Genomic DNA, 72,089 nt, shown 5'->3' on the forward strand with positions numbered 1-72,089 from the left:
TTTTGTTATGTTTTCAAAAGGTGTAATTGACTTTGAATGACTTTCAGCCAACCTAGCCCTTTTTCTTTTTTTGCCAAAAAAACATCCCCTTAATGATTCCATAATTTAAATATATTCATAGAAAAAAACTGTGGAAAAAAAGAAGTGAAATGAAAAAAAAGAATAATGTTACAGAACAAAATTAATGATTAAATACACAAAAAGAAGGGAAAAACACAAATACAAAGAACACAACATTAAAAAAATTAACTACTGCTAAATACACCTTGAGATAATGAACAAAAATTTACTTTTGCTCCACTGGACTTTGCTTAACATAATCTTTGTTTTTTTAATCAGTCAGAAAAGTTAGGCCAGCAAAGTAATATATTTTTGTAGGAAAAGGCCTTGTTTTACAAGGCTTGTTGATAAATACTGTGCAGTACTGTATATATAGGTGTATATATATATATATATATATATATATAGGTAACAAAACTAGCATTATTGAGACAGACATGGCTGTTTGAGTGACCAGGATAGAAATTTGGATGAAAATTGGCAGTGTAGGATTCTGCCAATTATTAACTATGCTTCTAAATGTAGAAGGTAGTTATGACATGATAGACATGATACAAATGTAGTGAGACCTAAGCCACAGAACTTTCATGTATAAGGATACTGGGGTTGATTTACTAAAACTGGTGAGTTCAAATCTGGTGCAGCTCTGCATAGAAACCAATCAGCTTCCAGTTTTGTTTTTGGTCAAAGCTTAATTGAACAAGGTGAAGTTAGAAGCTGATTAGCTACTATGTTCAGCGCCACCAGATTTTGCACTCTCCAGTTTTAGTAAATCAACCCCACTGTGTATCATCTTCTAGGACATTGATCTCAGCATGAGTTTAACCTTTCCTATTGTTATGTAAATATGTGATAATAGAGTTATTGTGTGAAGGACTTGAGTATTGTCACAGTAATTAGTAGAGTGATTTATAATATGTGTATTGCTGTTTGCTAAATGTGTTTTACTTTGAGTGTGGAAGAACAAAGTGTGTGTTATTGTGTTAAAGATGCAATTTGTGCTAAGAATTGTTTTTATTATGTGATAATCAGCAATCAATTTGCTGTAGCTAGGATGCTGTGCGATAACTGAGCTGTTAATACTATGGCTCTTTTACAAAGATAGGAAATAGTTTTTTCTCACAGAAATGAAGACCCCAACAGGGATCCCCAACTCTCCCCCTCTTTTTTTCTTTTTATTCCCATTTTGCTCCTCTCACTTTTTTTTATCGCTATCTTTCTCTTTTCTCTCATTACCCTTCCCTCTTCATATCTTCACCTTTCCCATCTTTCCTTTCTTTCTTCATAATATGTAGCATCTCCACTTGGCCTGAAGGTTCGTAGTCGGAAAACAGAGATTCCCCCATCTGCAGTTTATCTGTAAAATTCAGTAGAGCACCCACCTGCCTCCCTTCCCCTTCTGACCAATATCACGTGGCCTACACAGTGATAAAACCCCCACCTAGTGCTGGGACAGGTCATCTAGAGCCCAGGGTGAACATGCCAAATTGCACCCCCCCCAGGATGTATGAGCATTATGTGTCAGAAAAAATTCCCTCCCCCCAAAAAAAGAAATTGAGCACTAATCTGCATTCTTACCTACTAAGCATAAATTCCCCTTCATCCCAGTTCAAATCTGATCCACTGCTGAAATCCCCCCTCCTCCAAAATAAATCTTTGTCCCTCTTCCCCCTAGCTCAAATTATCTCTCTTCCCATATACCCCCATCACAAATCCCCCCCCGAAAAAAAAAATTCCCCATCCTAGCACAAATCCTCTACCCCTCAAATTCTCAAATGTTCCCTACAAGCACACATTCTCTTCCCCCTACTCTAAATCCCCCCTTCCCAGCACAAATTCCCCTCCCCCAATCCCCAATCCTAGTGCAGTCCCCCCTTCCAAAAAAAGTCCCCTCCTAGCACAAATCTCCTCCCCCCCCTACCCTATTAACTTTTCTAGTACGAATTCCCCAAATCCTCCCTCCTAGCACAGATCCTCTTACCCCATCCCCCCTCCCAACACAAATGCCCTCAAATCACCACTCCCAAAATTTCCTCTCCTAGAACAATTCTTTCCCCCTGTCGCCCCCAATTTCCCCCTTTCAACACAAATATCCTCCCCCCAATCTCCTCATGGTGCCCCCCTACCTCACATGATACCACAGTGCTCAGGGCAGCCACCCCTCCTGTCCACTCCTGTCCACTCCTGCCCGCACCAGAAATGAATAATTAGCCATTTTTTTGTTTTGAATAGAGTGGGAAGAATTACTACTGTCTTGTTTTTATTTGAGGACCTCTTACATGAAGCATAGTTGTGTTTTTTGAGACACTTACTTTTATGAGTCTAGATCTGTTATTCTTACCAAGAAACAACTTATTTAATTTCTAAACACAACTCTCCCACTTGACTACAAATCTATAAATGGGGGCTTTCTAATATGGCCCATGGCTCTATTTTATTTAATTTTAATAAGATGGCCGTTCCCATGAGGGCTAAAATTATACTTCTCTTATTAAGTATTTGGTAGCTTTGCATAGCTATTTTTTTATCTGTAACCTACATTTTATTCTCTTGTGGACAAGGATTTTATTGCTATCTGTGTTCCTGTTGGATAGATTAACCCTCTTTATTTGTCCTGGTGACTATTGTCACTAAAATTAAAATTTTCAGTTGTTCATGGATAAAGCTAGCAACATACTAATCAAAATTAGATCAGGGTGTGGCTTGACAGATATCGACCGTCTGATTAACTTCTGATGAAGGGGCATGCTGGAAAATCTCCCTCAATCAGTGGCTGCAGCTAATCAGCCATGGGTGATGGTGTCAGAATACAATGTTCTTGCAGGGAGGATTTCTCCATGCACTATTTTGTGTGGAAGGGAGGAATCTATTCTTTTTTTAAAACTGATCAGCCTAAAACTAACAGTGAATGGCCAGCTTAAGGAATAGAAGGGAATTCTTTCAATAGGGACACTTATCCCCACTGGCAACTAAGATAGTATTTCCCTTTTTATGGAGAGATCTCTGTCCCATTGGGAAAATTTTCATTTACTTCCTTTCCCATAGCCAAAACAGAAAGTGAGAAGAAATCCCACAAATTAAGGAAATCCCTGGTCGTCGTCCCCCCCCCAGGTTACCAGCACCATTGTCCCCATAGGAATATTTCCCTCTATTACTGGTCTGGGGACAACACGTTTGGGGTTTTCTTTAACTCTTACTTTTAATGTTAATGGTAAACAGAACAAATAGAGAGGGTGAATCTCCCTAATGGGAGAAGAGGTAGCATTCATAACCTAACAAGTATTCTAATTCATCTCCACTATGTCCAAAACTAAAAAAAAAAAAGTTTTGACTTTAGTTAAACTTTAAGGCTGACTACAGGAAAACCCCAACAAATTGTATTGTACTTAAAACAATACAGCGTAAAACTTTACAACACAACTATTGAAGCATAAATGATCATTTCACTGTTGTTTTTTTGTACTAACGCATTCTGCCAAATTTGACTACAACATTTGTAGATAACCATTGCCAAAGTATGGCAGAAGAAGGGAAAGCAAAGTTTTCCCCCATTTACTGTATTTTGAATTTTTTAAGCACACATGTCCATGTTTTACCCTTTTTCACTTAATTTTGGCACTTCAAATGGCTTCGACAATCTGTAGAAATATGCCCCTCTGTAGTACAAAAAAAATAGCAAAAAATAAAATATGTCTTTATTATATAGAGAATTATTATATGTATGCAGATTTGTATAAATGTGGTCCATGTATATGTAATATTGCAGGCAGCCTCAGTGACAGAATTTAGGTTTATTAAGCTGCCTTTGCATTATATACTATTTCCTTGCTATTATTGATGCATATGGAGCACACAGTAAATGTTATGTCAGGATCTTGGGTTTTATTATACTGTCTATATGGATGTGTCCGCAAAGTACTTCATTTATCTTGGTATAGCTAGTAGTAGTTAGTCAAACTCAACTGGACTTGTTTAATGAAGTCTTTATAATTTTTTTTTCTCTGGTTGGGGACCTGAACAATAAGCAATACAATAGCAGCAATAGGTATCCACAGCCTGAATCTCACATCCAATGGTCAGTTGCCCTCCAATTTATAAAGGATTAAAAACTCAACTAAGATATATATATATATATATATATATACCTAAGAAATATAGAAATATAAGCAGCCGGTAGGTTATCCAGACTACCAGACCTCATGTATAATTACTGCTTCTGTGTTGATTGGCTCTATAAGGCCTATGGTTGATATTTGTAAAAAAAAAAAAAAAATTTAGCTTTTGGTTCAACAATTCAGAAATTATTCAGTGGAAAAGTCCACTGAACATAACAGAACATGAAGTGTGTGGGGTGTTACATGTGTAGCTGAAAATATGTATTATAGAACTGCAGGAGTTAATAAAGAGAGGCACTGTACTGCACTATTAGACCTATAAAGAGAAATGAGCTGGTCTCCACATGCAATGGAACTCAGAAGAGACAGTAGAAAGTGCATACTTTTCAGGAAAAGTAACTTCCAGACAAGTCTGCCACCAGCATAGTACTAATCCACTAAGCAAACACTTCCATATGTTTGCCACTGTATAAAAGTCATTTGCAGATTCTACCAAACAATTTATCACCCTCTTTAGACCTACTGCAATTTCCTCTCCATCTCTCTTTTGTTCTTGCTCTCTCTTTATTTATATGACGCAATGCAGATATTATATTCACTGGGATGAGTAAAACTAAATATCTAGTTGTGAAATTATGTTTTATAAATAAATGAACATTTATTAGGTCGGCCTTGGTATGGTATGCCTAAAAATTTAAGTTTGTAATTTTAAGTGTGATCTGTTTATTTGGATTTTCAAGATACTAAAAGCAATATAAAAAATTCCTAGAGATTCCAACAAGCATTTTACAGTTAAAGGAGCCATACATTTAAATTTACATGCAATCACAACAGTAATGATAGAAAAAAAAATAATTTTATTTATATATATTTAAAAATCGTTTTATTGCAGGTTTTATGACCATTGACCTGTAATATTTTGCAGCAGATCATGGCATAGCCTGCAAAACATCTAAATCAAGTAGTAGTTTAAAAAGAAAACAATAAATTGTATAGACAGAATATAATTTGTTTTTATGCTTTTATATTACAAGATGTATGCTTGTTACCATGCACAGAAAGTCATTTACAAAGGGGTAAATAGTTAACTTTAGTCATTGAATTATATTTAGTGCAAACGACTAATTTTGAATTTTTTAAGCTGAGTAGAACTGTAAAATGACATTGTTTAGGAAATTGCCTGCACAATAAAATACCTATAGAGAATGTGATGTGTGTATGTAAAAAAAATCAGTTAAAATAACTTTGTGCCTCTTATTAGGAGACGTCAATAAAGTAGTGTTTTCAGCTAATTTAGGAGGCTACTATAAGATGAGATATTAAACTATTATATCATTTTACTTGGGGTCATATTTTTAATTGATATTTCTCCATTCCCTAGTATAAGCTTCCCTTTAACTCTTATACTGCGTGTGCTTGTGTAGGGCTCTTTCTGGACTCATCCTCTTCCCCCACCTCTTCCTAGCTCTCAGTGTATCACTCTCTCTCTCCCCTCTCTGCTCATCCTCTCCCCTCTTTTGGGTGGGTCTAGGCTGAGTCAGGATGCTATGTCTGAGTGTGTCAGGTTGGGGGGGAGCCCAGAGTCCCTGCTGTGCCCTGCTGAGCTATTCAATATTGTTAACAGACACTTTCCTCAGGCAGAAACCCTGCTGAGCGACTCATCAACTCCCAGAGTGAGTGCAATATACTTTGGCAAGATTGGAGAGAAGGCTGGGGTGAGGAGGGGGGGCTTTGTTTGCTAACAGTGCCTATAAATCCAGCTTTTGACCAACTCAGCTATAAGAGGAAGCATCAGCTAACTGTGCCTATTTCAGATTGAACTGTGCCCTCTGATCAGGTTGACCTGCTGCAAGAGAAAAGAGTGACAGGGGAACAGGCATAGTTGCAAAGTGCCACATAGTGCTACTCAGGCACAAGTGACTCAGTGGCAGGGCAGTGGAGAAGAGGATTTACATTAGTACATTAGGCAGTGGAGAAGAGAATTAGTAGGTCTAAGGATTGGAAAAGGGAAAAGTACAGGATTTCTTCAGCCTACACCACCAACAAACTGGAAAAATGAAGGCGACATGTGCCCAATTTCTCTTACTGATGCTCTGGATTCTAGATGTTGATGCCTCACGTCGCAAAGTTCTACTTCCAATCAAACCTGAACAGGATCCATTGCCGTTAAAGTCGCAAATAGGTGAGTGACAACAACACTCAGATTCCTAAACTGGGCTGCTCATTCTTTTTCAGTTGGTAGACTGTTTAACTGTGTGAGTGTGGAAGAAAAATGGATTGCTCAGTGGTGGGGTAGAGTAGCACGAATATATCTGTGATGGGGTAGGGTACCAGAAATTTCTCAGTGGTGGGGTAGAGTAGCACAGTTCTGTCTGTGATGGGGTAGGGTACCAGAAATCTCTCAGTGGTGGGGTAGAGTAGCACAGATCTGTCTGTGATGGGGTAGGGTACCAGAAATCTCTCAGTGGTGGGGTAGAGTAGCACAGATCTGTCTGTGATGGGGTAGGGTACCAGAAATCTCTCAGTGGTGGGGTAGAGTAGCACAGATCTGTCTGTGATGGGGTAGGGTACCAGAAATCTCTCAGTGGTGGGGTAGAGTAGCACAGATCTGTCTGTGATGGGGTAGGGTACCACAAATCTCTCAGTGGTGGGGTAGAGTAGCACAGATCTGTCTGTGATGGGGTAGGGTGCCACAAATCTCTCAGTGGTGGGGTAGAGTAGCACAGATCTGTCTGTGATGGGGTTGAGTAGCACAAATCTCTCAGTGGTGCGGTACAGTAGCATGGATCTGACTATGATGAGGTAGAATAGCACAGAATTCTCAGCGGTGGGGTTCAGTAGCACTGATCTGTCTGTGATGGGGTAGAGTAGCACAAATCTCTCAGCGGTGGGGTTCAGTAGCACTGATCTGTCTGTGATGGGGTAGAGTAGCACAAATCTCTCAGTGGTGGAGTTCAGTAGCACAGATCTGTCTGTGATGGGGTAGAGTAGCACAAATCTCTCAGTGGTGGGGTACAGTAGCACATATCTGTCAGTGGTGGGTTACAGTAGCATGGATCTGTCTGTGATGGAGTACAGTAGCACAAATGAATCTGTAGTGGAGTACAGTAGCATGGAACTGATAGTGGTGTGTGTGGGGGGGGTACGGATTTGTCTGTGTTGGGGTACAGTAGCATGAATCTCTCAGTAATGGAGACAAAGGTACAAATCTACCAGTGGTGGAGTACAGTAGCACCGATTTGTCTGTGATGGGATCCAGGAGGTAATTGTGGGGTCATAGAACCTCTAGAAGCACAGGCATCAACTCATGATTCATGAACAGCACAGGAGAGTGGCATTTGCCCTGACTATAAGGGCTTTACACTAGTTCAGGGATTGTGTCAAATTTGGCCCCTCATACATTTAGTGAGCTCTGACCTGTGGAGTAAGGCTGTTTTTCACTTTGTGACTGCCTTGGAGCATAAGAAGCAGAGCTGTAGTTGCAGTGAATACGGTTTTTGAGCAGACTTAGGGAATGTTTTGTCACAGTAATGGCTCTCATAGGAAGAGAATTGCTTATTAGTTGTTATGAGAGAATGTTTATGTAACTCAGCCCCATTGCACAGAGCGCTTCAGCTGCCAGAACACGATTCAGTCATGTCTCATTCGGACATTCAGGGTTCTGCACTTTTGTGTCAGATTTTTCCTTCTTCCTTAAAAACTGTATTATTACACTGTAATATAGCAAATGTAGCATCAGGCTTGCAGAACCATAGCTATTCATCTTTTTCACATTCAGAAACGTTAGGCTCCATATTTCTATGCATTCCCATTGCCTAATCCCTGTGGTTGGCAGTTTCGGTGTTTTTTTGGCATACTCCCTATGACTTTCCAGCTGGTGTGGAACTGCAAGTGCCAAGAAACTCTTTGGTCAGGCATACCTGCTGAAGTTTGTTCCACAACAGCTGGAGAGAAGTAATAGATCTGTCATACAGTGTTTCTGCAAGTTGACTTCCCATCCTGTGATCGTTCATAGTATATATTTAGTGTTTGGGTTTTACAGTGGAAGATTGTAGATACTGGTATATGTAATAATTAGATGTTCAGCATACTCAAAAAACTTTTTTTTAATTCTTTATTTAGGGTATGCAAAATTTTCTTTTAGGAATGCCTCAGTTTTACCATGTTAGACCTTGCCCTACCTGGCCACATTGTACTGTGAGATCCTGTTTGTGGCACACAATGGTTATGCAGGGCTTAGCAGCTGTTTGTGGGATGTATATGTCACACAATTTTGTTATTTCTCTGGTTATGTGCCTGAGGACATTCCCCTTACAAAATCCATACCTCTGTATGAGCAATAAGGAAGTGCTCCAGGTTTAGTGTTCTATAATTCAGATGAGAGTGAAGATGAAGCACACATTCTTCAGGGATCAGTTCTGTGCATTAATCTATGAATTCTGTATTTTTTCCTTCACCAGATTTCTCATATAATTTCTGTTTTGAAGATGTGTTTCCCTGCATTCATCTGCCTTATACAAATCTATTTTTTAGGTTGTCACCTTGGGAATAAGGTGTACTCCCTGGGGGACACATGGCATCCAGATCTGGGAAAACCCTTTGGAATAGCCTACTGTGTGGCATGCCGTTGTGAGGCGGTAAGTGCTGGTTTTTCAGAAAATTATGAGTCATTTACTAAAGATATTAACTCCATAACTTCATAGTCAACGGTCACAAGAGAAATATGGCTGCATGTACTGACCATTGTGTCTTAAATGCTAGTTGTCTGGCATGTTTTAACATTTTGGGGGAGCTTTACTAAAACTAGTGGACAGAAAATCTGGTGCAGCTGTACATAGTAACCAATCAGCTTCTGACTTCAGCTTGTAAATTAAGCTTTGACAATAAAACCTAGAATTTGATTGGTTACTATACACAGTTGCACCATATTCAGTTTTAGTAAATCGACCCTTTTGAGTCACTGACCTGAAACGGGTTTGCAGATAATGACTTCCTTCTTTTCTCTGTATTGCCTGATCTGCATACTTGTTGCAGCTCAGTGTTTTAAAGAACTGAAACCAGGGGGCCTACATAAAAGCCAGACAACTGGCATTATCAGAAGAAAGCAATGCCTACCATTGTATTTCTCTTATGATCCATTTACTTTAAAAACAAGCTGGCATTTGCAATTTCAGAATTAGGAAAGGAAAGATAATTATGAACAGAAAAAAATCTCCTGTAATAGTATAAAGTAATAATAATAAAGTAATAGTAAAGTAAACATTATGCTAAAATATAATATTTATAAGGGACATTTAGGGGTGATCCCTCCCTTCCACTATGACATTCTAACTAAAGTCAGAATTTGGTCAGAGTCTTTAGCAACAGCTGCTCGCCTTTTTCAAGCATCACTTTCCTCTTAAATGTCATGCAGGTTTGAATGCTCTGTGGGCCTGACAAAAGTGTGAATTGGGGTAAACGAACCTACATTAATTTCAGACATCAATCATATATATATGGAAATGGAATAAAAAAAAATTGAGAACTTGAAGATGCTTGAAAATAATACAAATTCACATTATTGTATTTTACACTGTAGGAATATTAGGCTTACTGTATATTAATATATTTCTTTGTACCAAAAACACCACAACACTGTTTGCTAGGTTCCCACAATTCTTTATTACAGGATACTGTTTTTATGCCATTGATTTTTTGATTTGTACCATACTTCTTTAGCATTCTACAATGTGTTGAATGGCTTGCCCTTGTGGCCTTTAAAGAAAAAAGAAAAAAGTCAGAAAATGGGAATGCTATTCAGAAAGCAGTTGAAAACATCCTGGCTATGTTGTGATTGATTGCTAATTACAAGATGCATAATGAATTGGAAAGACTGAAGAAGTAAGCAGTAATATGTTAAGTGGAAGTCTTTGTCTTGTATATTGCAAGGCTCAGTCTGAGGGCAATTACTGACAGGCAATAGGAAGATGCTCCTGGTCATTGTAGTCTTTAATACCCCTGGTCAAAGTGAGCCTGAAAAAGTAGAAATCTGGCAGTTGACTTTTTTTTTTAAAGATGCAGGATTCAAGGCGGCCATCAGCTTCCTGGCTTGATACCTTGAGATATACAGAACTGCAGCCAATGCAGTGTGAAAAGTTTGGGATCTCATCCTGCATGCTTGTTCTAGGTCAGATACTTACTATGGAGAAAAACTGAGGCTAGGATGACATAGCCATGGAACCAACATCTTTAAAGACAAATTAACTAATAGGTCCACTTTAAACAGCAGATAACTGATGCAGGTCAGGGATGTCAATTACTCATTTTTTTTTTTTTTAAATCATCTTCCTTCACTTGTTAGCTTAATTTGTGGTTTGATTGTGCAGAAAAAAATGCCTCTGTAAAACTTCTGGCATGTCTACCTTTTTTTTTAATAGCAGCGGAGCCATTGGGGAAAAACATCTGGTAAGATCAGTTGTAAAAGCATCAAGAGTCATTGTCCTGCAATCACCTGTTCCAATCCTATCGAAATCCCTGGACAGTGCTGCCGAGTGTGCCCCAAGGGTAAGATATTTTTAAATTCTTTTAAATTATTGGTTAGCCCTTCTTCAACATGGTCTACTACCCCACATTTCCTTGCAACATTCATCAATGACTTTTTACTCTGTCTCTTGACTCAAATTTTCAGCCAGTTTTTAGCTTTACATCACAAACTACTTAGGGCCTTATACAGTTGTGTTCAAAATAATAGCAGTGTGTTGAAAAAAGTGAATAAAGCTCAAAATCCTTCTAATAGCTTTTATTTCCATACACACAAATGCATTGGGAACACTACACATTCTATTCCAAATCAAAACATGAAGAAAAATATATCAAATTTGTGTTCCTCTAAAAAATTGAAAAAAAGTGAATATTAGACTGTTCAAAAAAATAGCAGTGTTTGTACTCTTCTTTACAAACTCAAACATTCACTATATAAACTGAAAAATGTTTGAAGATTTTGCTTTCCTTTGAATCACTTAATGAATATTTAGTTGTATAAGCACTGTTTCTGAGAACTGCTGTACATCTGTGTTGCATGGAGTCAACCAACTTCTGGCACCTGTGAACAGGTATTCCAGCCCAGGATGATTGGACTACATTCCACAGTTCTTTTCTATTTCTTGGTTTTGCCTCAGAAACTGCATTTTTTTATGTCACCTCACAAGTTTTCTATTGGATTAAGATCCGGGGATTGGGCTGGCCACTCCATAACGTCAATCTTGTTGGTCTGGAACCAAGATGTTGCACATTTACTGGTGTGTTTGGGGTCGTTGTCTTGTTGGAACACCCATTTCAAGGGCATTTCCTCTTCAGCATAAGGCAGCATGACCTCTTCAGCATAAGGCAGCATGACCTCTTCAAGTATTCTGATGTATTCAAACTGATCCACGATCCCTGGTATGCGATAAATAGGCCCAACAGCATAGTATGAGAAACATCCCCATATCATGATGCTTGCGCAACCATGCTTCACTGTCTTCACAGTGTACTGTGGCTTGAATTCAGTGTTTGGGGGTCTTTTGACAAACTGTCTCTGGCCACTAGACCCAAAAAGAACAATCTTACTTTCATCAGTCCACAAAATATTGCGCCACTTTTCTTTAGGCCAGTCAATGTGCTCTTTGGGAAATTGTAACCTCTTCAGCACGTCTTTTTTTCAGCAGTGGGACTTTGCAGGGGCTTCTTGCAGATAGCTTGGCTTCACATAGGCATTTTCCAATTGTAACAATACTCGCAGGTAACTTATTGTTGGCTGAGTCCTTGCCATTTTGGCTATTCTTCTATCCATTCGAATGGCAGTTTTTCACTTTCTTCCACGTCTTTCAGGTTTTGGTTGCCATTTTAAAGCATTTGCGATCATTTTAGCTGAGCAGCCTATCATTTTCTGCACTTCTTTATATGTTTTCCCCTCTCCAATCAATTTTTTAATCAAGGTACGCTGTTCTTCTGAACAATGTCTGGAACGACCCATTTTCCTCAGAATTTCAGAGAGAAATGCACTGTAACCAGCATGTACAACATTTGCTGCCTTCCTTCCTTAAATAGAGGCAATAATTGCCACCTGTTTTTCAAAGAATGAATGACCTCACTAATAGAACTCCACACTGCTATTATTTTGAACATACCCCTTTCAATTAGTGATTCAATTACACAGAATCAGCAGCATGCATGTCATGACTGTTGGGTCTGTTGGATTTCTATTACTCTACTACACCTGCTAGTAAATGATTTGCCATGTAGAAATATAATTTCTACCAAAAATGGTGATTGATCAGGTTAGTGATGTCTGACTGCTGTTATTTTGAACACAACTGTATAATAAACTGCTGAAGCCCTTTTCACATTTTGCTATTCCTTGTAACGTGTTAAATCACGCATTACCACACAATAGGGATTTATGTACTAAAGCTTGAAAGTGCAAAATCAGGCTCACATCTGCATAGAAACAAATCAGCTTCCAGGTTTTATTGCCAAAGCTTAATTGAACAAACTGAGGTTAGAAGCCAATTGGTTTTTATGCAGAAATAAGCCTGAGTTTGCACTCTCCCGCTTTAGTAAATAAACCCACAATATGTCATTGCCATAACGCACAAGGGTGAATAGGACTTGAAACGTATGTTATGTTTAAGTTTTTGCAAATTTTCATGTTTAACTTGTTTTTTCGTTTCTCAATTCAGCTCTTCCTCCACCCATCCATACGAAGAAATCAGAATTTATTTTTGAGGAGTTTGAATATTTTCAAGAAAAAGATGATGATCTTTACAATGACCGTTCTTACGTCAGCTCTGATGATGTTGGTGTTGAAGACAGCCGTACAGGTATAAACACAAAATTTAGTGTAAATGACTAGAAACAGATTTTATTTTTCCATTAGCTTGCTACATTGAGAAAAAAACATTATGAAAGCATTTCTGAAAACATCTTTAATGCAGCTTTTGCTTATTAAGAAAGGAGGGGAAGCTTAGGGGTATGTGCCAAATCCTGACAGTGCTCAGTTAACACTTTATTTCCTTTTTTGTTCAAATCTCAGACACTGGTAATATAATTTAATATAATTTTGACAATCTGAAAAAAAATTCTGATACATTCTTCATGTAATGTTGGCCAGCAAAGTATTTTCTGTACACTTGCATCTTTTCTTGTGACTGTTTGTTTGTACATGTTCAAATGCACAGTGTGGTGTTTATGTACATGGTCTATGTTTGTTTTGACAGAATACATTGCCTTTTTGACTGCTTCCAGTCCTGTGTGGCCCCCAGTGAATAGTGGTCTTGCCAAGGCTAAATTCAATTTGCAGCGTTCTAATTTACTGTTCTCCATCACATACAAAGGGTAGGATTGCTTCTGAATTTTTGTATTGTTTGTTCTTTTTTAGGTGTTTTCTTAAAAAAAAAAAAAATTATAGATTTTATTTTTAATCAATCTTTGATTTTGCTCTTATTGGTTGAGTTTGAGCTATTGTGTACTGCTATACAGTCTACAGATTACTGTGCTGCATGTCCTAGTCCTGTTTTTTTGCATTTGTAGATGCTGTCCTCTACCTGTTCTTATATTTATATATTTCATTTGGTGTTATTTTTTTGTCATTAGGATACATGGTCTTTCTCGAGTTCGTTTCACAGACCCCGATGGCTCTGTGTTGTTTGAACATCCTGTGCACAGAGTGGGGTACCCGAATAGTGACACAGTAAGTAATGTTGCAGTGTCTATCACTTTGTGTTTTCCATCCTTGTTGCCTCATTTTACAAGTTCCTACAGCCCTCCCAAGCTCTCCTGCTCTCTAGCTCTCTTGTCCCCTCCTACCATGCTTACCTCCAGGACTTCAACAGATCTTCGATCTTCTCTCATCCAGTGGAACTCTCTACGTCAATCTGTCCAGCTATCTCCTACTCTGGCCAGCTTTAAAAAAATCATCTCTTCAGGGAAGCCTATCTTGCTTCCAACTAATAACTGGACTTTTACCTTTTCCATCAGCTCATCCCCCAGTTATTACCTTTTGTACCATTTGCCCCACCCTATTAGATTGTAAGCTCTTATAAGCAGGGCCCTCCTAACCCTCTTGTATTTTATTGTATTGTAACTTTAGTGTCTCTGTTTAGATGGTAAAGCACTGCACAAACTGTTGGCGCTATATAAATTCTGTATAATAAAAAGTTCTTTATCTTCTTTTTTTACTAGCTCTGTGGCATATGGAGGTCTGTTCCTCGCCCTTCTCTGCACCTTCTCCGTTCGGGACACATTCTTGTTTCTTTGGTGACCACAGCACTTTCCGAGCCTGAAATTTCTGGCAAGATTATCCGCCACAAAGCTTTATTTTCAGGTTGCGTGTCTGCAAAATAACTATAAATTACTGAAAACATATGTTAATAGTGAAACCTATTTTCAAAGGGAAATATTTTCATTATTTACAACAGAATCTTTTAGTGCCCTTCTAACACCGGAAAGCACAGAGGAAGCATTGGAACGAGGTCTTGCCATGCTGACACTTAGTGATGTAGATGACAATCTGCACTTTATCCTTATGCTCAGAGGATTACAAGGAGGAGAACGAGGTAAAATTTTTGGGGATATGTAGAAAGCATTGTGAACAACAGCCATCTACAACTACAGGTGAAATGCGAAAAATTAGAATATTATGCAAAAGTTCATTTATTTCAGTAATGCAACTTAAAAGGTGAAACTAATATACGAGATAGACTCATTACATGCAAAGCAAGATAGTTCAAGCCGTGATTTGTCATAATTGTGATGATTATGGTTTACAGCTCATAAAACCCCCAAATCCACAATCTCCGAAAATTAGAATATTACATGCAATCAATAAAACAAGGATTGTACATAGAACAATATTGAACCTCTGAAAAGTATAAGCATGCATATGTACTCAGTACTTGGCTTTGGCCTCTTTTGCAGAAATTACTGCCTCAATGCGGCGTGGCATGGAAGCTATCAGCCTGTGGCACTGCTGAGGTGTTATGGAAGACCAGGATGCTTCAATAGCGGCCTTCAGCTCTTCTGCATTGTTCAGTCTCATGTCTCTCATCTTTCTCTTGGCAATGCCCCGTAGATTCTCTATGGAGTTTAGGTCAGACGAGTTTGCTGGTCAATCAAGCACAGTAATCCCATGGTCATTGAACCAGGTTTTGGTGCTTTTGGCAGTGTGGGCAGGTGCCAAGTCCTGCTGGAAAATGAAGTCAGCATCCCCATAAAGCTTGTCTGCGGAAGGAAGCATTGGGTGCTCCAAAATCTCCTGGTAGACGGCTGCGTTGACCCTGGACTTAATGAAGCACAGTGGACCAACACTAGCAGATGACATGGCTCCTCAAATCAACACACACTGTGATAACTTCACACTGGACTTCAAGCATCTTGCAGTGTGTCTCTCCATTCTTCCTTCATACTCTGGGTCCTTGGTTTCCAAATGAGATGCAAAAGTTGCTCTCATCAGAAAAGAGGACTTTGGACTACTGAGCAACAGACTAGATCTGTTTTTCTTTTGCCCAGGTAAGACGCTTCTGACTTTGTTTGTTGTTCAGGAGCGGCTTGACAAGAGGAATACGACATTTGAAGCCCATGTCCAGGATCCGTCTGTGTGTGGTGTCTCTTGATGCACTGACTGCAGCCTCAGTCCACTCCTTGTGAAAGTTCCCAACACTTTTGAATGGCCTTTTCCTGACAATCCTCTCCAGGCTGCGGTCATCCCAGCTGCTTGTGCACCTTTTTCTTCCACACTTTTCCCTTCCACGTAACTTTCTATTAGTGTGGTTTGATACAGCACTTTGGAAACATCCAATTTCTTTTGCAATTACCTTTTGAGGCTTTCCCTCCTTATGGAGGGTGTAAGTGATGGTTTTCTGCACAACTGTCAGGTCAGCAGTCTTTCCCATGATTGTGATTCCTACTGAACCAGACTGAGAGACCATTTAAAGGCTCAGGAACCCTTTGCAGATGTTATGGCTTAATTAGCTGATTAGAGTGGGACACTTTGAGCCTAGAATATTGCACCTTTTCACAATATTCTAATTTTCTGAGATTGTGGATTTGGGGTTTTCATGAGCTGTAAGCCATAATCATCACAATTATGACAGATCACAGCTTGAACTATCTTGCTTTGCATGTAAGGAGTCTATCTCATATATTAGTTTCACCTATTAAGTTGCATTACTGAAATAAATTAACTTTTGCACGATATTCTAATTTTTCGAGTTTCACCTGTATAATCTTTCCACAGCACTATGGAATTTACTCAGTTGTTCAGACAATACCCTACAGGTGCAATGAAAGTTTGTTAGAATGTTATTATTCAAGTGCTACAGGTCTGACATAGAACATTCTTCATTCAAGAGTTAAAACTGTCTGTTATTGAGCTGTATCAGGATCTGCTTGTGCTGTGAAAATCTGGATGTGACAGGGGAACAAACTGATCACTTACAACCAATGTTAGAACTACATTTTATGAAAAACAGTGAAGGAAAATAGTAGGAAACCTGCCAAATGTACGTCTTTTAGTATAGCAATTGTATAGTTAAGCAGACCAGCAAAAAAGAAAATGTATTTTTTCAATGATGAGGATGAAAAACAAAGTAAAAAGTAAAGGAGTTGCTTTATAATATACTGGTGTTTGTTTCTCACGACAGAAAGGATTCCAATAACTGTGCAAATTGTACATCACAATCATGTTATAAGGGAGCTCTACGCCAATATTACCACACAGGTAGGAGACATATAACTATACTATATGTTTAATTTATGTAAAGTCCTATAACCCAACATAGTAGCTTATTTTTTAATAAATGTTCTATAACCTTCTATCCTAAATGTAATGATTGTTTTTATTTATTTACCCACTTTTGATGCCCCTTTCAGGAGCCAGATTTTTCAGAGGTTTTGCCAGACCTCTCCAGCCGAGAGATGCAATGGCTTGGCCAGGGACAGTTGAAGATTGCAGTGCAGACCGAGGGAAGGCATGGACAGCGCATCTCAGGCATTATTACAGTCAGGAAGTCATGTGACAGTAAGTAAAACATTTTAGACAAAAACAGGCCAGTGTGCCAAGTTGTACAGGTAATTGGTGTTGACTGATACAGTCAAACTGAATTCTAGTTAAAACTTTTTTTTGTTGCTTTGGATTGTATAGGGAAGTGTTATCCTCAGGTTTTAATTGTCATTGAGGTCCTTACTGGGGAGGTTTTCTCTCAACGCCTGCATATTGGTGAGACATGAAGTGGGGGAATGTCTTGCCAGTGGGGAAACAGACAGCAATAAAACACCTTTATTAGATTATAAAAAGGTTAGAACCTCTGTTAGTTTTATATTGCAGTCTCTGTCTCTATTGGAAAGATTTCCCCAATAGAGACATATACCCAGAAAGGTATAACCAATGCAGGAAGTGAAGGAAACTTTCTCCATTGAGGAACTCAAGAAGCAGTAAAAATGTGATCTACTTCTAAATCAACCTGAAAAAGGCTTGGTTAGATTTCCAATATAAAGCAACTCTTTATGTTCATCTTTTCAAAAATATGCTGCCAGATCTTCCGCTGGTTATACCATGGATAGCTTGCCTGTGCACTAAAATGGTTGCAAGCCAATTCCCATGTCCATCAAGCAAGAGTATCTTACATAAAGGTACTACTATCTTTCTCTGAGCAAGACATCCTGAAAGTTGGGCCAGGCTCTCAGTCATGTTGATTACATGGAACCCATGAAAGTGCAGTTATTTTGAATAATCTGTTATCCATGTCAGCAGCTCTAGCTGCATACATACTTCTCTAGAAGAGTGCATAGACAGGCTCTGTGGAGTTGGCCATTGCTCGGAGAGGGTTAGCTGGAACTAACAGTACATGTGCCTGTGATTTTGAGGTGATGCAGCTGGAGGGGCAGAGGGAAAACAGTTTGTTAGCAAGGGGACAGTTTACAAAACACAAGAAGAGGCTTTATTATTGACTTTAAGCAAATTGCATGTTATTAGTGAGATTATCACATGGGAGGAATATAGGCTACAGTGGAACTATCATATCTTGCACTATACTGTAAATATATATAGATACAATCAATTCATTTATTATTGGGAATGGAAGGATCACTTTGAACATATACGGAGCCATGTTCTGACCTGGTGAGTACTATAGTTTTGTACAGGAGAGAGGATCATAGTTGCAGTGTAAGGTGGTATACTATAGATATAAATAAATCACAAATCTTTAACAAATCATGTATGTCACTTCCTTACAATAATGGAGCACATAGTAGTGTGCCTTGGTCAGGTACCAAGAATTATAATTATGGCTGAAACTAAATATCTATTCCTCATTAGCATTGTAGCTATGGCCAACCAAAATCGCTCCTAACTTTATTATCTTATACATAAAAAAAGCCTATGCTGAGAAAGCTGGGGGAATTTTGTAACTATTGGTGCGAAGAAGCCAAGTGAGAACATGTAGCCATTTGCTGATAGTCTTGTTTTGCCTTTTCCTGCATTGAAGAACAGTAGGAAGAGACTAAGATAATCATATGTTGCCTACTCCTCATTATAAGGTGCCATAGCATGAAGTATCCATCTTTTTTTCATGAGGGAATGTGAAAGTATATGAATGTGTTGTGAGTGTGAAATTATTGTGAGAGAAATAAAATGTAAAAAAAGATCAACAACTGATATCTGTAATACACACAAACATCCTGATCTACAGTTATGAAATGTTTGCATCTCTTCTATTGTCACAGCTCTGCAGAGTGTTTTATCTGGAGGAGATGCCTTGAACCCAACAAAAAGTGGATCAGTAGGTTCTGCAACCTTCACACTTAACGAAAATGGGACAGTGGAGTATCAGGTACAGTATAAATGTGATCATGTTGGTTTCACATTATGCAGACTGTGAAGTAGAGGAAAACATTTTTGAGTAACAATGTTCTTATACAATGTTTGACCTTAGCTGGTGGTCACTCCAATTTATGACTTATTCTTACAGCTTCAGGTTGCTGCCATTATGAGTGAAGTGACAGCAGTGACACTGGAGACCAAACCTCGAAGAAAGATTAAAAGAAATATTTTGTATGACCTAACTAAGGATTACAATGATGGGAAGGTACGAAACATGGTGGTAAATAATACAGGCTAGCTATTTTTTAAAGTACTAATGGAAATAAGTGGATAGTTCAGCATTTTTATGCAGACAGGGAGGGTGAAGTACTTTTGAGGAGCACTGAGCAATACAGCAACAATTGAGCATGCCTACAGCAAGAATAGGTGCAGCAGTTATATTCATAAATGCAGGCAATACAACAAGGAAAACCTAGGAAAACATATGCCTTCTGGGCCATGTAAAATACTACAGTATAAGGGACTTAAAAGCATTTTCTATATAAGATAAGCATTCTATATATTTGTGGCATGCCTTCTAAATGTATTGTGAAGGACACCGATTGTCCCAGGGGATAAAACCCAGTAAAACTATAAATGTCCTAATGTATTAATTTTAGAAAGGATGTGTTAGGAAGGAAGGTAAACATTATACTTGGGGGCATACTTTAGGAAGTGGTACACACAGTAAATCAGGGAATTGCAATAGTTTTAGGCACAGCTGGTGGCAATATCTGAGTGATTTCGAACTAGTGAGTCAGGATACATGTCTGCAAAAGGATACCAGATTAGCTGTGTCTCAGGAATTTATTGGTAATGGGAAGCTTCGTTTGCCGTAAGACTTTTTAATATCTGTAACTAGATTTTGAAAAGAAGCCAATCAGAAGATTGATTTTTTACATTATAGAATCTATATGTAAAGGCACAATTTGTATCAAAATATCCATAAGGTTGGGAACTAATAATAGCAGAGCTTATTGTTATGCTTTAACCCGTAACAACTATCAGTTTTGAGTAGTAACGCCACTGAAAGTTGATAGTCAAATGCACTGGACACATTCTTTTTTTCAATGTATTGAATGTGAAGTTCATAGAAGAGTAGCACATCTACAAATTATACTAAATCCATCATTTGTTTACTTCTTGTGATCAGGCTTGTGGGTTGTGGACAGGAGCAAATGCCCGGGATCTGCACATGTTACTTCAGAGTGAACTTTTCCTTAATGTAGCCACCAAAGATTTCCAGGAAGGAGAACTGAGAGGACAAATCACACCTTTACTATATAGTGGGATGTGGGCCAGACATGAGAGTAAGTGTGGTGACTGTATGTGTATATATATTTCTTTCATACATCTTTTTAACTGCATATCTGTATATCTATGCCATCTATTCATGTAAATTCAGTAAGACAATAAAATCTGTGGAAGGTGGCTTTGAGGTTGTGTGATCTACCAGAAATTCTGTACATTAGGGACAATCTTGTGGGATGCAAACCATCTAAATGTGTCTATTTATCCTGCTCTTAAAAAGCATTCTGCTTAGTATTTCCCTCTTTCTTCCCTCTGTGTCAATCTTGCAGTTTTCATGCTTTTCCCACCCTCCTGGCTCACAAAAGTTTCATATTCCCTGCTCCTCACAAAGGGAGGTGGCTCATGACTGGGAATCAGTCTTGTGTAACTCTTTGCTGGCTGATTCTCCTAATGAGAATCATACTTTCTGTCCTTTTTGGAACTATTTGCTGAACACTCTCCACATCTGTTTATATTTTTAGATCTTCCAATCCCCCTGGCTGGTCAGTATGTGTCACCACCCCTGAAGACAGGATCAGCTGGTCATGCCTGGGTGTCTCTGGATGAACACTGCCACCTGCACTATCAGATTGTGGTGACTGGTCTGGGGCGTGCAGAGGATGCAGCACTGAATGCACATCTGCATGGCTTTGCTGAACTAGGTGAAGTCAGTGACAGCTCAAATGGTCACAAGAGGCTGCTGAAAGGCTTCTATGGATCAGAGGTGAGTTTAGAGACTAGTGACACAGGGCCCTCTTACACATATGCATTAAGGTAGTTATTGTCACACATTAATGTTGGTTGGGTTGCCTTAAAGGATAAGTTTACCTTTGGGAACATGTTACATGTTCCACCCATTTTTAAGGTGGAACATGTAATATGTTGCCGATCATGCAGTCTTTGCCAGTTGCCCCACCCCTACGACAGCGGTATGGGGAGAAGTTCCCTGTACTACCTGTCACTCTTCAAAAACAGTGTGGCAGTGCAGGGCTCTGCCCACACGGCCGCGTCATTCATTCTCAGCCCTCTGCTAATCGCTGGTGCAATGCTTTAGAGGCTCCTAATACAAAAAATATTAAATGCACATTTTGTACCAGCAAAAAAATATGCATTTATTTTTGTTTTGTGCATAAGTTAACTTATCCATTAAGGTAGCCCTTAGGGTGCCACCATAAGGTACTTAAAAAAAAACACATGACCCTTTCTTCCCAATACATCAGAACACACTTTTGTGTAATGCTGCGCCTTGTAGCACACTATAATGCAGGTGCATTGCCTTAGTGCATTGGGGTGCCTTTCAAATTGAATGACACAGCTATATATGTTACCTGCATTACTGTATATTACGAACGTAACAGTGTGAGACACGTCATCTGCATACATTAAACATGTCATGCAATTGCTCTACAGTGTTACATTAAAAACTTATTACCTACCTAAAAAAAGTATTTTGGCTATATTAATTTTGTTTTACAGTATATTAAATCTCAACTTCATGAGCCTTTCTTTTTCTTTCATTTTAGATAGGCGCGTGGAAGCTTTTTATTGCTGTTTGTGTCCCTGTTTGGAAGATTTGCTAGAACAGAAAGAAAATCTCACCACTTCCAGTCTATTTCCCACAAGGGATGCAAGCAGAAATAAAAGACATGTTCTAGCAGAATGGGGAAGGGTTAAAAACCCTTATCAGGACTTTAATACTGTCTGTGTCCCCATGAGGGAGATTCCTCCTCACATCCTTGTGACAGATGCTGAAGAACCTCAGAAATCCTCTCTGTGGGAACAAAGACAGCATTTAAAATCTAATGCATAAATCTCCTCAACAGGGATAGCATTAAACATCTGACAGAGGTTATATACCCTTTCCTTTTCTATCCAGTTTGGGCTGGAATATATTCTATTAACTTTAATCGTAATATTGAGCATGAATGACAGACTATTTTTCTCTAATGTTAAACAGGCTCAGGGTAGTGTAAAGGACCTTGATCTTGAACTGTTCAGCCACCTCAACCAGGGCAATGCATTCATCCAAGTCAGCACAAAGCTTAATCCGCGTGGAGAGATTCGGGGTCGAGTAAGTACGATGGACTTATAATGCATGGTTTGTTTTAAAATACTCCATTACAGATTTCTCGATGTTAGATCTAGATTGTGAGCTCATACAGTGATATTATAACTAAATTCGATGAACACTAACCGTATATACTTCTTCCTGATTCCAATTCTAACAGGTACATATTCCAAACAGCTGTGAATCGGGAAGTACACCACTGTCTCCAGAGGACTTTGAGCGTGAATCAGTTGAGAAGAGCAGCCAGCGTCACTCAGAAGATCTTGGAAAGGACTCCAGGTCTTGTCATTTTGAAGGAAAGCTAAGGGCTCATGGATCTAGATGGACCCCTGACTATGACAAGAAGTGCACAGTATGCAGTTGTCAGGTAAGGAGATTTTCCAACCTATAGGAAATCACATAGTGAAGTGTGCAGGTAAAGAGCCCACAGGGTATCAGTTATTATCGGTTAACAACAACGCTAAACCCTAGTGTCACACTATAGGGTTGAATTACTAAAGGCAAATAGACTGTGAACTTTACAAGTGCAGTTGTCCTCAATTCCCCAGATTTTAGTGAATGTGATAAAGCTTAACTTTGTAAAGAATACCCAATCAGATGCAAGAAAAATAAAGAAAACTGAATTTCTGCTCGCACATGATTGGATGATGGAAATCAGCAGAATTTCCCCTAATTTACTAAGCTCTGGGTAAAATAAGTGCAACTGCACGTGCAAAGTGAACAGTCTATTTGCCTTTAATAAATCCACCCCAATGTGTTGTAGAATAGAAGGATTTCAAGGCTAACGTGTGAAATTCGTCTGTACAAGAGGGTTATATGATTTTGCAATCAGTTACAGAAAAAAAAGCATGCCATCCATTTAAATTTGTTTTGCAATCAGCAACTTCTAGAAATACTTGCAACAAGCAGCATGCAGTTTAATTTGTGTATGTGATGTTATTTATCTATGTCAAAGTATTAGTAGCAAGTCATGTCATCTGTAACAGCTTAGCTTTTGTGTACTGAGCTATAATAGCTCTGACACTTAAGTTAGCCAAAGCATCTGACATACATTAAACATAAGCAATTACTGCTTCCATGTGACTGTCTACAGGGCCATGACATCTAACATACATATAGTCGAAGCCGAAGTTCAGTTTGCAGAAAGGAAAGAAATATGCAAACAGAAGAATCTTGGTCCAAAGCAAATATTTAATTTGCTCTGTTTATTTGTTCATTATTCTGCTACATGAAACTGCTATGCTACTATAGTATGCTGATACGACTATGTATTATAGATAACTGCTACATTAGGATGATGGCATTTAAAGGTCTATAACACTGTTTTCCAACATATTACAGTCTGCAGGTGATGTGTTGACTGATGCCATCCACAAGTGTTTTGTTGTGGTGTGTCCCAACTTATAACAGGCTAAGAACCACTGTGTTTTATATATTCTTTATGTATAGTTTTCAAAGATTTTATACATACAAAATCCCCAAAAGACAAGACAAGGAGCAGAAAACACTGTGATATGCATTCAAAAAGAAGACCTTTTTAGTCACCTATTTTATTTCTAGGAGTGTACCTAGGTTACACCTTTTTACGTTTGGGTGGTATTCACTATTATCCACAATTTGGATGTTTTCATGTTCATTCTATTCAATAATTTTTGGTTCATGTATCTTTATTTACAAGTTTGTACACTGTGTGGGGTATTAACTTCACAGGAGTTTATTTATCACCTAGAGATAGTGCAGCACCAATTAGTCTTCAACTTGTCATTTTCCATCAGGTATATGGTAAGGTGCTAGCAGCTTTTTAGTATAAACTAATAGGGGACCTAGAGCATGGGAGGACCATACAGATATAAATATGTATTCAAAAAGAACCATTGTTTTTTGTGTCTGTGTATGATCTCATTGAAAACGATGGAAAATATCAGAAATTACAGCTTGAGGCTGATTTACTAATGGAGATTAGAATCATCATCCAATAAATTAAGTGTGCTTTCACTTTAATTATCCAGTCGTATGAAAGGCAAATTCCTGCTTTTTTTATCTGCATATGATTGGGTATTCACAGTAAACACAGCTACAGTTTTATTGAAGATTCTCAAACCTTTTAGTAAATCAACTCGTTTGCATTCAAACATCCGCTAACAAATGAGAATTTAGTTAAGTAGTAATAAACCATCAGGGGTTTTTGCTCAGCACATGAAGCACAATAAACTAAACATTTTCCAGTAAACTAATTGTTACCCAAGGACTTGCTTGTTTACAGTTGGTTACAATGCTGCTGGTTCCTGCTCTCTCAGTGTGGCTTCCCTGAGCTTCCAGTCTTCACAAGAAAGAGTAGACAGTGCAGTCTGGAGCCAGTCTGTTAGCTTGGAGAATGGAAGTGAGTGGAAACAGGGGAGTGCCTTGCCCTCCTCCGCTATGGAGTTGTGTTTTTCCATTCATGCACACACTGTATAGAGCAAAAGATGGCTCTATAGTAAGCTGCAAGAGAAAGGAGCCACCCTGAAACAGGACACCAGCTTAAACTGGAATATAGGCAAATATTAAAAGATAAAGAAGCTGCATACTTGTATGCTCATACAAGTGATAAAATCGGCAGCTGCAAATGCTTTAAAAGGGGGGGGGGGTTTATTATTGTTTTAAGTTTTCATTGTTGCAGTATCCTCCATTTAGGTATTCCTAATTGCTGTGTATTCCTTATTTCAGATCAGCTGTATAATTATGCATTGTATATCTATGCATACAGTAAATAACACAAAGTGGTCTAGGAATAAAAGGCAAGAGATGTTGATTGAGTGTGTTTTAAATCACTGTGAGGTTCTTTATTGTGTTCCATTATTTATTCTGTTGAGTTTCTGTTTTCAATGTCTCTTTTAGAAACGCACTGTGATCTGTGATCCTATTGTGTGCCAGCCTCTGAACTGTACTCAGCCTGTCCAGTTACCTGACCACTGCTGTCCAGTGTGTGAGGGTAAGTTGTTCAAAAGGCATTTTTGAGTCAATGAGATGGATTTTTGGGGTTATTGGAAAAACACAGATAATTCAGACTCAGGGCTGTAATCCAGATACAGAGTTTTTAAAAAATACCTGGATTGTTGTAATACTGTAGCAAACTAGTTGGGAACAAAATATATTTTACCTATCACAATTCATATAAAGTTATTTCTCATTTTTTCCCCCTTTATACCAATATTTGGCTTTGTTTTCAGAAAAGAAAGAAAACCTGGATGTGAAAAAGCCTGTAAGACCTCAGGCTGATGGTAAGAAAAATTTGGAAAGCTTTCCATTTTTCAATGTTTTTACCATCCTCATCGAGGATACTTAGTTAATTTTGTATGTAAATAATTCTACTACTCTTTTGCAGGGTGTTATTTTAATGGGTTTTGGAGGGCAGCTGGTACACATTGGCATCCAGTGGTTGAACCTTTTGGTCTAGTCCTTTGTGCAACTTGCACCTGCAAGGTAAGATTTCCTCGATTCTTTACCCTGTCTAAAGCAGGCCATAGACGGGTCGAACATCGGACGATTTAAAAAACAAACAAAACGAAAAATCGGTCATTCGATCGGCCGACGTTACCACCGTTAAAAAAAATCAGCCAATTTTCGACCTGTCTATGGCCGGCATTAACCCCAAAACTTCTGTCCCTTGCAGAGACAGGGGAGCACACCATACAATGTGACAGCAATACAAATACATTATTTGGATTACAATGTTTTTATTTGGATACAGATGTTTTTATTTGGATACAAATGGATACATTTGTTGCATCTGCAAGACTTTTTCATATAAAATATAATAGCGGACTGGACTTCCAGTTCTTATGAAGGATTCAGGTGTTTTCCATGCCTATGATCGATTCACTTTAGCAGAATAAAATTTCTTCTTCTTCTTCTTTTTCTTCTCTTCTGCTTCTTCTTCTCCTCCTCCTTCTTCTTCTTTGTTTTCTTCTTCTTCTTTTTCTACTTTTTCTTCCTCTTCTTTTTCTTCTTCTTCTTTTTTTTTCTTCTTCTTCTTGCAGGTCACGGCTCATGCGCAGATTTTTTGTTGGTAAAACGATCTGCCAATTTGCCCATCATTGCTGGGAAAATCGGCCGATCGCCAAAATCGGCCGCAAATTTTCCAACATGACCGATAAAAAAAATGTGCAAAAACCCAAAAAAAGGCCGACCAATTAACCCACTAACGGTACGAAAATCGGACGATTTTTTTCAGCCAAAAAATCGTCTGCTTTTCGACCTGTCTATGGCCAGCATATGTCCTTTATGCATGTATTTACTTGTAAATTGATATAATCCACTCACCCATCCCTTTCATTATTAGAATTCCTCACCTGACCTCCCAGACCTGCATTGCGTGAGAAAGAACTGCCCACGACTTACTTGTGCTAATCCCATCCGTGCCAACCCAATGGACTGCTGCAAGAAGTGTCCAGGTGAGAGAAAGTGGCACATAGCAGAGACAAACCTTAAAGCCATTTTTAAGTAAGATTTATAAAAGGACAATAGGTTAGAGTTTTCGCATTACATGAACATGTAAAATATATTGAGGTAGTCCTTGACTTCTAGCACTGGGACTAGTAATGGTATACTCATATGGTTGCGAAGTCCAATGTCAGCCAAAGGTTTGGATGCAGTGGAGAAGGATTTTTATTGTTGTCTGCGTCTCCGCTAGAGAGATTGACCCTCATTTTCTGTCCTAGTGATCACTCAGGAATGGAGCAGAACCCCCCCAAACATGGACACAGGCAGCAATAAACTTCTGAGAGGTTCTCCACATTTTCTGCTACCGTTACCTCATAGGAGGTGAAGGTAAATCTCCCCTGTGGGAACACAGTCAGTAGTTAATACCTTATAGAGGCTTTAACACTTCCAAGCTATCAGAAACATTCTAGGAGATGCAGTTGAAATATAATATATTCTCACCTTCTTTACCTATAAGACTAATATACCTTTCTCCCTTACAGAAGAAGAGCAAAACCCCTTGGGGCTGGCAGACAGAATGCAGTCTGATGAACCACGGCATTGCAAAGTGATGGGTCATTTGTATTCTAACAATGAGCGGTGGCACCCGAAACTTCCAATGCATGGAGTGGTGAAGTGTTTGACCTGTGTTTGTGTGGTAAGTAGAAATAGTAGAAAATGTGTGAGTTCAGGCAAAACAATGAGCAAAAATGATAAAGTATCATTCCGCTAAAATGTCAGAATATAGCAAACTGCCTTACAGTTATTGTGTCCACAATGACATAATACAACCACTTATATCTTGACAGGATGGTGTTCCTCAATGTAACAAACAGAAATGGAAATGCAGTGACCCCGAATGCAAGGCTAGAGGAAAATCAGATGGAATTTGCTGTAATGAGTGCCATGGTAGGTATCTTCCAAATGTATGCAGTATGCAGCACACCACCTTATGTTAAAATGTTATCTTTCTCATGCATCCAGCTCTTTTAATAGAACAATCTACTGAGCTGGCCAAAACTAGTCCATCCACATTTTCACACCTCTTTCTGTGAATAAGCCTTTCCATATGTGGAGGTTAAATCTCTTTTCCTGCAGACGTAAAGAGTGCACCTTGTCCTTTCCAATGACCTTAAAGTGAATAATACTACACCAATCTTCTCCTGCTTCACTTGCAGATCACAGCCAGGAAGAAGATGAGAAGTACAACTCTGAGGAGCCTGTGGGTACATGGAGCTATTAGAGATGAGAGAAAGGGAATTTGAAATATTTTGATATTCCCAGGGACACAGTTTCAAGTCACTGCAGGACTCTCTGACGACATATCCCCTATTTGGATACTTTATTTGAACGTTATGACTCTGTGATATCCTACCCCTCTCCAAAAATCACCTCAAGACAGATTTGACCTAGTATTTGCCTTTGCTGGCAAGAATTCTAGAATTGCTATAGAACTATGCTATGGTATATTTCACTAGGAATCGTCTGAAGACAACTGCAGGACTCAGTGATGCAGTAATTGCCATATAACAAATTTGCAGGACTACAGTGTTATGGCCTCCCTAACAAGGCAACTGCAAGATTGCTGTCATACTGATCCTTGGTGATCCCTTTATTGTTCTTTATAAGGGTAACTGTGGGGCTGATTACATAACACAAAATATTGTCTTGCATCACTATGAGGACAAGGGATGTACAAAGTGTAAGATATGACAGTGTGGTGCAGACTTTAACAAATGATCAGCTCATCTGTTTGGCAGAAGAATTTCCAGTTTTAGCCACCCCCAGGAGAAACGAGTACCTTTCTGGGAGAACATTAATCACAGCATACAACTATAATGTACTCTGCTGGATCCTGTGACATGGGACGGTTTGCAGCACTGAATGAAAAGTGATTGCTAACAGACAAGGATTACATTGTAGATTTGGGAACAACTGGGTATGTGTATGTACATACATACATGCCTACTGCTGATATATATCATGAATGTATTACCATACACAAGGGTTATCAGAATTTGCACAAACGCCTGTGAGGATTTTGTTTTGTATTATTTATAGAGTTTTCAGTGGATGCAGCAACTGTGTGAATTAATTATTGTGATTGTATTTATTAAACTCAAATTAAACTTCAGAAAGTTTCCAACTACATATGACTATAGCATTTCACATTTTTATAGTTTGAAGGAGGTATAGATAAGCAGAGTTCCACTGAACATTCTTATTGAGTTATTATTCTAAAGTCAATTTACATTTTTTATGTGACTTTTATATTTTATATGCTTGCTTTCCATCCCACAGTTAACACAAAACAGAAGTGGGAGAAGGCAGAAGGTTCCTTCAGGCAATGTTTTTCCATAAGCCCTGCCCATATCCCATCAGATGAAAGACTACTTAGATAGAGTTTAACCCCTTTTCCAATGTGTTGACAATGTTTGCCTTGCATTCCCCTTGCCTAAGGGCCCAATCACACCTTGGCATCCTGATGCATTACTTTATTGCATGCACAATTTATCTGTTTTTGCATGCATGCATTCTGTACATTGTGTTAAGGCAATACACCAAAATGTCAAGCAACAAAAGGACTTGGACCATTTTTGGCAACACGGTGCACCACAAATGCTCTGCAATGCATGTGTAGTTGAGCTCTATTGCTTTATTGTGCTGAGATGCCATTCAAAATGAATGGCACTGCAATGTGCTCATTTATTTAAAGTACATTACTGCACCAAACCACAGCACAAATGTCTATTTTCAGCCTAAATGATTTGCTGAGATTTTCTCTACTTGCTCATTTCCTTCCCTTGCTTTTGTGACCTGAGCATTCTTCCCATCCTCAAACCTCCTAACTCTATACCTCATGAAGCTTTCCATGCCTAGTCTAGCCTTTGGAATAACTGACAGTTTCCATTCCGTGAACAGATAGCCACCCACCTCACTCCTGACTTAATGCCACTGTCCAGGTAACCACCGTATGCATTAACAAGCAACCTTTAGATTGTAAGCTCCATGAGCAGGGCCCTCCTACTCCTTCTGTACTGAAATGTATTGTAATTGTACGGTCTCCCTTTATATTGTAAGTGCTCTGCAAACTGTTGGTGCAATATAACTCCTGTATAATAATAATAATAACTGCAGACCTACAGGCTGCAATCACCATTTGTAAACTAGCCACCCTTGCTTATCCTTGCAGACTGACAGTCACCATAATGTACATAATCATTTTGAAGGAATTGGGAGACTACAGCTCCCAGCATGCATTGCATGAGATTAGGAGGCCTGCAAGTCCAAGCATATTATGTATACACTGATATTTTAAGACTGGAGAGACCTAGTAAAAGACCTAGCATGACTATTTAACTCGGGAGAATTGAAAGTCTCAGCATGGTTTATACACTATGTATATCATAAGACAGAGGGACTAGAAGTCCCAGAATTGATGGTATACACCTACATTATAGGTCTGAGGGAATATAAATCCTGACATTTAATATATAGTCAACTTCAAAACACCTAACCCTAATGGGCTTTTATGTCATTCAAACAATTAGTAAACATTTGGTAGTATTTCATTATTGTATTTAATTTGTCCTTTAGTGACTGTCACTGTCAGAAGTGCAGTCAGCATAAATGCTAAATGGTGGTTGACAAAAAGTGGCTGGTCACATGTTAATCCAGTAATTAATTTTAGGATAACCATACCAATGTGATTTTTTTAACAACATGAACATGTAGTGTATGCACAGCACTGACCATAATACATAAAAATATAAATACAAATAAAGGGGTTGATTTACTAAAACTGGAGAGTGCAAAATTGGGTGCAGCTGTGCATGATAGCCAATCATCTTTTTACTTCAGCTTGTTCAGTTAAAGTGTTGCTAAACCCAGGACCCTGCATTCACTATATCTGGTCTCTTACCGTGCACAGAACATGGAAATGAAATTATTTTAGTAAATATAAACTGCTAAATACTTTTTCTCATTAGCAGTTAGAGCAGTCTTGTGACTTCTATCAGTGTCCAGCAGAGCACTGGTTAAAGCTTGTAGGAAGAGTTTCCATTCTCCTCTGATTGTCCTATGAGGCTGCATAACCCCTGATCCTCTGTCTGGACAGCACTGATTGGCCCTGTGCTGATCACATGCACCCTCCCAAGAAAAGAAAAACTCTCTAGCACTACACACCAAACTGAGCATGTGCAACTTGCCCCCAAGTCTGTGTTCTATCAGCAGATTCATGGGGGACACTAGAAGAAGGGGAAGATCAGAGAAGACAGGAATTAAGGCCAAAATGTATTCTGCTACATTTTGGGGGTAAAAATAACCCAAAACAGTTTATATTATTTAATTTGTGTGAAAGTTAGAGTCTACAAACTATGGGATATATATTTGAAAATTGATTAGTTGAGATCCTAAAATGCCGGACATTGGTGGCAGTGATCAGGATGCTGGTATGGGGTATGGCGGTGATCAGGACATTAGCATGAGGTATGCCGGTGATCAGGACGCTGGTATGGCAATAGCCAGGATGCTGTTATGGGGCATGGGGGTGATCAGGATGCTGGTATGGGGTATGGCTGTGATAAGGATGCTGGCATAGGAGGGTATGGCGGTGACCAAGCGCTGGTATTGGGTATGGCAGTGATCAAAATGCTGGCATGGGGTATGGTGGTGATCAGGGTGATGGTATGGGGTATGGCGGTGATCGGGCTCTGGTATGGCATATGGGGTGATCAGGATGCTGGTATGGGGCATGGTGGTGATCAGGATGCTGGTATGGGGTATGGCGGTGATCAGGATGCTGGTATGGGGTGTGGCGGTGATCAGGATGCTGGTATGGGGTGTGGCGGTGATCAGGATGCTGGTATGGGGTATGGCGGTGATCAGGATGCTAGTATGGGGTATGGCGGTGATCAGGATGCTGGTATGGGGTATGGCGGTGATCAGGATGCTGGTAAGGCAGTGATCAGGGCACTGGTATGGTATATGTCGGTGATCAGGGCGCTGGTATGGTGTATGGAGGTGATCAAGGAGCTGGTATTATTATTATACAGGATTTATATAGCGCCAACAGTTTGCTCAGCGCTTTACAATATAACGGGAGACAATACAGCAACAGTATAGTTCAATACAAGAGGGATAGGAGGGCCCTGCTCCTCGGAGCTTACAATCTAGGAGCTATAGAGTCTACAAACTATGGGATATATATTTGAAAATTGATCAGTTAAGATCCTAAAATGCCGGACGTTGGTATGGCATATGGCAGTGATCAGGGTGTTGGTTTGAGGTATGGCGATGATCAGGACACTGGTATGGCAGTGATAAGGACATTGGTATGGTGTATGGGGGTGTTTTGTGCGCACTGGGACAGGTGACAGGGCTTCCCTGCATTATTTATTATTGTGATTGTGGCACTGTTAGGCTGCTTGTATACTCGCACACTGCAGGATCGCTTCTCTCAGTTCTCACACCGAGAGCAGAGAGAACCGATCTTCAGTTTCTAGTGTTTACTACGTGAGTGCTGTCAATGGTCACAGCAGTCACATTGTAAAACACCACGTGCACATTGTAAACACAGCGGCAATGTCATCCACTGTGTCTGGGCGACACACCAATCATTGGGCTCCCAGGTGCGCACTCTGTGAGCCGCACACAAGCCATCGATGTGGGCTGACATACAGGAACGTTAGCTTGCATTGGCTGTCTATGTAGAATGGCGGACGGGAAGAGGTTAAGGCTTGGTTCACATTACTGCGTGTGACAGAATGCACACAAAATCTCATGCATTCTTAAAAAGCAGACATATGCACTACTGTTTAGCAGACACCAGGGGCGGAATGACCATTCGAGCACTCGGGCACTGCCCGAGGGCACGGGGTCAGTAGGGGGCCCCATGAGATGCCCCTGGTACCTTTCATTGGCTTTTTCATAGGCTTTTTTGGGTGTTGGCGAGGACATGGGGGCCCCACGATCCCCTATTGCCCGGGGGTCCCATGAGTTGTCAGTCCGCCCCTGGCAGAGACGCAGGGGTGTCATTAATTCTTAATGGTACCTCATGCATTTCCAAACATGGTGCCTTTTCAGTGCGATTTTAAAAATAAGGGTAGGGGAATTATTTACCTGTAGTTCTGCGGGGCAGCCCATGGAAGAATGCGCTGCCCTATATGTAGTATGCAGCTGCACAGATGTGAACCTAGGGTTTGTTCAAATGTGAAGTTGGGGGCGGTATAACCACATGCTTCAATTTACCACCCCCAACCTACTCCCCCTTTAGCTGTAGAGACAGCAGTTGGGGTTGTACACCCCCAGGTGAACGCAGCTGCGCTGCAACCGCCCTGCAACTGTGCACATTGCACATGGAGGTGAATTATATTGCCTTCTCACCATCTGTCAAATGTCTCTGAAAGGGGTCTGAGCCTGAATTGCTTTTCAGAGGAGCGGCAGTCCTTGCTGGTGTTATATACGAGCCCTAAAAAATCAGTTCTGATTGTACAGGAACAGAGAGTCAGGATTAACCACTTGCCCCCCAGAGGATTTACCCCCCCCCTTCCTGACCAGGCCATTTTTTGCGTTACGGCGCTACATTACTGTAGCCTCCCTCAGGGTAAAATTTCAGTACCACAAGCAGTAACCCCGAGCTACACTCGGGAATACCATGTGGTGCTGCTCCGCGATCCCTCGGTCACTTACCTTGTCCTGTGCTCCCTCGATGTCCCTCCTGCAGTGTCCACGGCAATGTAATCCGGCGGATGCCGGCATCTGTCATCTGGGTTCTGTCCTCTGCGAGCGTCGGGACATACAGCGACGGAATGGTGGGAAATTTGAAAATGCCAAAAAGTGACATTCACAAAAATCACTAAAATCACATAGTAAAACATTACTGTACCAAACCATTTCACATACATTTTGTCCCGAGTGCTTTGTCCTGTGCCCTGCCTGCATTTTTACTGTTCTTTCTGCCTGGAAACTGAGAAATGTCCATGGTGTCCAAAAAGTGTCCCTTTAGGTCAAAATCAGTTTTAGACCAGCTAGAGAACAGCGATAGTAAATTAGAACCACTTGCAGAATTGAGTGATAATGATTCGTGGGGAAATTCGTCATCAGACACTGAAAACAATTCTGCGACTTTGCTCAGCGATGTGCGAATTTGGTGCTATATTTCAAATTTCAGTGTTTTTGGTTTGATTATATTATTAAATTAAATGTATTATTATATTATTATTTTTAGGATTATTTATTAAATTATAATTTATGATTTCGTGTTTCAAGTTTTATCATACCCGGGATGTTTAATAGACTCTTGTACGGACAGATTTCAGTGAGCTATTCCTAAGAATTACAGGCCTACAATATAAAACGCCAAATTTCCATGCAAAGTAATGGAACCGCTTTTAGCACCAAAAATCTGAAATAATCATACCGCCAGGGAGGTTACCTGACAATTGTGCGGTCATGCAACGCTGCACCCAAATAAAATTTACGTCCTTTTTTTTCCCACGAATTGAGATTTTTTTCGGTGGTATTTGATCACCTGTGCAGTTTTTATTTTTTGTGCTATGAAAAAAATAAAGACTGACAATTTTGAGAAAAAACAATATATTTGACCTTTTCCTATTAAACATGTCCAGTAAAAAAATTTAAAAAATCAAATTTCGTCATACATTTAGGCCAAAATTTATTTTTCTACATGTCTTTGCTAAAAAAAAAAATCCAACTACGTGTAAATTATTTGGTTTGCGTGAAAGTTATAGCGTTTACAAATGGCGGTATATATACTGGAATTTTTTTTTTAATTTTTACTAGCAATGGGGGTGATCAGTGACTTATAGCGGGACTGAGAGACTGCGGCGGACATTCTGTCACTGCGGGGGAACTGACTTGGTGTCAGTGACGCCAATATAGTGATCAATGCTAAAAAAAGCACTGACACTGTACTAATGGCACTGGGCAGGAAGGGGTTAACATGAGGGGCGATCAAAGGGTTAACTGTGTGCTGGGAGTGTTTGTGATTCACTGTAATCACACTGCTGTGGATGGCTGCACTGTGCATAGCAATCCACAGCAGTGTGCCCGAGCTGACAGGGAGGAGGACTGTTAGTAAACAAAACAGTCCTCCTCCCCATCGGAGATTCTCGGAAATCACTGGGTGCCGGTGTGTTATTACCAGCCGTGGCCCGGTGATTGACAGCAGCGAATGGCGGTGCGCTCCCTACCCGGAAATGCAAAATCACATATATATACGTGATTTTGCGCACCGCTGCCTCCCTGTAGAAGTATTTCTGCTATAGGACATATAAACACACATGTACATATATACACATATATAAACACACACACACATACTGTACATACACACATATAAAAAAAAGTGTTTTTACAAGCATTAGGCATTTTTTCTGCCAAAATGCTGCTGCAAAGAGGAAGAGCAAATTTAAAATGTCCTGTGTGCATAAGGCCTTACTCTAACTGGGGGTCCTACAGTGTAGAGGGAGGCAGAGAGGAGAGCACACACTTGGCAAGACTCCTCTCCCTTGCTTCACTTTCGTAGGTGTAAACACAGTCTGACCAAGCTCTCCCACTACTGATTTACAGTTCGGCTGAGGATCGTAAACTTGTCTCATGTGACAGCCTTTCTCTACCAGGATGCTGCGGCACCCCTGGCGACCTCAGGTGGGACCCCAATTAAAAAATGCTGCCATAGACTGATGACTGAGCCAAGAGCGAATGAACTTGCTGTGTACCTGGCTGCCACTGCACTCGTTTTCTGGACCGGTTAAATTACAGCAGCTCCTTCGAGGGTAGCTGTACACAGATCTCATAGTAACCTCCACCTTCAGACTGCAACAACCTGTGTAACACATAAACTAAACACGTGCACAGGGTTTACATAGGAACTAACTGTGAATGCATTCACAAACAAAGCAAATACTGTTGTCTCACCCTGAGGTGTGGTCAAAGTTCTGATTTTGTCATTTTTTTTGGATCACTGCTAAATAGGTTAGTTTCTAGTAAATAGAATATTTTTCTCTTACCTTATAATTAGGTAATCTTTCCTATTCAAAGCATTTTCTTTGGCTGGCTTTAAAACTTGGACCTTTGTTTCATTGACAGGATGTCAGTAAGATCTGGCTGGCATCTTAGCTGTGTGTCTGGACTGTGCAGACAGCCATATAAATGTTCCATAAGCTTGCCCAGCAGATTGTGTCATAAATTATTAAATAAACGAAAAAGGTTAAAAATGTATTTAAAATAACTGCGGTAATTAACAGAAAAATACTCTATCAGGGTCATAGGCAGAGGAAATCATTAACATTTTCTTCTATTGGAAGATAGATCTTGAAGGTTTACATCTCTTAGATTACAAGCTCTAACGAGCAGGACCCTCTGAATCCTCCTGTATCAATTTGTATTGTAATTGTACTGTCTGCCCTTATGTGGTAAAGTGCCTTGTAAACTGTTGGTGCTATATACATCCTGTAAAATAATAATAATAATGATAATTAACTGCTTTCCCGCCGCCCTATAGCAGATATATTGCTACAGGGTGGCAGGGGTGTGCAAAATCACACAAACACACACATATATATATATATATATATATATATATATATAGTATGTGATTTTGCATTTCCAGGTAGGAGGCACACGTGCCCTACCCGCGCTGCTATTCCCTCTTGCGTGCCGGCACCCGGTGATCACCGAGCGTTACCTATGAAGAGAGAGAACTGTATGTAAACAGTACAGTTCTCTACTCTGTCAGCTCCTGCACACTGCTTTGTGTGGCTCTGAATAGCACAGCCATACAAAGCAGTGTGCTTAAAGTTGAAAACACTAACACAGCACACAGTAAAACAGCACACAGTTAACCCTTTGATAGCCCCATATGTTAACCCCTTCCTGCCCAGTGCAATTAGTACAGTGCTTTCTATTAGCATTGATCACTGTATTGGTGTCACTCGGGATGCCAGTGACACCAAGTCAGTTCCCCCCCCAGTATCAGAATTTCCACCACATGAGTCGCTAATCGCCACCATTACTAGTAAAAAAAGAAAAAAAATCCCAGTATATATACCGCCATTTGTAAACACTATAATTTTCATGTAAACCAATTAATTTACGTGTATTGGGATTTTTTTTTAGCAAAGACATGTAGCAGAATACATTTTGTCCTAAATTGATGACGAAATTTGATTTTTAATTTTTTTTACTAGACATGTTTAATAGCAAAAAGTCAAAAATATTGTTTTTTCTCTAAATTGTCGCTTTTTTTTTTATAGCGCAAAGGCGAGGCGATCAAATACCACCAAAAGAAAGCTCTATTCGTGGGAAAAAAGGACATAAATTTCATTTTGGTGCAGTGTTGCATAACTGTGCAATTGCAAGTTAAAGTTTGCGCCATATCGCAAAAAATGGCCTGGTCAGGAAGGGGGGTAAATCCTCTGGAGGGCAAGTGGTTAAATGGATCCAGGGGCTGACTGACAACTCATGGGGCCCCCGGGCAATAGGGGATCATGGGGCCCCTGTGTCCTTGCCCAAACTTAAAAAAGCCTATGAAAAAGGTACCAGGGGCATCTCATGGGGCCCCCTACTGACCCCGGGCCCTCGGGCAGTGCCCGAGTTTCTGAATGGTCAGTCCGCCCCTGAATGGATCTCTCTTATATTGAGTTCATTACTAGACTCTTAATGTGCACAGGCAGAACTGGAAGGATGTACTGTAGTAGCAAATAACAATCAAACACACATGAATGTACTGTGCTGCAGCCATATGCGATTATTTATTCGCTACAAGATGCTTTTGAATTCCACTTGTGTAGCTTACTTTACAGAGAGCAATTTGCTCAAACTGTTTAGTAAGCAATTACTACTCCTAGTGATTAAACGGTAGTGATTTAATAGCAAAATTGTGCTACTATAAACATAATTTCCCAATCGTTCTTTAAAGCCGAACTTCACTTCAGTCAACATTGATATGTAATCCTTATTCTGCTAGCATTAGTAAATATATAGGAAAGTATATCAAATTTACTTGTTTTAAACTTTTTTTCTTTCCAGTTACTTCCTGTTTTCCAGGACTAGGCAAATGATGTCATACATCTCAAGAGTCTTCAGCACACCCTCATGCCTGAGCTAAGGGCAGATGGATTCCAGGAAGAGTGCTACATGAATCACCGCCCTTACTCAAGATGGCCACGACCAGAAATGCTAGGGGGTGTTCTTCAAAGTGATTTCACAGCAAAATAAAGCATGGAGACATGGATAAATGAATGGGTGAGTTTTCTTTGAATCAAAAAAATTATTAAATAGCATTTTTGGTTTGTGGTGCTTAGCTGCAGTGCAGTTCCAATTTAAGGGACACGGGTAATTCTGGGGAACATGGATTAAACTGCTGCCTACAGGAGCTTGGACACCGGAAACAAGAACTGCTAGTCAGCCAGGATAACTCCTCCCACTCCCATCATGCTTCAGTTTTTTGCTAATGACCCAGGAGAATGGACATTTTCTCTCCTTAGAGAGAAACAAACCCTTTTCATTGGACATTTTTCTGTTTTTATCTAAATCTTTTTCTTCAATCAAGCTTACAGTTTATGCTTACTGCTGGCACCCGCCATTGCCTTGGAGGCCATAGTCAGACCCTTTTAATGAAGATCCTGGGCTGGCCTGAAGTGTGACCTGCAGGCACTGCGCTCTGCTTTGGGTGCTCTCCAGACACCTGGTATACTGTTAGTTAGCCGCAGAGTACAGGTCCAGGGCCATGATACACCTGCTGGTGGAATCCTGTCCCTGAAGATTCCTTAGGTTGTATACCCACCATAGGGGCGAAAGCTGTCTGGTATGTGTATGTACATATTTCGCTAAGTCCTGTTTAGGTACTTGCTGTTACTTATACTGTATGTCTGCCACAGAGCACCTTCCAGACCACCAATGCGGGAAGTAATTATGGTTTTGCCCTTATTTGTGGAGCCTTTGACCGCTTCCCAACTGCCCTATAGCAGATATACTGCTACAGGGCGGCACAGGGTACACAAAATCACGTATATATACCTGATTTTGCATTCCTGGGTAGGGCGCGTGTGTAAGGTACACAAGCACCCTACCCGCGCCGTCATTCGCGGCTGCGACTGTCAATCACTGGGTCCCAGCCGGTGATTACTCGTCGTCGCACAGTGATTACTGAGCATCTCTCCGAAGGGGAGGAGAACTGTATGTAAATACAGTTCTCCTCCCGGTCAGCTCGTGCACATTGCTTTGGATGGCTCTGCACAGAACAACCATGCAAAGCAGTGTGATTACAGTGAAGCACAGACACAGCACACAAGTAAAACAGTACACAGCACACAGTTAACCCTTTGATCGCCCTCATGTTAACTGCTTCCTGCCCATTGCCCTTAGTACAGTGTCAATGCTTTTTTTTTAGCACTGATCACTGTATTGGTGTCACTGGGTATGTCAGTGACACCAAGTCAGTTCCCCCCAGTGTCAGAATGCTCGCCACAGTCCCGCTATAAGTCACAGATAGCTGCCATTCCCAGTGAAAAAAAAAATTGCAGTATCTATACCGCCATTTGTAAATGCTAAAACTTTCACGAAAACCATTTAATTTACACGTTTGGGTTTTTTTTTTTAGCAAAGACCACACAGGAGATCAAATACCCCCAAAAGATAGCTCAATTTGTGGTAAAAAGGGCATACCTTTCATCTGGGTGCAGCGTTGCATGACCTCGCAATTGTCAGTTAAAGTAATGCAAAAAATGGCCTGGTCAGGAATGCGGCTAAATCCGCAGGAGGGCAAGTGGTTAAAGTGTTGTTGGGTTAGTTTGGAGCACCATGATCTGCTACACATTTATGTGTCACAGCCGCTCTGTACATAAGGGCTGTAACACTGTTTAAATATGTGTCACATGCCTTGCTGGTAAGGACTGCGACAAATGGGGTTGATTTACTAAAACTGGAGAGTGCAAAATCTGATGCAGCTTTGCATAGAAACCAATCAGCTTCTAGGATTTTTGTCAAAGCTTTATTGAACAAGCTGAAGTTAGAAGCTGACTGGCCAATTGACCATTAACAGCCACACCAGATTTTGCACTCTCTATTTTTAGTAAATCAACCCCTATGTGTGTTGTCTGCACCATGCAGGCTCTATGGCTATATTAGCCTGTGCTTGTGCCCAAGGCACACAACTTGCCATGCGCATGAACACCTCCTACCTCCCCATGTGAGGACTACCATCAGCTCCCTACAAGGCTGCTCTCTTTGCTGTTGACTGTCTGTGACTCGGTCACAGACATTAACTCCTCAAGCTTCTGGAAGTACCAGTTGTTGGCATTATTTCACTTCACATAATATCAGTATGGTAAATCATCCATCCCACAAATAAATAACACATCGGGGTCAGTTTGATGGATATTTCCTAGGTACTTGACATCAATAGACACATTCCTTCCATAGACAGAGACTCGCCTGATCCAAAATTACCTTTTAAACTTAACAGGTCATTTTGGATCAGTGAGTCTCCATCTTTGGGGGGCATGTGTGGTTGAGGAGTTAACACTCTTCCCTCTGGTGTGGTGTGGCACTGATTTGAAATGGACATATTATCAGCTTATCAACTGCTTATTACTATTGTTGCACTGGATTTGCACATTGATTTAAAGCGATACTAAAGGTTTATTTTTTTTTTTATTAAATAACAAACATGTTATATTTACCTGCTGTGTGCACAAGGGTTTTGCACAGAGCAGCCTGGATCCTCCTCTTCTCGGCTCTCTTGGCTCCTCCTGTCTGTTGGGTGCCCCCACAGCAAGCAGCTTGCTATGGGGGTACCTGCTGCTTCATTTGTCCTTCTACCCCCTTTCTCTACTCATTGGCTGACTGGCTGTGATTGACAGGAAGCCAATGGCTCCCACTTGCTGTCTCAGCCAATGAGGAGGCAGAGATCCGGGACAGCCGAGGCTGTCATGCACATCGCTGGATCTTGATGAAGCTCAAGTAAGTATTGGGGGGCTGGGGGAGCTGCTGTACACAGAAGGTTTTTTACCTTCACGCATAGAATGCATGAAGGTAAAAACCCTTGAGCCTTTACAACCACTTTAAATTGCTACACTGAGAGAGTTGTATGTGATTTACATTTATCAATACAGACTAATGCAATTTATACTTCCAGTTTGTTGCCTTTCCTTTTGACCTGCTCATTGCACCTTAAAGCAGTAGTAAACCGCACCAAAAAAAAAAAAGTGCACCACATTCTAGAACATTACGACAGACTTACCTGAAAATGAAGCCCTCCAGTGGAGCACTGTAGGTGCTTCCATCTTCACCCGGGCTTCCTTCCAGGTTCACAAGCTTCAGACATATGAATGGCTGAGCAGTAATGACATCACTCGCGTGCATGCACACAGGAGCCATGGGGCTACTCTCATAAACAGATTAGACGTGCTAGGAAAATAGCAGCTGAATGCGATAGAAAAAGCCTTCTGCAGATTAAGTAAAAAGAAGATTCAAGTGTGATCAAAGTGCACTTAATAACTCAGTATGGGGCTCAATGGGATAAGGTATGGAAGGTTCTTCAAAAACACTGGGGAATTCTAACCAATAATCCAAATCTACCTCAAATAGTAGGCTCAACACCAAAAATGACAGCCCCGAAGGGCATGCAATTTAGGGGATATACTTATGCAATCGGAATTTGTGAACAAATCCCATGCATAATTGGTTGAGCAATTACCCCGATCAAAAGGCATGTTTGCATGTGGAAAATGTCAAATATGCCCTTTTGTAGACCGCACTAATATTTTTTATGACAGTATGGGTCAGAAGAAGTTTCACATCCATGAACTAATCAATTGTAATTCCACAAGAGTAATATATATGATCACCTGCCCATGTGATAAATTCTACATAGGGAAGACTAAACATCCCTTAAAGGTTCATATGGGGAAAATATAAAAAAAATAAGGGAACAGAACCCTGAGAAACCCCTAACAAGACATTTTTCCTCCTGCCATAGTGGTATGCTGACAGGAATGAAGGTAAAGAGCATCTATGTGCTCAGGATTCCCCAAATGGAGAGGGGATTTTGACCCCATTCTGCTACAAAAAGAGAAAAATTGGATCTATAAGTTGCAGACATTAACCCCACTGGGACTGAATGTTCAAATGAACTTACAGGTTTTCTTAGAGAAATAATTTATGGAAAAATGTGTAAAGATGGGAACTATGTTAACATTGATCTCTTTTCACTCCAGGATTTATGAGTTAATAATAGACCCCCGTTATATAAATAAGCCATATATAGGCTATATGATGATTTAAACTAGGAAGTAGATGGACAATTGAACTAAGATCAAAGTTCAGAGCTTGTCAGAATAGCCAAGTTGTGTAGTGTCATTACAACAGCTTGAATAGGCTTTAAATATTTATGGGCGGCTCTCAGCCGGTGGATAAAAGGGACCACCTGAATACCTCCCCACATCCACACGAAGCTACGCTACCTCTTAGCAAAACGTGTTGATGTCACATGTAACGTCACGTGATGCAACTCTTTCCACATGGGAACCCTGTGTTTTGACAGCATCTTGGAGTTTTGGTAGAAGTAAGAGGAGACACGAGATTGATATTAAGCTACAAGGAGCAGCAGCAATTCCTTTTCTGGGAAGCATTGTGGACAACCGCAGGAGCGGTAATGTATATTTCACCCTTATAGGAAAGTGGTGAAAACCTAATGAGGACACTGGACTAATATATACTCCATGCACACTAGGTCCAAGGTGAACCGGAAGAAACAAGGAGTTAAAGGTCCTGTAGTGTCATGCATGGTTGGTTGACTGTCTCTAGCAGATATTGTTCACAATACTTGATGCCTGTGATATGTATTGATGGCTACAAGTTTATTGTTGTTGCTGCCCAGCATATACTGTATCTACACTTAAGCTCATTATCATACAGAATATCAACAACTCCTCTGCCTGCAATATTCCATATAAGGACTGGAACATTAGTTCCCATTAGTGAAATAAAATCTGTTGGATGAACTTCCTTATATGGACTGCCATATTCACTCATTAATGACCTGGCTAAAGGATTCAGCACGTTTTTTAAGTCATGGCTTCTCTTTTTCCAATTTTTTGGTCCATCTCAGTGCACTTGAGTTTCTTTAGCATATTAAGTACACAGAGTTCCCAGACTCACACATGGGGAATACCTTTAATGCTATTTGTTATTTAACAAGCAGTGTTTTGCTGCAGTATGAAACCCATATGTCACTAATTGTATGTCCGGACGGTTTGTATTTTTGTTTATTTTGTCTTGTTTGTCTGTTTATGTTTTTTCACTGTTGAATACACAATGTTAGTCGTTTGGTGGTCGTTTTAACCAAAACTCAGCCAATAAAATTATCTTTTTATGGTATTTTTAAACTCAGTATTGTAATTTTTGTGGTACCCCAGCTCTGTAAAGATTATCACCTATAGTATATATATTATATATAGTATATATTGTAACCACTTTGCCCATTCTTTGGGCGTTCTGTCTCTGTGGGATCCTTGCCTGGTTCTGGCAGCTCATCAAAACTGCCTTTTGAATCTGTCTGTCCATACACACCCACAAGGTGGCTTTCCTTATTGCCATCAACTCAGGTGAGTTTCTGAGTCAGTGACTCTCTCTTGTAGAGATTCCTTTCTTGCCCTACACAAAGACAAGGTTGTCTTAAGGCCCAGGGCCTCTTTTCTTCCTAAGGTAGTCTCTTTCTTTCTGCTTAACCAGGACATTAAACATCCATCCATCTGTCCTGTCTTCAATGCTAAGTCTCTTTTCATTCTTCCTGATGGCCCCATAGGGGACAACCTGCCTCACGTTCCACTATTTCTAGGTGGCTTAGGCAGCTCATCATTCAAGTGTACAGTCTTAAGGACAAGGTTCTACCTTTTCCTATCAACACACACTTCACTAGATCAATAGGTGCCTCTTGGGCTTTACAGCATCAGGCATCTGTTTTCCAGATTTGAAAGGGTGCCACTTGATATTTTGTTCACATGTTCTCCAGGTTTTACCAGGTGGATGTTCAGACATCAGCTTCTGACATATGATTTTTCAGGTAGCTCTTTGAGCTGGAATTTGCACACAGTTTACCACGCGTTGCCTATTCCTCAGCTGGATTGCTTTTACACATCTCATAAATCTAAGAACTACTCCATGCCCCTTAATGAACAATTTCGAAAACAGGATTTTTAACTTACCCTAAATTCATTTATTGGAGTTCATTAAGGAACCCTCTATCTTGTTATCACTTCTACTACTGCTTTTGCAAAAAACTGAAGCATGCTTGAAGTGGTAATTGTTATCCTGACTAATGCAGACCATAGACAGGTCGAAAACCGTCCATTCTTAAGAAAAAAACAAAAAAACGGTCGTTCAATAGGCCAACGTTACCACCAACGGTAAAAAAAATCGGCCGATTTTCATCCTGTCTACGGCCGGCATTTAATTACTTCTGTTCCTGCAGAGAGCTCCGCTATTATATTTGACATGAAAAAGTATTGTGGTTGCAACAATGTATCTATTTGTATCCATTTCGGATACAGATGTTTTTATTCGGATACAAATAGATTGTATATTGAATATTGTTGCATCCACAATACTTTTTCATGTCAAATATAATAGCGGACTGGAATTCTTTTTCTTTTTCTTCTTCTTCTTGCAAGTCACAGCTCATGCACAGATTTTTTATCGGTGAAAAGATCGGCCGACTTGCCCATCATTGCCAGGAAAATTGGCCAAATCGGCAAAATCGGCCGATTTTTTTCCAACGTCACCAATAAAAAAAATGTGGCAAAACCCTGAAAAACGGCCGAACAATTAACTCACTAACGGTGCGAAAATTGGCGGATTTTTTTTTCGGCTGAAAAATCGGCTAATTTTCGACCCGTCTATGCCCTGCATAACAGCTTTTGTTTGCCAGTGTTCAATCAACTATAGGCAGCAGTATAACCCTTACATACCAGAATTACTTCTGCCCTGTGTCCCTTAATGAACCCCATGTAGCGGGGCCATTTCTGTTTCCCTTTTAAAGAACTGTTTCCTTTTTAAGACTGCATGTGGTCAGAAAAGGTTTGATTGGCTCAGCTCTCAGCAGTATTGGAGTGTTTGTGGGAGTTGCAGTTTCATTACAGAGGCAGACAATGTAACTTTATACTGCACAGGACTACAAGACCAGGATGCTTTACAAGGAGGAAGGTGGGTGGGGTGAGCGACGTCGGTCTTTGCAGAGGACATGTGGGAGCTAGTCTGCAGCCCCTACTGTTGAAGTACACTGACACTGTTTCCAGAACAGCAGAGGTTGCTAAGGACAACGGTTATCTACAGCAGCTGCAGTCAGCAGCAACTGTGATCATTGGTACCAGTCACCCGCGACGGCAGTTACCAACAGCAACGACATCTCCCACCGCAAAGAGAGGTCAGAGTGTTGGAAATCGTAGAGGAGGCGTGTGACCATCCCAGGTGAGGCACCGACAATTGACGACAGAAAAAAACTAGCAGAGAGACAGAGCCCCATTTATCATCCTTTCAAGGAGTTAACCCCTGGAGACTGTTCTTCGTGGATGTGGTGAGCAACTGCTAGCAAGTGACATATCAGCTCTTAAGAGCGATCCACAGATTCACTAACACAGGCCTGTGCAACACATAGACTCACACAGAGTTACAATCCTACAGTATACAAGTGAATTTGGGACTGAGCCTAAAGAGATGTCAGTTTAGCTGGGGACATATTGCTGCTGTAGTTGCAGGGGGTAATACTGATCTATAGCTATACCCGTATATACATGAATATTGTGTCTATTGATGTTTTTGTGCCAATTCTAGAAGGTTTGTGTACTCTAGTGCATTTAACTGTTATTTTCCAAGTTAATTTGCAGTCTATTTGCAGAGTTTTACTTGTCTTATTAAACCTGTTATAAAACTTCCCACAAGGTGTACTGGTGTGCTGTGGATCCAATATATATATGGTTCATCACTGAGGTAAGGACAGAAGTGCCCGTTAATTCCAGTGGCTCCTTCGGGGTGAGCGCTACACCCAGAAAAAGATTTTTATAGTAAGTCAAAAGCCGATTCTTTCAGTGCAGGTTTACCTTTAAATCAGAGTAATTGTCAAGCAGCCAATCTCACTACTATATTAAAAGCTGAAAATTTGTCAGCCTCTCAAATTTTCTACCAGAAAAACAAACTCTCCAGTTGCCTGGCATAGCCATTTCCTTGAAAGAAATCCCTAACTGCAGAAAGAATGGACTCCCAGAGGTTGAAGAATGTTTCAGGGAGGATTCTTACCTGTGTAGGTGATCGAGGGTACTGAACAGTAGAGGGGCTGGACATAATAAAACTATTATGCAGTGATAGATCTTTTAAAATAGCTAACAAAAATTAAAACAGGTGCTTTGTACCTAATGTCACATCCACTCTTCCTTTCTGAATACAAAGGATCACCATTTTTCTAAATTGACTATATTGTCATGCATGTAAAAATATCCTGTATGTTGGAAAATATAGGTGTCCAGTGTTACAATTGATCATGTTACAGACATAGCAGTGACCAACTAAACAGACAAGTGAGGAAGACGGAAAAATGAAGAGGTTGCGAGTTCATAATCCCTGTGGGGATGAATAATTAATGGAATACAGTTGTGCTCAAAGGTTTCCTTACCTTTAGAGAATTAGTAATATACAGTATGTACCAAAAAAAAAAAAGCATGGGCAAGCAGGCAAAAGTAGGTCATAACAGAATTACATAATCATAAAACAAAACATGGCAACAAGTAAACAAATGACCCGTTCAAAAATATGCATGCTCTTAGTTTTTAACCACTTGCCCTCCTGAGGATTTAACCCCCTTCCTGACCACATATTTTGTGTAACAGCACTGTGTTACTTTAACTACTTGCCCTCCTGAGGATTTACCCCCCTTAATGACCAGGCCTCTTTTTGCTACTCGGTGCTGCACTAATTCAACTGATAATTGCGCAGTCATGCAATGTTGCACCCAAACGAAATTTACGTCCTTTTTTTCACACAAATAGAGCTTTCTTTTGGTGGTATTTGATCACCTGTGCGCTTTTTATTTTTCACGCTATAAACAAAAAAAGGCCAAAAATTTTGAAGAAAAACGATATTTTTTACTTTCAGCTATAAAAAATATATAGTAAACTCAAAGTTATGCAGGTCATAGATGGGTCAAAAATCGGCCGATTTTTCGGCCGAAAATAAAATCGGCCGATTTTCGGATCGTTAGTGGGCTAAACCTTCGACCGTTTTTCGGTATTTTGACAGATTTTTTTTATCGGTAAAAAAATCTGCGCATGAGCAGTGACCTGCAAGAGGAAGACAAAAAGAAGAAGAAAAAAGAAGAGGATGAAGAGGAAGAAGAAGAGGATGAAGAAGAAAAGGAAGAAGAGGATGAAGGAGAAGAGGAAGAAGAAGAGGATGAAGAAGAAGAGGAAGAAGAGGATGAAGGAGAAGAGGAAGAAGAAGAAGAGGATGAAGAAGAGGATGAAGAAGAAGAGGAAGATGAAGAAGAGGATGAAGAAGCTGAAGAAGAGGATGAAGAAGAGGATGCAGAAGAGGATGAAGAAGAGGATGAAGAAGAGAGAGAAAGCAGAAGAAGAAGAAGAGGATGAAGAAGAAGAAGAGGATGAAGAAAAAGAGGATGAAGAAGAAGAAGAGGATAAAGAAGAAGAAGAAGAGGAAGAAGAGGATGAAGAAGATGAAGGAGAAGAAGAAGAGGATGAAGAAGAAGAAGAGGATAAAGAAGAAGAAGAAGAGGATGAAGAAGAAGAGGAAGATGAAGAAGAGGATGAAGAGGAAGAAGAAGAAGAGGAAGAAGAAGAAGAAGAGAATGAAGAAGAAGAGGATGATGAAGAGGAAGATGAAGAAGAGGATGAAGAGGATGAAGAAGAGGATGAAGAAGAGGATGAAGAAGAAGAGGATGAAAAAGAAGAAGAAGAGGATGAAGAAGAAGAAGAAGAGGATGAAGAAGAAGAGGATGATGAAGAAGAAAAGGATGAAGAAGAAGAAGAGGATGAAGAAGAAGAGGATGAAGAAGAAGAGGAAGATGAAGAAGAGGATGAAGAAGATGAAGAAGAGGATGAAGAAGAGGATGATGAAGAAGAAAAGGATGAAGAAGAGGAAGTAGAAGAAGAGGATGAAGAAGAAGAGGAATTCCAGTCCGGCAAAAAGTGTCCCTGCAGAGAGCTCCGCTATTTCTTTGACAGTTCCTTGACATTTATAGTGGTTGCAACAATGTATCTATTTGTTTCCGAATAAAAAACATCTGTATCCTAAATGGATACAAATAGATACATTGTTGCAACCGCTATAAATGTCAAGGAACTGTCAAAGAAATAGCGGAGCTCTCTGCAGGGACACTTTTTTCTGGCTGTAGATGAGATGAAAATTAGCCGATTTTTTTACAGTTGCTGGTAATGTCGGCCGCTTGAACGACCGATTTTTTGGTTTTTTAAAGAAAAATCGGCCAATTTTCGACCCGTCTATGGCCTGCATTAGTTATAAATTAGGCCAAAATGTATTCTGCTACATGTTTTTGGTAAAAAAAATCCCAATAAGTGTATATTGATTGTTTTGTGTGAAAGTTATAGCGTCTACAAACTATGGTATAGATACTGCAATTTACGCCATTTTTTTGCTATACAGCGTTGCACTAGTTTAAAGGATAATTGTGCGGTCTTTTATTTTTTGCGCTATATAAAAAAAAATTAACAATTTTGAAAAAAAAAACAATATTTTGGATTTTTGCTATAAAACATGTCCAGTAAAAAAATTAAATTTAAAAATCAAATTTCGTCATTAATTTTGGCCAAAATGCATTTCAATACGTGTAAATTAATTGGTTTACGTGAAAGTTATAGCGTTTACAAATGGCAGTAAAGATACTGGGATTTTAAATTTTTTTTATACTAATAATGGCGGTGATCAGCGACTTATGGCGGCGATCAGCGACTTATGGTGGGACTGTGGGACTGCGGCGGACATTCTGACACTGGGGGGAAACTGACTTGGGATCACTGACATCCCCAGTGACACCAATACAGTGATCAGTGCAAAAAAAAAACACTGACACTGTACTAATGGAACTGGGGAGGAAGGGGTTAACTTTTTTATTTACTGAAAGGGTTAACTGTGCGAGGGGAGTGTTTTACTAGGGGGCGGGGGTGTGTACTGCAAGGGGGGACACGCTGATCGGGAGAGATAAACTCTTCTCTCTGGCTCAGCATGTCAGGAGATGACAGGGAACTAACAGAAAGCAGAGCTACTGCAGCCCTGCTCTCTGTCAGTGATTGCTGCTAATCGGCGGGACACAGCTGTAACCTGGCAACTGACATCCGCGGCCGTGATCGGCGGGACAGATAGGGCGGTGGCACGCCTCGCGCGCCCCCTACCTGTTTTGCAAACACACGTTTTAAAACGTGGTTTTGCCCAGCCGTGCCGCCCTGCCAACATGTTTCTACAGTGGCTGGGCGGCATGTGGTTAACTGACAATTGTGTGGTGATGCAACGCTGCACCCAAATTAAATTTAGGTCCTTTTTTCCCATGAATTGAGCTTTTTTTTGGTGGTATTTGATTGCCTGTGCATTTTTTATTTTTTGTGCTATAAAAAAAAAACGACAATTTTGAGAAAAAAACAATATTTTTTACTTTTTGCTATTAAACATGTACAGTAAAAAAATTTCGGCATAAATTTAAGCCAAAATGTATTCTGCTACATGTCTTTGCTAAAAAAAAATTCCCAATACATGTAAATTAATTGGTTTACGTGAAAGTTATAGCATTTACAAATGGCGGTTTATATACTGGAATTTTTTTTTTTTTTACTAGTAATGGCGGTGATCAGTGACTTATAGCGGGACTGCAGGGGGCATTCTGACACTGGGGGGAACTGACTTGGTATCACTGACATCCCCAGTGACACCAATACAGTGATCAGTGCTAATAAAAAGCACTGGCACTGTACTAATGGCACTGGGCAGGAAGGGGTTACCATAAGAAGGGGCGATCAAAGGGTTAACTGTGGCGGTGTGTGTGTGATTCACTGTTATCACACTACTGTGCACAGCCATGCACAGCAGTGTACACGAGATGACAGGGAGGAGAACTGTTTTGTTTTACAAACAGTTCTCCTCCCCGTCGGAGATGCTCGGCAATCACTGGGCGCCGGCAAGTAGTCACCAGCCGAGACCAAGTGATTGACAGCCGCGAATGGCAGCGCGGGTAGGGCGCGTGTGCCCCCCTACCTGGAAATGCAAAATCACATATATATATATGTGATTTTGGGCACCCGTGCCACCCTGTAGCAGTATATCTGCTATAAGGCGGTTGAGAAATGGTTAATACCGTGTATTGCGCATCATGCATGCAGTCTTTTTTAATAGTCGTCTATGAGGCCCAAAATATTGTAGGTGGTTTAGCTTCCCATTTGTCTTGGCAAAATGCCTCCAGGTCATGCAAAGTCTTTGGTCGTCTTGCATGAACCACACGTTTGAGATCTCCGCAGAGTGGCTTGATGATATTACTGTCAAGAGACTGTGATATTCAATTCTAAATCTTCACCAATTTCTGCTGTGATCACTGGAGGATCCATTTAGCCTTGTGCTTAGGGTCGTGTTGGAAAGTCCAAGAGCGCCCCATGTGCAGCTGTCATCCATAAGAATGCAAATTGTCTGCCAGTATTTTCTGATAACATGCTGCATTCATCTTGTCATCAATTTTCACAAGCTTCCCCATGCCTTTAGAGCTCATACACCTCCAAAACATCAGTGAGCCACTACCATGCTTCACAGTGTGGATGGTATTCTTGTCACTTTATACTCCTCTCCAAACATAGCGCTTATGGTTATGACCATAAAGCTCTCTTTTGGTCTTGTCACTCCAGATTACAGTGTGCCAGAAGCCCTGAGGTGTGTCATGGTGTTGTCCAGGGGCAGACTGACAACTCATGGGGCCCCCGGGCAATAGGGGATCATGGGGCCTCTGTGTCCTTGCCCAAACTCAAAAAGCCTATGAAAAAGGTACCAGGGGCATCTCATGGGGCCCCCTACTGACCTCAGGCCCTCGGGCAGTGCCCGAGTTTCCAAATGGTCAGTCCGCCCCTGGTCGGGCCCATTTTTTTCAAGCATCGTCGTATTGTACTCTTTGAAACAACCACACCATCTTTTTTCCTGAGCAGCCTGTATTTCTCCCGAGTTTAGCTGTAGGTATTTTGTACCCTAAACAATTCTTCTGGCAGTTGTGGCTGGAATCTTTTTCGGTCTACCTGACCTTGGCTTGGTATCAAGACTCTGAATTTCCCAATTCTTAATAAATAAGTGAACAGCACCAACTGGCATATTTAAGGCATTGGATATCTTTTTATATCCTTTGCCATCTTTATAAAGTTCCATTACCTTGTTACACAAGTCTTTTGACAGTTCTTTTCTGCTCCCAGTATCTAGCCTGCTCAGTGCATCCATGTGAAAGCTAACAAACTTATTGACTATTTATACACAGACACTAATTGCAATTTAAAATGCCACAGATGTGAGAAATGAACCTTTGTTTGTCATTTTAACCTGTGTGTCACCTTGTGACATTCCAGGGTATGGTAACTATTGATCAGGCCTATGTTATTATGATTTAAAAAGAAACCAAACAACTATGTGATAATAAATGGCTTCACATGATCACTGTCCTTAAACAAAAGACTGTTTTTTTATACGATCAGTCATATTCTCAATATCAATGCCAAAATTTCACAATTTCTGCCAGGGTATGTTAACCTTTGAGCATAATTGCATGTGAATGTAGTGTTACAATGTTTGCATCTGATATAGTGCATATACTGTCACTCAGTTTATTGCTAGACTGTATAAAATGTCTCTGCAGTAGACTGTAGATCTTGATGTAATAGTTTTATACAATAACACTTCCTTAGCATCACCCAAATCTGCTGTTTTATTTGCCTTATCTATTATGGTTTGTGGTCTTTAATTTGCTATGTTAGCTGTAGTTAAATCCTATGACTGCACTTGCAGACAAAAGTCAAAAGTTATACTTTTATTACACTGATTGATTAAAGCTAATTAAACCTGAGCCTCCTTGAAAGCCACATGTAAATAAAGGTATATTTGAAATTCAAGTTTAAATACATATCTCCCATTGCCTCGATTTGGTGCTTGAAGCTTTGGAGATTTTAATGTAAATTTCTTTTGTTTAATATTATCCAATGAAAGTTGTTAGGTTTATAAATGCCATAGAGTTTACTGACAGCTAATATGAAAATAGCTCATAGGCAAGTTGAACACTATGAACCATATTTAGCAGGTGATTACTTGTGCTATTGATCATTGATATCGTCTTCTTTATGTAACCTGTAAAAAATCAATATTTCCCCAGCTTACCTCTTCTATCTTTGAAGATATGTCTATCCACATTCCAAAGACAAAGCTATCTCCTGCCACTCCTCAAAGGATGAAGAGAAGGTTTATCAAGTCCAGGGTTCCATGATACCATATATACATATGAACTCTGCTCTTTTCTGTCCGTTTTCAATCAATAAACACTGAAGTACTGTAATACGACAGATATTAAAATGATTATCAGTATTGTAATACCATGCGTTTTAATGGTTATCTGTAATGAAATGAACCAGCTGCGTAAGCAGCCATCTGATGGAAGGAGTCATTACCAGTGTGCAGAGTGCTTAGGTCCAGGACAGTGATTATCTAGCAGAGAAGCTGACTAAGTGCAGTTCCATTGCTCTAGATGTGGAATGTAGCCCATAGGCAGAATTAGGGTGGTTCCATCATAAGCTTTTCAAGCAGACTTTTTATTAAAATTTTGTATAGGGAGATGGATTCTATAATAACGTATTTGTCCTGGAGATAACTGTTACTGAGAAATAGTAGGGGAGGGGGATCCAAACTATTGTGAATGACACTGGGAAAGGAGTAGATGGAATATATTCTAATAGGGACACCTTTTCCCTTGACACCTGAGGTGGGATTACCCCTCAAATTGGCGAGATTTCCACTTACTTCTGTCTGTGTCTATGGGACCAGAAAGTGTAGGAAAATCTCCCCAATGGGGAAACAGGCAGCAATACAAACCAAACAAAGGCTCTAACCCTTCCCCACTCTTTCAAAGGTCAAGAAAAGGCTGGATTTACACCATAAAATTAAACTACTTGTAAATAATATACATATTTTGCAATTACTATGTTTTAGAAATGTATGTACAAAATAGTACAAAACTGATTGAAAATTTGCTGTATACCAAATCTCTGTATGCTATACCACAAACTTCCAGAAGAGGGAGCACATGCACCATAATTGTTGCTATAAAATGTATTCAGGAGCTTCCTTCTTTGATGCTTCAAAAACTCATCATTAATAATTATATATACTGTACATCATATATCATAGTTATAAAGTTCTGTCTAGATTGACCCCATGCTTATTTCTTATATCACAATTTTTATCACGTTTGATTCCCAATGGAAGACTCACCACAATTGCCGCCCTGAAAATGAGGGTTCTAGCCTAAAATCCACATTGCATGAGCTATATATGAATCTTGCCGATAGTAGAGAGTGAATGCTGAAAAATTAGATCCAATTCAGTTGTTGGTTTGGAGCCATAATTGTTATTATTATACTGGATTTGTATATCAATCTCCTATTTATAAATAGACCCCTTACAACAGTTTTTGTTTACATTACACAGTAAGACCTCCAAGCATTCTTGTGAGAGAACATATGCTGCCATGTACGAGGTGTGACAATTTAAAGGACTGTAATAAAAATGTTTGCTTACCTATACCTGTGCAGTATCTTTGTCACGTCATGCTAGATGTCAAGAATGTCATCAAAAACCTTTTTAAGGCAATTTTTTACTTTTGGAAGCTGTCAAAAGTCGCAGGGTGCTAAGTCAGGGGAAAAAAGGTGGATGATCAAGTTTCGGAATGGATTTAAGGGACAGGAACTTCTGAACACTTAACGCATCGTGTGAAGGAGCATTGTCGTGGTGGAGAATCCACCTGTCAGGCCAGAGTTCTGGTATTTTCCTCTGAATAGAATCCTGTAACCTTTTCAGAATTTCCAAGTAACAATGTTGGTTGACCGTTGAACCCGTGTGCCATGAACTTGTTGTGAATTATCACTATGTGATAAAAAAACACACTGAATTGAGAACAAGGTGAATTCCTTAAACTGCCTATGCCATTCATAAACACTTGACTTTTTCATAGAGTGTTCACCATACGTCTGTTGTAACACAGCTAAGGTTTTACTTGCGCTTTTACCAATTTTCATGCAAAATTTGATGTTAATCCACTGCTCCAGATTCCTGTCATTCATTTTCCACCAACAGCGCAGTGCACACACATGTTACTTCTTCTACTACTCCGACCCAGGCGAGTGCAAGTTAAAACATGTCAGAGTGTGAATGGCTATGTGTGAATGGCATCACCATAGTGCTACACCGTGGGCATTTCAGGAATTAAATGGTCACATCTCATATACTCACCAGGAAAGAAAAATTACAGTGAATAATGATCGCATTTTCATTTTCCTGGTGCCTACATTGCAGCAAATTAATGGTAAATTAGAGCTGACAGGGTGGGTTAAATGCTAAACAGTTTTATTGACAGAAAAGACTACAGCTTGAATCATTCTTCTCCCAAAGTTTACTTTCATCGATGTAATTGGATTCACTTTACAGTGTCTTAGAAACATGCGGTGAGAAGGTGACTTGCCGCCTTCTCAAATTATCTGATGCTCTGGCATGTGCTGCCCAAGAAACTGCAATTGATCTTGTGTCTGCCACCTGGTAAGATGAATATCCTGTGCGAGGATGGAATGCAGTGCTTGGGGCACTGTTCCTCCCACTGATATAAAACACTATTCCTTCCACTGACACCAACAATGGGGCATAATTCCTCCCACTGACACCAATGATAGGGTAACATTCCTCCCACTGACACCAACAATGATGCACTGTTTCTTCCATTGACACCCCCTAACTGCCCCCTTAAGCTGAAAAACAGGCAGACTGAAGTGTACACATACCACATTTGTGGCAAAAATTATACCCCCCCGTCATGCACCGTTGCCGAATGTGGCCCATTCATGTGAACTGCAGCTGTGACACAATGATACATTCTTTGAGGGTTAAAACTTGCACTGAGGAAGCAACATAGCTCTTCCCAGCTGCCTGTCAAACACTCACTGTAGATCACTTTTCACAGGGGTGGCAAGGGCTGCCGCAAGTGTGAATGAGCCTTAAAACCAAACAGAAGTTCTAATCCTTCCCCACTCTATCTAAAATTAAAAAGATATGTTTGGCTATAGATACCCTTTAATATAGAGGCCATTTTTCATGTTAAATGAAAATCACTTATGTACATACAAAAATGTTAAACTAATGGTGTTGATAAATTTTGGCATTAAGACTAAGGGTTCAAAGCATCTGTGCTCTTGGCAGAAAAAAGCATTTATGCAGGCCATAGATGGGTCATTTATTGGCCGAATTTTCGTCCACATGAAAAATCGGCCAGTAATCACGCCGTTAGTGGGGCCAGCCCATCGGCCATTTTTCGCTGATCTCCTCATTTATTATTATCGGTCATGCTGGAAAATCCGCAAAAAACATCCGTTTTTTGTGTACATGGGTGGCAGCATCCGCAACGGGGCCGACCGATTTTCCGTTTATCGGCTGCAAATTCGTCCAATAAACGGCCCGTCTATGGCCTGCCCACTTTTGAGCATCTTTTTAACTATAGTTTAGCATTTTTTTATAACAGAAAACTGCTCTAAAAAACACAAAACAGAAGGGTTTTTTTTCTGCTTCTAAACATTGAGCCTAAAATATGCCTCAAAAACGTCCTCATGTGCATGGACACATAGGATAACATTGAGCTGCTTCTACAGGCAGAGGTTTTTTTAAGTCAGTGTGCATGGACCCTAAATCAGCTGGCTATTTCTACTGAAACACCCAGTTATAAGGTTTTTGCCTGGCCTGTCTGCATATAGTGAACTTAGTCCATGAGTATGCTTCCCTGGACAATACCACTAAGCATGTTGATGAACTAATCATTAAAAGAAAGAACTTGTTGGGCCACCGAATTGCCTCCCTGTAGAACCATCTTCTTTTATCTATGCCTAACTTTAGAATGTATTGATACGCACCATTATGAAATGTTTCCTGGCATTTCAGTTGGCTCCTGTAATTACAGTAATAAGATACTATTCCTGAAATAGCACACAATAGAAAATGGTTTCATTTATTTCTCATATTTATACAAGCAACATAGGTTTTGGTTGACAACCAAACTGAACAAGTACAGAACACATTGTACAAACTTATAGTACATATTATTTACTGTTTGCCTGTAGTAGCTTCTAAAGCAGCCTTTCTCAACCTTTTCAACACAGAGAAAACCTTGAAAAAAGTTCCAGTCTCAGGGAACCCCTGCCAAAAATGACTATATCTACAACTCAGGATAAATTGGTGTGATGGTCAGTGGGAAGAATGCTCCTTACATTCTCGATAGAAGAATTACTCCCTTCTAAATAGATCAATGGTGTCAGTGGGAACCAGGGGCGGACTGACAACTCATGGGGCCCCCGGGCAATAGGGGATCATGGGGCCCCTGTGTCCTTGCCCAAACTCAAAAAAGCCTATGAAAAAGGTACCAGGGGCATCTCATGGGGCCCCCTACTGACTCTGGGCCCTCGGGCAGTGCCCGAGTCTCCAAATGGTCAGTCCGCCCCTGGTGGGAACTATAATGAGAGGCAGAAATTGCTCATTGCTCAAGGAACCCCTGGCAACCTCTGGAAGAACCCCAATTGAGAAACCCTGTTCTAAAGGGTTAACATATTATTTGAGTTTTTTCTTGTTTACCATTTCTTACTGGTATGTATAAAGTGCATTTACATGTTAACAAGCATCACATAATAAATCAAGTTATGATATGTATTACATATCAGTTACTACATGAGGAATATTTTCAGTGGAAATACTCAGGAGTCTTAATTATTTCACATGTTTTTAACATTATTTAGAGATCTAAAATGTTTTTGCCACAAGGAAGTTGACCTAATAATAATAATAATATCAATGAAGAAAAACAAAAGTTGATGCCAAAGCTTTGTCAAGAAAATATCCCCAACCTGGGCAGCACAGTGGCTAAATGGTTAGCACTTCCGCCTGGCAGTACTAGGGTTGCTGGTTTGAATCCTAACCCCAGCACCATCTGCCTGGAGTTTGCATGTTCTCCCTGAGAATGCGTGGGTTTCCTCCCACACTCCAAAGACATGCTGGTAGGTTAATTGGCTCCTGTCTAAATTGTCCCTAGTATGTATAAATGTGAATTAGGGACCTTAGATTGTACACCCTTGGAGGGTTAGGGACTGATGTGAATGTACATGTATGTAAAGCGCTGTGTAAATTGACGGCGCTATATAAGTACCTGAAATAAATAACCTGCTAATTGGACAACAAAGGAGTAGAAGCAAATTTAAAAGTCATCAACTCTACTCATTCTAGCCTGGTGGGCTCTTAGCGCTGACCCTCCTCCCATGCTGAGTGCAGCTGTACAAAAAACTGATAGCATTTCAGATATTTAGAACAAACAAATTAGAACTATGACCCCAACCTCCATTAAACAATATCTGCTTTAGCAGTTAATTATAAGTGCATCCACACATATCCTTTTCACTTAACTCCCCATCCCTCAAATACCTGTTGAGCCTACCAATGAAGTCCATTTCATGCAGCATCCTGTAATGTTGTGGCAATATTGCTGCACTACTCCCGAATTCACAGCATAGTTGCCACTCTCATGTAGACTGTGCCATGTAGCACTAAAGTGGGATAAAAAAAGTTGCAGGGATCTTCAGCATTGTCAATCTTAACCACTTCAATACTGAGCACTCACACCCTCTTCCTGCCCTGACCAATTTTTAGCTTTCAGCGCTGTTGAAATTTGAATTACAATTGCACGATCATGCAACAGTGCACCCATATAAAATTCTTATAATTGTTTTTGAGACAGATAGCGCTTTCTTTTGGTGGTATTTAATCACCACTGGGGTTTTTATTTTTTGCTAAACAAACAAAAAATACATACTTATGAAAATAAAAGTTTTTCTTAGTTTCTGGTATAAAATGTTGCAAACGAGTAATTTTTCTTCTTCACTGATGTGCTCTGATGAGGCTTCACTGATGGGCACTGATAGGCTGCACTGATGGGCACTGATGAGCCTGCACCGATGTGTATTGGTGAAGCCTCACTGATGTGCACTCATGAGGCATTACTGATAAGCACTGAGGAGGCTGCACTGATGGGCATTGATGAGGCTGCACCGTTGTGCATTGGTGAAGCCTCACTGATAGGCACTGATGAGGCAGCACTGATGGGCAACTGATATTCTGCATTGATGGGCACTGATGAGGCTGCACTGATAAGATGGCACTGATGGGCACTGATAGGCTGCTCTCATGGGCACTGATATGCTGCACTGATGAGCACTAATAAGCTGCACTGATTGGCACTGATGGGGCTGCACGGGTAATCAGGGCACTAATGATCAGTACCCTGATTATTAGTGTAAATATGTGCTGTCAGGATTGCTGGTTATCGTCTCTCCTTTCCTCATGCGCTGTCACATGTTTGTTTACATGTAATCAGCAGTGATCATTGGACACAGTTAATCACATGGTAGAATGCCACTGTGACTGGCCTTTTACCTTGATCCTTGCTCAGCTGGGTCCAAAGGACACAGTGATCACAGAGTGCGCCCGATGTGCGCCCTCCCAGAACTAGATAACTGTGCTATAGCCGTCTTTTAGCTATGGAGTGTTCTGGAAGTTGTTAATTCACTGTCAATTATCATCTGGCCACACTTAGCCCCGGCCAGTGATTTCTGGACTGCTTATTTTGCGGAAACCTTCCTACTGTAGAATAAAGGAGATTTTTTTTGTTTTCTTTATGAGGCATGGGTATCACATAGTAACTGGATTTCGTACTTGTTCAGACTAGCATACAGGAGCCTTTAGTTGTAATTTAAAATTGCAGTTGATTATTTTTAGTGCACACATAACTGTATTCATTGGTTGGTTTAAGTTATACCTGTCTTGGAGTTTAATTTTGATTTAAATGTTAAGGTTAATCTGGTAAAATGCCATGGCTGTGATCTTGAGGTCTTTGCTGTAGAAAAGGACCTGGCTCTGCTTGAACAACTCCTTTAATAGACAGCATTGGTTACATGACCCTAAGCAGAGAAAGCCCAGAGATAAGCTTGGTTCAGATGTATGCGACTGCATTCTGCAAGTAGGGCAGCCCATTGATTGCAATGGGCTGCTCTATCTGCAGAAACGTGGAGAAAAAGGAGCGCAAAAGATGTGAGTGAAGGTGCCAGTAAGAATTAATGGCATCCCCGTACCTATGCTAAAGGACAACATGATTCTCTGTGAGTTGGGAACGCGTACCATTTTGCATGCCTTCCCCAGCCGCAGAGATGTGTACTTGGCTTTACAAGTTTTTCAGGACAGACAAGTATGCAATAACTTACTTAAATAATATTACTACTACTACTACTAATAATAATAATATATTCTCCGTCGCTGACAATTGGGGTGAAGTGGTACAAAATAAATGTCAGAGGAAAAGGAAGTGATAGGTAATCTCTCAAATAGGGACACAGGCAAAGAAGAATGCATTTATTTGGTAGTGGGGAACATGTTGAACATGTGGAAAGTTTATACTGCTGCCTGATTCTTCTTGTACTGTGGAGCTCTCTGTTCCCTTCTTCATTGACTTTATATTACAAGCATAAAACATATGGGTAAACCTCCACACTAGTATCATATAAACCAATACAAAAGGTAATAGAATTTCTCCATTCTAAACTGTTTTATCAGGAGGTTCCTTGGCTATGTTAAGAATGTGTGTGAAATATAATCATTAAAAAACAAACAAGATTTATATTCTAATAAGAATTTCAGTCCCAGAGCCTCCCTTCCCCTCGCCCTACTGTTTCGCATTATTCTGCAGTCCCAGAATGTTTTTCTTTGTTTATTTTGGAATGTATTGGTTACACACCCTAGAATATATGACAATTAATACATATTGTTTGTGACAAGCAGGGATTTCATTTAGAAGCAGGTTTTGGCATATATATTTTGATAGATTTTAGTTTGGGGGAAAAAGAAAAATGAGAAAAAATACATTTCCTATATTTGTTTTTCAAACACAAATCTTATGTGACTGGTGGAGTCTCAAAATAAGATTGAAAAGGTCTTCTGCTCAAGCATATCTCTTAATAGTAATATGACATACTCTAGTTCTGTGATAAGGTTCAGAGTCAAAGTTTAGCTTTAGCTTTTCATTGATTCTTCCCAGCCTTGAGTTTCAGTGGACTTTATAGTGACCAGCAGTGACCTTCTTAACCAGCAGTATCTTTACACTGAACCATAGCCATACCTCCCAACTTTTAGTAAATCTATGTAGGCATAAGACCACCCCCACCACACCCCCTTAAAGGTGAATTATACAACAGTTTTATTTTTTTTTTATTTACAAATGCATAATTTTAGAAATTGAATGAAAGGTTTAGCCCTGTGAAACATTTTTGAAAGATAAATAGTGCATTTTATATACAACTATATAGATCAGACCAAAATGAGGGACAAATGAGGAGGGACAGAGGGACTTTTTTTTCCAAATTAGGGACAGTCCCTCTAAATCAGAGACAGCTGGGAGGTCAGAGACAGCTGCCATAGCTACCTTAAACAGTATTCATTTTAAAACCCAACTCTGGGTGCCTGCACATGTATTTTATGCTTTATTATATTTACCTCTTTCAGATGTCTTCAGGCATGTCACATCACCTGCAGAGTCCTCTTGCTCCAAACGTCTTCTCCAAGCTATGTGGTCCTAAGTGATGCATAGAACAGAGCTGACGTGTTTGCCATTCTTTGCATGTAAGGCGATTTTGCAAGAAGGGTCTATGATGCCGTATGCCCACAAGTTGTCTGCAGTCTTCTGGAGCATCATTCAACCCAAAAGACTGAGGACAGTATGTATCAAAAACACACACACACACAACTTGTAAAATAGAGAGGTATGATGCACATTGCACAGGGCATTCGGCAACTATGCAAAGTGTGTGTGGCTATCCTTAGACTTAGAGGAGCATTCCATAAAAAACAATTGATTAGGTCTGGTTTTTTCCCTTAAAAGCATTCTTATTTTTGTGAGATGGGTTTAAAATTCTGATGCACCATGTAAGGGTCACCTTATACAGGTTCCAGTGCATTTAATGTATAAATTAATATAGAAATAGTGGTAGTTCCAATTTTTTTATGTCACACGATATTACTGCAAAGGTCTAGGAAATGTAAAATTTCATGAAAAAACACACTGAAGTTGATTTAAGGGGCATAAAAATGCAACAAACTACCCATTTTTTTGGTAAAATATAAAAGATGAGTTTGCACCGAGTGAACAGATACCCAACATGTCAAACCTTAAATTTGCGTGCGTCTGTGAAATGGCGACAAACTTCAGTACCCACAGTTGCTATAGAAAACAGTTTAAAAGCCCCCTATAGGTCATTGGTTTAGTGTTATAGAGGGGGTCTGGTGCTAGAATTATTGCTCTCACTCCTGCATGCATGGCGATATGTAACGTGTATATTGAAATTGACATTTTCATACATAGGCGCCCCTGATGCATGCGTGTACTTTCATACATGTGTATATGTGGAAGTGGAGGCCTCAAAATGTTTTGGGGAGGGAGTTTATGTGCTTGGGTGTAACTTTAATTTTTTTAAATTAAAAAAATGTTATCACAGAGGAGGCAAAAAGTGATGATTTTTTGGTGACCGGTACTCGCATTGCAATACATTCTTCCCTGGGAAACTGACAGGGGGACTTGGAAGTGAGGTTTTACACGTCGCTTTCGGTTCAGCAACAACAAGGGGAGGAGAGCGGATGTGTGTCTGCTCTGCTGCCTCCCCTCTACCCAGAAGCACTTGCTACGCCGGTGCCAGGCCCAGAGATGGGGGGTGCCTAATACTGGTGGTATGAAAGCAATTTGGCACCGCTGGAGGCGCTGGACTGCTTTCATCTGACAGCCAAAGGTCGGCTTGTCAGATTTACACACACTCAAGTGCGTGTAAAAGCCCCCCACTGTCAGGACCGTATGATGTATAGACCAGACAGCGAAAGGGATAATCCTCCATTCCATGCTTGACAGAATCATAGTTCACCTTTCGTAACATGTTACATGTTAAACCAATATTCAGGGTGTAACATTTAACATGTTACGATCAGAGGCCCCCGTTCCCCTCCAATCCCTGGTAGCTGTCAAATTTTTTAAAAACACAGCTCCGCCCACACGGCTGTGTCACTCATTCACAGTCATCTTTGAACGGGAGACTACAAATCCTGACAGCCCTAGTGGCTGTCGGCTTGTAGTCCGCAATGAACTACCGCCGTGGTAGTTCATTCATTCTTCCTTTCAGTATATCTGCTTGCCCGTACATCCTATACAGGCAAACAGATATACTGACAGATCTACAGGAGACCTGCATGTCATCAGTGATCTGCTGATTGTTGATGCAATGCATTCCAGGCTCCTGCAGACAAAAATAATAATAGGACATTTTTTTATCTGCAAAAAAATGTGAATTTATTTTTTTCTAAAAGGTGAATTTACCATTTAAGGTTTACACTACTGTAGGCATTTGTGAATGGTAATAGCTTTTGTATCTCATTTAATTCTACTTTTGGCCTCACATCCAATCACTGTCCAAATCATGCTGCACCAACCTCTCCAAAATATGCCCCTTTTTAATCAATGACATCACAAAACTTCATTTTCACTCTTGCCTTGACTACTGCTTCTTCATTGTATCACCTTTACATAGGCTATCCCCAGTGGCAGGGCTGGTGTTAGACTATTTTACTATTTTGCACCTTAGGCAAGACAAGCTACTTGCACCCCCCCCCAAAAAAAAATAAAACTTCAAATTTTTTCAACTATTTTTAAAAATTTTGAACAACACAAAGAAATGAAACCTCTAAATTTCTTGCAGTACAGGTAGCTTTACAAAAATGAATGCTATAACAACACTTTGTGCTAAAGAACCTATCCTTCAGCCTGTCCCCTTCCTGCACATTGCAAACTATTGTGAACAATACAATCTGCCTATAGAGTCCTGTGTATAAACTGCTCCAAAGGCACAACTAGAAAGGTTAGAAATCTCGCTTTAAAGCTGTGTGAATGGAGCACATAACAAACACAGAGTGAGGGTTCTCAAAGGTGGAAATATGAGAAAGCAATGGTACTCAGACAGCGGCACCATCTACAACCTGCATGGTAGGACAACTGGCTGGACATGCCTCCTCCCATCTGTGTACCTGGGGCTGACCATGCCCCACCTTCATCTATCTATGTATCTGGTCGTGGAGATGCCTCCTCCCATCTGTGTATCTGGGGCTGACCATGCCCCAACTTCACATCTCTTTGTACCTGGTCGTGGACACGCCTCCTCCCATCTGTGTACCTGGGGCTGACCATGCCCCAACTTCACCTCTCTATGTACCTGGTCGTGCACACGCCTCCTCCCATCTGTGTATCTGGGGTTGACCATGCCCCAACTTCACCTCTCTATGTACCTGGTCGTGGACACGCCTCCTCCCATCTGTGTACCTGGGGCTGGCCATGCCCCAACTTCACATCTCTTTGTACCTGGTCGTGGACACGCCTCCTCCCATCTGTGTACCTGGGGCTGACCATGCCCCAACTTCACATCTCTTTGTACCTGGTCGTGGACACGCCTCCTCCCATCTGTGTACCTGGGGCTGACCATGCCCCAACTTCACATCTCTTTGTACCTGGTCGTGGACACGCCTCCTCCCATCTGTGTACCTGGGGCTGGCCATGCCCCAACTTCACATCTCTTTGTACCTGGTCGTGGACACGCCTCCTCCCATCTGTGTACCTGGGGCTGGCCATGCCCCAACTTCACATCTCTTTGTACCTGGTCGTGGACACGCCTCCTCCCATCTGTGTACCTGGGGCTGACCATGCCCCAACTTCACATCTCTTTGTACCTGGTCGTGGACACGCCTCCTCCCATCTGTGTACCTGGGGCTGACCATGCCCCAACTTCACATCTCTATGTACCTGGTCGTGGACAAGCCTCATCCCATCTGTACTGCTGTTTACCTGATTGGCCACTACTCCTCTTCACATCTCTATGTACACCTCCTGTCATCTGTACACTGGGTACCTGGCTGGCCATGCCTCTTTTCATCTCTAAGTACCTTCTCTGATCTCTGAGGGCTCCTGTGTGCTGAGTGCTGGTTTTCACATACTACACACTGGCAGTGTGTGAGCATTGGTAGAGGAGTGACTCCCTGGAGACAGAGCTAGGCTGGGGCTGCTGTGTGCAGGGATTGACTGCACTCATCCGGAAGACAAAGTTGCTGTGCATGAGCATAAGGAGTGTGAGCAGGTAAGAGGACAGACAGTGATAATGAGTGGGGTCACCCTGAACCTGAGCCCTAGGGTGAGATGAATGATGAAGAGCCGGGCTTGAACATCCTCCAATCCCCCATCTCCGTAGTAGTGTTTCCTCTGATCTGCCGGGGAGTGAATGGAGCTGTGTATGGTCACTGATCCAATCAGGACGCCATGGCCGATCATCATCTACCCCTTCAGGTGTCCAGGCTCCCCCTCCAATCCTTCCCTGGGCTGGAGCAGGTGGGGATGGAGGGAGGATGAGGTCAGTAGTGCTCTTGGGAATCTCACCCCCCATTTACCCGGCTAGCTGGACTGACCTACCCCAATTTGTATTCCCAAAGAGAAAAGGATGAGCTTAAGCCACTGCGACAGCCCGTGGGTAACGGCAAGCCCTGGGGGAGGAGGGCGCTGCCTGATCCTTCTTCCCTGCTATCCTCATTCAATCTATCATTAGTGCTGCTGCCAAACTAATCCACCTTAACAGCTGTTCAGTGTCTGACACCCTTCTCTGCCAATCCCTCCACTGGCCAATTGCCCAGAAAATTAAATTCCAAATACTAACAACAACATACAAAGCCATCCACAACTCTGCTCCCAGCTACATCTCTAGCCTTGTCTCCAAATAGCAAAAAAAAATTTCTTTGGCCCTCATTAGACCTTGTGCTCTCTAGCTCCTTTGTCACCTCCTCCAATGTTCACCTTCAGGACTTCTCAAGAGCCTCTTCTATCCTCTAGAACTCCTTACCCCAATCTGTCCCACTATTGCCTACTCTATCCACCTTTAGGTGATCCCTAAAAACTCTTCTGTTTAGAGAAGCCTATCCCTCTTCTAACTAATAAATTGTCTTTTTACTTTCTCCATCAGCTCATCCCCCAGTTATTACCTTTTTTATCACTTGACCCTCAATCTTAGATTGTAAGCTCTAACAAGCAGGGCCCTCTGATTCCTTTTGTATTAAACTGTATTGCAAATGTACTGTCTGCCCTTATTTTGCTCAAATTGTTGGCATCATATAGATCCTGTATTATAACTATAATAATAATAGTAATAAAAAGTATCATTTCTATATTTCATATTCTTATTGTCATAAACTCTCTTAAGTGATTGTTCATAAAGCACACACAAGAGGTGACAGGAAGGAGAAGCAATCACTTAGATCTGCCACCAGCACAAACATGTGGGCTCAGTTCACTAAAGAATATCTCATGAGATAACTGAATCACGTGACACATTTTTTCCAATTACAGTCATGGCCGAAATTGTTGGCACCCTTGATATTTTTCCTGAAAATCAAGTATTTCACACAAAAAAGGTATTGCATTAACACATGTTTTGCTATACACATGTTTATTCCCTTTGTATGTATTGGAACAAATATAAAACAGAGGCAGAAAAGCAAATATGACATAATGTCACACAAAACCCCAAAAATGGGCTGGACAAAAGTATTGGCACCCTTAACTTAATATTTGGTTGCACACCCTTTGGAAAACATAACTGAAATCAGTCGCTTCCTATAACCATCAATAAGCTTCTGACACCTCTCACCCGGAATTTTGGACCACTCTTCCTTTGCAAACAGCTCCAGGTCTCTCTTATTGGAAGGACACCTTTTCCCAACAGCAATTTTAAGATCTCTCCACAGGTGTTCAATGGGATTTAGATCTGGGCTCATTGCTGGCCACTTCAGAACTCTCCAGCGCTTCTTTGCCATCCATTTCTGAGTGCTTTTTGACGTATGTTTGGGGTCATTGTCCTGCTGGAAGACCCAGGATCTTGGACGCAAACCCAGCTTTCTGACACTGGGCCCTACAGTGCGACCCAAAATCCTTTGGTAATCCTCAGATTTCATGATGCCTTGCACACAGTCAAGGCACCCAGTGCCAGAGGCAGCAAAACAACCCCAAAACATCATTGAACCTCCACCATATTTTACCGTAGGTACTGTGTTTTGTTCTTTGTAGGCCTCATTCCGTTTTCGGTAAACAGTAGAATGATGTGCTTTACCGAAAAGCTCTATCTTGGTCTCATCTGTCCACAAGACGTTTTCCCAGAAGGCTTTTGGCTTACTCAAGTACATTTTGGCAAACTGTAGTCTTGCTTTTTTATGTCTCTGTGTCAGCAGTGGGGTCCTCCTGGGTCTCCTGCCATAGCGTTTCATTTCATTTAAATGTCGACGGATAGTTCGCGCTGACACTGATGCTCCCTGAGCCTGCAGGACAGCTTGAATGTCTTTGGAACATGTTTGGGGCTGCTTATCCACCATCCGGACTATTCTGCGTTGCAATCTTTCATCAATTTTCCTCATCCGTCCACGACCAGGGAGATTAGCTACAGTGCCATGGGTTGCAAACTTCTTGATAATGTTGCGCACTGTGGACAAAGGCAAATCTAGTTCTCTGGAGATGGACTTGTAACCTTGAGATTGTTGATATTTTGCCACAATTTTGGTTCTCAGGTCCTCAGACAGTTCTCGTCTCCTCTTTCTGTTGTCCATGCTTAGTGTGGCACAGACAGACACACAATGCAAAGGTTAAGTGAACGTCTCTCCTTTTTATCTGCTTTCAGGTGTGATTTCTATATTGCCCACACCTGTTACTTGCCCCAGGTGAGTTTACAGGAGCATCACATGCTTGTAACATTCTTATTTATCCGCAGTTGTGAAAGGGTGCCAATACTTTTGTCCAGCCCATTTTTGGAGGTTTGTGTGACATTATGTCGAATTTGCTTTCTTTCCTCCCTTTTTTTGTTTTGTCCCAATACACACAAAGGGAATAAACATGTGTATAGCAAAACATGTGTTAATGCAATACGTTTCGTGAGAAATACATGATTTCCTGGAGAAATATCAAGGGTGCCAACAATTTCGGCCATGACTGTATCTCATGAGATGCTGAAAATGTCAATTCACTATCACCTTATGAGTTATTTACCTCACAAACCAAAAAGTAAATAACTCATAACACAGCGTTAAAGTCAATGCACTAAGGAAACAAATAAATAAAAGCATGAGTTAAATAAGTAGTGATCCACGCATGAGGTATTTAAAGTGTTACTAAACCCAGGACCCTGCATTCACTATATCTGGAATCCCAAAACATGAAAATACAATTATTTTAGTAAATATAAACTGCTAATTACCTTTTCTTATCAGCAGTTAGAGCAGTCTTGTGGCTTCTTTGTCCAACTGAGCACTGGTTAAAGCTTGTAGGAGGAGTTTTCATTCTGCTCTAGGAGGATGCATAAGACCTGACCTCTGTCTGGACAGTGCTGATTGACCCTGTGCTGATCACATGCACTCTCCCAACAAATAATACTCTCTAGAAATACACACCAAACTAAACATGTGCAGCTTGCCCCCAAGGCTCTGTTCTATCAGCAGATGGATTAGGGATAGTAGAAGAAGGGGAGCATCAGAGAAGACAGGATCAAACATTCCTGTTACATAATGCAGAGGACTGACCCCTTAGGTTCCATAGTGAGTATAACAAGCATGCTTTACTGCATATACAGACTGATTTTACTACAATCAGCAAAAAATAAAGGCGCAGTGGACTGGAGAAGGATTAGAACCCCTGTCAGTTTTTAGTGCTAATAGAGGTAAAATGGAGGTAAAAATTTGCAAGTCACTAAAAAAAATACAACACTTCTATCCCATTGGCAAAACTGGAAGTGAGAGGAAATCCATGCAAATTAAATGAATGCCTTGGGGTCACCAGATCCAGTGTCCCCACTGGAAGATTTCTTCTCTATTACTTTTTTAGCGACAACCCACAAATTCGGGATTTTATTTCAATTTCAATGATATCAGTAAACAGGACAAATAGAGAAGGTTATTCTTCCTAGCGGGGAAAGACAGCAATAAAAACCTAGCGCTGCACTTTTATTTTATTTTCATGTGAGGATTTTTTGGTTATCCTGTGTGCCTCAGCTGCTTGTTTATTGAAAGCGCTCACTTACTTATTCTCTGTTTTAAGCAATAAAAACCTGCCAGGGGGGTCTAATCCATTCTCCAAAACTAAAAAAAAGTTTTGCCTTTAGTTATACTTTAAGTAAATCAGCCCCAATGATTCTGTGTTTTTCCATATTTAGGTTTCTATGCATTACTGTTCAGCAAACTGATCCAAAAAAAGTAGAGACTACTCCAAATTGGCTGTTATATTTTTACATTCCTTAAAGTGTTACTAAACCCACAACAGTAAAATCAGTCAACCACTACAAAGGGGCGCCGTCCCAAAATGTGTATAATAGAAAAGGAAACTTTAGCTCTATATAGTATGGATACACTCTATACCAAAATCAGTGGAAAATAAAGACGCTAATCCAACTATTAAAATGAATGCCCATAATATTGTGTGAACAATTAAAACCAAAATACTTTTTCAATTCAAAGTCTCAATAAATGTCCATTCTTTGTTCCATACGATGCTTTCAGTGACTTTGTCAATATTATAGTGCTTTCATTCCATTAATTCCATATCTCAATATCTGCACCATAGTTCCCAGTGCTGTTGTCATGAATGAGCTTTGCACTATATTACACGTACCTCACTCTATGGTATCTATGTTACCTAATAAAATCCGCATTCCAGCACGAACAGCTCATGCCCCATTATTGAGGCCACAATGTAGAAATTAATTCCAACAAACACTCATCATTCCCCAGTGTCTACCCACCAATAAGATCTGTACTCCAGAGGCACCCCTCACATTCTGGTGTCCATGTCACCACCACCATTTACCCCCCCAGGACACACAGCTTAATACCCATTATCAATGTCACTAGTGGGATCTGCAGTTGAAGTGCACAGAGTTCACTTCCCAAATCTAAACTTACCCCTCAGCAGTAGTGTATTTAGATTTTGTGCTGCCCTAGGCAACACAAAAATTTTGCACCCCCCTCCGATGAGAGAGCGAGAGAATTCAATAAGTGTGTGTATGTATATATGATTTTCTCTCTCTCCCTTTCTTTCTCTTCTCTCTCTCTGTCTCTCTCTCCCCCCTTTCTTCACTTTCTCTCTTTCTCCCTCCCTCTCTCCTCCCTCTCCCCCCCCCCTCTCTCTTCCTCCCTCTCTTTCTCCCTCTCTCTCTCCCTCTCCCTTTCCCTCCTCTCTCTCTCCCCCCTCTTCCCTCTCTCTCTCCCTTTCTCTACCCCCCTCTCTCTCTTCCCTCTCTCTCTCTCTTCCCTGTGTGTGCAGTCCCATACAATCTGTCAGTGATCAGTGTCAGTGTAATGTACTGGATGGATGACAGGAGGGAGAGCCCACAGAAGACAACACAGCTCACCTCCTCTGGGCTCTTTCCTCTCCGACACTTCTCCTCTCCCTGCTCTAGGCTGTCCCCTGGTCCTGGCTCGTCAGCTGCTGGAGGGGGAGGTACAGGACCGTCACTCTGCAACTGCCCTCCCCCACACCCCACCACATCAATCTTCCTTCTGTCCGCCGCTGCTCAAAAGGTCCCTTCTTCTGGGGGGCAGTGCCGCCCCCCTAAAAATTGCCGCCCTAGGCAAATGCCTTCTTTGCCTCACAGTAGATATGCCCCTGCCCCTCAGTGTTAATTTCACCATAGAGTTATGCACTTCAACACAAACAGTTCATTCCCCAGTATCACTAGTGTGATATGTACCCCAGCACATACAGCTTGCTCCCCGTTATCCATGACTCTGGTCTCTTCTGTTCCATACAGAAGTCTTCCAGTTGCCAAGAGCAGCTTGATTGAATGATGCTTGGCATCACTCTACCAAGAAAAGTACTGGCACTAGATGGCTGGAATGGTGAGTCTGTGGAGGACAGAACTAGAGACTGAGTATTGCATTATTCTTTACCATTTAAAGTCCAATTGAACATTGTAATACACAGGTGTCAAACTGGTGGCCCTTCAGCTGTTACCAAACTACAAGTCCCATGAGACATTGCAAGATTGACAGTTACAAGCATGACTCAGAAAGGCAGAGTCATGATGGGACTTGTAGTTTAACAGCAGCTGGAGGGTCACCAGTTTGACACCCCTGTTGTAATATATCTTATTTTTTTACTCTGTATTCAACTGATAAGTGCTGCATCAATCTGGCAGATGACAAAAGACATATGGGGTTGATTTACTAAAACTGGACAGTGCAAAATCTGGCGCAGCTCTGCAAAGAAACCAATCAGCTTCAAGGTTTTATTGTCAAAGCTTAATTGAACAAACTGAAATGAAAGTGTTACTAAACCCACAACAGTAAAATCAGTCTGCATAAAGTATGCTTGTTATACTCACTGTGGAACCTAAGGGGCTAATCTTCTGCATTGTGCAAAAAGGCTGTTTGATCCAGTCTTCTCTGATCCTCCCCTTCTTCCAGTGTCCCCCTCTTATCTCCTGATAAGACATATCGTGCGGAGACACTGCACATGCCCAATTTGGTGTGTATAGCTAAAGAGGTTTTTTTTTTTTTTTTGGGAGAGTGCATGTGATCAGCGTGCATGTGATCAGCACGGGGCCAATCAGCACTGTCCAGACAGAGGTCAGGGGTTCTGTATCCTGCTAGAGAAAACTTTAACCAGTGCTCTGCTGAACACTGATAGATGTCACAAGACTGCTCTAATTGTAGATGAGAAAAGTTATTTAGCAGGTTGTATTTACTAAAATAATTGCATTTCCATGTTCTGTGTATTGTGGGAGACCAGATATAGTGAAAGCAGGGTCCTGGGTTTAGTAACACTTTAAGAATGCAGAGCGCAGGCATCGTGATTGACGTTGGATCTACTTGGGGGGAATTTTTTTCAATTTGTTTTAATAAAGAACTGTCTCCTGTCATTTATACACTATGCTTTTTTTACCGACTTTTTTGGACCATGTACTCCATACTCATTCATATAGGAGGAGGCCGGAATCTGGGGGCCCCCTTGTTAAAATGGGCTTCCAGATTCCACCAGCAGACCTCCACAACCACTGGCCTCGGTTGTGAGGAAGAGGTTATTGTCCCCATCAACATGGGGACAAGGTGCTTTGGAAGGGGGAGCCCCTGTGCCCCAAAGCACTCCCCTATGGTGAGGGCATGTGGCCTGGTATGATTCAGGAGGGGGAACGCTCACTCGTACTCCTCTTTTCCTGACCTGCTGGGCTGCATGCTCGGATAAGGGTCTGGTATGGATTTAAGAGGGACCCCCACACCATTTTTTAAAAAACTTTGGCTTGGATGGTTCCCCTCAAAATCCATACCAGACCCGAATGGCTTGGTGTAGATGGGGGGACCCCATGTCACGATCACGGCATCAGACCCCAGACTTTCTCACCAAACTCGTGACCGAAGGACTAGCAGATCTAAAACCGCGATGTCATGTGTGTAACAATGCCACACCCAGCTGCACCCTGCACAATGATTTTCCAGCTAATTGGACCACAATCAATGTGCCAGCAGCCTGAGCAATTGTTACTGGGTCAGGTTAATTACGCAATTAACCCTTCACACTGCCAGCACCTCCTTTTTGTACAGAGAAAGAGGAAACTCGGCAATCTCAGCAATAACACTATAATAGTTGATGTAATCATCTGCATAACACGGTTATACAGAGGGTTAAACAAACACAGTAGCGTTCTCTTTAGAGGCAGGAATTCGTAAATTGCAATAAAGCACTATAGAAACAGTTCAACACTTTCAGAAAGGAAGA

General features: G+C 40.7%; 1 protein-coding gene across 1 annotated transcript; it reads left to right on the forward strand.

Moving 5' to 3' along the window:
* Positions 1 to 5,746: 5,746 nt before the first annotated feature.
* CHRD (chordin) lies at positions 5,747 to 29,021 on the forward strand. Its single transcript, XM_089685506.1, has 23 exons — positions 5,747 to 6,357; positions 8,709 to 8,812; positions 10,592 to 10,718; positions 12,875 to 13,015; positions 13,412 to 13,529; positions 13,788 to 13,884; positions 14,376 to 14,517; positions 14,612 to 14,749; positions 16,835 to 16,911; positions 17,064 to 17,211; positions 18,918 to 19,024; positions 19,163 to 19,279; positions 20,207 to 20,363; positions 20,826 to 21,067; positions 22,301 to 22,414; positions 22,572 to 22,778; positions 25,289 to 25,382; positions 25,621 to 25,671; positions 25,776 to 25,873; positions 26,733 to 26,844; positions 27,376 to 27,530; positions 27,682 to 27,781; positions 28,051 to 29,021. The coding sequence occupies exons 1-23, from the start codon at positions 6,231 to 6,233 to the stop codon at positions 28,113 to 28,115; spliced, it is 2,838 nt and encodes a 945-aa protein (XP_089541632.1). The 5' UTR covers positions 5,747 to 6,230; the 3' UTR covers positions 28,116 to 29,021.
* Positions 29,022 to 72,089: the final 43,068 nt, after the last annotated feature.

The sequence above is a fragment of the Staurois parvus genome, unplaced genomic scaffold (assembly GCF_062004578.1).
Source record: "Staurois parvus isolate SC_StPar_1 unplaced genomic scaffold, SC_StPar_1.0 ptg000376l, whole genome shotgun sequence".
NCBI lineage: Eukaryota > Metazoa > Chordata > Amphibia > Anura > Ranidae > Staurois > Staurois parvus.

Coding starts and splice junctions, on each gene's coding strand:
- CHRD (XM_089685506.1), top strand. CDS start 6,231: ATGAAGGCGACATGTGCCCAATTTCTCTTACTGATGCTCTGGATTCTA. Junction 27,531..27,681: donor GTTTGACCTGTGTTTGTGTG/GTAAGTAGAAAT, acceptor ATATCTTGACAG/GATGGTGTTCCTCAATGTAA. Junction 27,782..28,050: donor TTGCTGTAATGAGTGCCATG/GTAGGTATCTTC, acceptor CTTCACTTGCAG/ATCACAGCCAGGAAGAAGAT.